Consider the following 70,149-nt stretch of genomic DNA (forward strand, 5'->3'; position numbering starts at 1 on the left):
CCGAATCAAGTCCTTTATCTGAACAGAACTGGGTGAGATTTATTTATTTATTTATTTATTTATTTATTGGGTAGATTTGGAAGAGATAAAACTATGGCTATTTCTGTTTCAAAGCCCCAGCAGGGAAAAGCCCAATGACGCTCAGAGATTGGGCAGGGCCCGTGGTGCCACATTCCCTCCCTGATTTAAAAAGTCGTTGGAGCAAGCGAAAGAAAGAAGGTTTGTTTCCTCGCAAGAGACTCAGGCAGAAGGACACCTGAAAGGAGTTCGAACAACGCGAGCCACTTCTAGCACTCGGGTGGGACAAGAGCGCCTAAACCAAGACACAGCTGCCTGCAGAACATCAGGATGGGGAACTGGGCAGTCAACAACTGGTTGTCAGCTCTGGTGATTGTAAGTGACCCTTTACTTGCGTCCATTTCGAAGGTCGGGAGGTGTAGAAATGCCCCCCTCCCGTCTCTCCACCTATGGAGAGATGTATTATAACTACCAGCTGAGAATTAGGGCTGTGCATGGAGCCCCCCCCAACCCACTTCAAAGGCCAATTCAGAGCTTTGGATTTGGCCCTGATCTGCTTTGGGTCGATTCAGACGTGATCCGATTCACTTCGCATTCAGAATCTGAAGCAAGATTCGGAAACCTGAATTATTCGGATTTTGCATTTTTCCATTGTAATTGAGAAGGGGCGGGGAGCCAAAGATCAAGCAGTAAAGCAAAGAAACAAATTGAATCCTAACACCTAGAATTAAAGAATCTGAAAGAAATATTTAAGGGAAAGGGAAGATGAAATGGAATTGAGAAGGGCTGGGTGGGTAGTGTGGGAAGAACAAACAGTAAAGTTGCACTAGCATAATCTGAAGAATTCTCCTCCTTCTACCAACCAACTCTTTCGCACACTGGGAAATGAAAGCAACTGAACCCCTGACTCATATTTTCTCTCTGTGTCCTCTAGGCTGTTTGGTTGGGGCTGAATGTTGTCCTCTTTGTATTGTTTTACCTGTCATTTGAGTATGGTGAAAACTACTACTACACCAGACAGATCCTTGGGGTGAGCATTATCTGCGCAACTCTGAAATCCTCTGCTGTCTCCTGCTACAAAGCTTCATCCCATGTACCTGTTTCCCTTGAATTATCCCTATAGCGCTAAGCTGTCGGCGTTGTTGTTGTTGCTACCAGGCAGCCAGATCCTTTGCATACCAGGAAGTGAGTTGAAGGGGGGAAATAGAAAAAAATCATAAAAAATCAACGGATAAAAAAATAATCCAATTCAAATTTGGTATGCTTAAAGCTCTCCTTAATATCTATGACTGTGCCAATTTTGATGTCTTTATCTTTAAAGCTGACGCAGATGTAAGCATTTGTTTAATTTTTCTTCAAATCCTGCTCCTGTGCCCCAGTGGCCACTTGGATGATACGCTCAAAAACTAGTATCAAAATATGGCGAGTCTTTTGCTTTTATAGCACAATTAAAGCAGGATGCATGGGAGTACGTCACAATCAAAGCAGATTATAAACTGGAAAACTTCGGAGTCCTTTGCACGCAATTCGCAGTGATTGCACAGTATAACGCTGGTGTGATAAAGCTCAGCGAGACTAAAAAACCTTTGCAAAAAAGTTACTAAGATATACTGCCCATTTGAAAACCCAGTTCCAAATCGTGCCTATATAGATATCAGTGTAATGTATTGTTATGTGTTTGGGGTCAGTCTAACTTGCATCCAAGGGTACCTTACAGTTCAGTCTCCCTTAGTACAAAGAGATTGAGGATTTCTTGAACTGGTGACCTTTGTCCTACAAGGCCTGAGGTGGTAGGAGGAAATGAATCTGGGGGAAAGGAGAATCTAAGGGCCTTGCTAGACGACAGGTTAGCCTGGTGCAAGGCCCGGGCTTGTCCCTGTGCATCCAGATGACACACAGGGGATCCCGGGCTCAGGCAGGGGTCAAACCTCCCTGGCCCTGGGGTAACCAGCACCGCTTGTGGCCCGGTATTTCCCGCGGTCTCGGGCTGAGCCCCAGACCACAGGCAGACCGGTCTGCCGCTTAGCATTTACTCGTGAGTAGCTGGGAAAAACGGCAGATGGCCTGCAGCGCTCCACAGGAGTGCTGCGGCCATCAGGGCAGGGTGAGGAGATGGGGGAATCAGAGCCAGGGGGGGATGGGGGGGAATCGTGGCCAGGGGAGATGGGGGGATCATGGCCAGGGTGGGGAAATTGGGGGTGGGGCGGGGAGCGGGGAACCCTTTTTACCACCCCGGTTCGGTTCACATGAGCCAACTTCAAACTGTAAATGCTGCAACTGCTTTGCTTAAACTAATGGTAGTAAAGATTAGTTATGCTTCTAGATCTGCATTAGGAATGGCAAATAAACAATGTTGAGGATCACTGGGATTCTCCGAACAATGTCTCACCTCTTGTTTTGTGCCTGATTCTGATTCGTGTTTGCGATCTCTGCTCGCTCTGCGCGAACTGAAACATGCACAAATAGAGCAGCGATCAAATGAGAGATTCGCACCAGGCTCCCCAAATTTGCACAACTTCCTTCCATAGACGAAAGCGGGGCTGATTCAGTCCAAAGAGGAAATTTGCACAACTTTCAAAATTTGCGCAAATCAAATTGGGAATAGGCAATGAGGCAAACGCGAGCAAACGTTCGACAATTCGCGAATACTTTCGGTGGACACATGCTCACGCTCACACGTGTGTTTAGAGCTTCGAACTGGGCATGCTCACGTATTTTGCAAGCAAAAATGAAACTCTCATACAACCCTAGTCCAGATCATAGAGCAAATTGTGGCCAGTCCAAACTGGAAGCTAAACCTTCCCAAGTCCTTCTGGTCACTTGGGAGGAGGAGAAGAAGGAGGAGAGAGCAGGGCTGGCGCTGCCATAGAGGCAGCTCAGGTGGCGGCCTAGAGCGCCAAGCAAAGGAGGGCGCCGAACGGTGCACCTGGAAGTTGCTCTCCTAGAGCGGCTTCTGGGCACGCTGTTCCAAAGCCGCCGCCCCGGACGTCCCCCAACCCCAGCGTCGTGGCTTCCTGGCTTCGAAGCCAGGACGCTGGGGTTGGGGGGTGGATTCAGAATGGCGTGCCCGGAAGCCACTTCCGGGCGTGCTGCTTTGAAGTCGCCGCCCCGCCCCCCAACGTCAGAGCGGGCACAGGGCGGCTTTAGTACAGCGCGCCTGCCTAGGGTGCAAAATAGTTTGGCGCCGGCCCTGGGAGAGAGCATGTAACACTGAGTGCATGTCCAATTAACATGATGCATGAATGGTTTAACGTGATGCATGAATGTGGTCGATGCATTAAAAGTGCTTTTAACATTTTCAACATGCTTCCTCTGGGCAGCTGGTTGGCCGCTGTGTGAACAGAATGCTAGACTAGATGGGCCCTTGGTCTGATCCAGCAGGGCTCTTCTTATTTATCAATTATAACCATTTATTATCAATAATACAAATACTAATATTAACTTAATCTGCATGCTCTGTTCTGATTTAAAAACAAATCAGAGAAATGGCAGTGGAGGGACGGGCTCTAGAAATTCCATTTTTGTGGGTCTCGAATTAGATTAGGATGCCAGAATTATATCACTTTTTGTTTTAACCACTGGAAATAATTTGATGTCATCTGCAAACTCAGCCACCTCACTGCTCACTCCTAATTCCAGATCGTTTATGAACAAGTGAGGTTTACTTCTGAGTAAACATGCATTTGTTGGGATGCCTGCGTGTCTATAGGGACTTTATCCTAGCGGAAGAGCATTTTGCTCTCCCTGCGTATCTTTGGGAACTGTAATTCTTTCTCCTGTGAGGGAGACTAGGGTTGTCTAATGGAGAATACCAAACATTACAATTCTCAGTTTAGTTTAGTGAACGCCTGTTCAGATGACACGCTAAGCCACAGTGGTTAAGCATTTTGAGCTAAACATTATGGCTTAACGTGTCATGTAAACCATGACTTAGTGTGTCATGTGAACCATTCCTAACCATGGTGGCTACATAACCATGGTTTAAACATGCTCACTATCCATTTGCTGCAAAAGGGCTGGTGGACAAACCATGGCTTACTGTGTTGTCTGAACAGGGCCCGTGAGTATAAACCTGATAGAAGCATAAATATACCACATTCTCTGTCTATTCGCAGTCTGCGCTGGCATGGGCCCGGGCTCCGGCCAGATGCCTCAACTTCAACAGCATGCTGATCCTGCTGCCCGTTTGCCGGAACCTTCTTTCCTTCCTGAGGGGAACCTGTTCGGTGAGCGAGAAACAGGGCCCAACTGCGCCTGGGATGGTTTATTCATTTATTTATTACATTTATATACCGCCCCATATCCGAAGCTGCCTGGGCGATTTACAAAGATTAAAAGACTGAACATTAAAAATCAATAAACAAAATTTAAAGCCATAAAATATATATATAAAAAATATATACTTATGAATCACTAAGAAGGACAAAAGATGACAGAAATTTGCATAACATTAGCATATGCTAATTTATATGTACAGATGTACCGTATTTCTTCGATTCTAAGACGCCATCGGTTCTAAGGCGCACCCCATTTTTAGAGCTGTTTATTTAGGGAAAAAAGTGCGTCTTAGAATCGAAGAAATACGGTAAATGTAGAAATAAGAAATTCAGTACATCTGTGACCCCGTGACCAGTGTGTTTGCCGGCTCAGCCTGCTTTCCAGGTCCTGTGGATGGGCAACAATTCTTATAGTCTGTTAAATTGGAATTGGACAGGAAGTGTCCTGCAAATATAGGACACCTTCAGAGAAAGGACACCTTCACAAAGAGATCTGGCTTCTGTCCAGTAGGACACCTGGCCATCCTAGCAGGTGAAGGAATTTACAGGGGACATTTGGTAGTTTCTGGCCAAATAGGTTTCCCTCATCCACCATTTTTCCTATGGAGAAATCATGGGGTTTTCCTCGTAACACGTCATTCTGGCCTCACTGAATTGGACAACATGGCCTGTTGCTGCCTTTTTCTTGTTTCCATCCAGTGCTGCAGACGCACCTTGAGGAAGCAACTGGATCACAACATGACCTTTCACAGGCTGGTGGCTTACATGATTGTCCTGCAAACAGGTAAACCCTTTTGGAAAAATCTACTGGCCCCAGAGCGAATTCTTCTGAGTGCAACCCCACAAATGCCCGGCTCCTCGCAAGTAACCGCAAGGAGCCAGGACAAACAGTGATGCCCGCCCACACGTTCCACAGTCTCGGGATCCTGAGATCGTGGAAAAAGCGGGCTGAAAGAGTATGGCGATATCCCGGGGAAAGGGAGGGATCATCCCTCCCTGCTCCCGGGATCCCCTGTGTGTCATGTGGATGCACAGGGACTATCTCGGGGATCTCCCCGGGATAACGCCCTGTCTAGCTATGGCCTCTGATAGCCTTCTCCTCCAGGAATAGATGACATAGACAAAGACATAGGAAGCTGCCTTATACTGAGTGAGACCATTGGTCCATCTAGGCCAGTATTGGCAACACTGACTGGCAGCAATGGTTCCCCAGGGGATTAAACGTGGGTCCGTCAACATACAAAGCAGGTGTTCTGCCCCCGCAGCCAACTCATAGGCTTTCACCCCAATTGGCTATAGACCAAACCGAGTCCCTTTACTGCACAGCTGATAGCTGAGTCAGGAACTGGCTCAGGCTTGTCTTGCTCCCTCTTCCAGCCGTCCACATCGGTGCTCACCTCTTCAACTTTGAATGGTACAACGATGCCGCGCAAGCAACCGACGGGCGCCTGCCTGCCATCCTCTCCCAACTGAACTGGAATAACAACATGTGGCTCAACCCCATCCATACCAACACCACGGTGAGTGCCCCCACAGGTTCAGCTCAAGGAAGCAGGGCACAATTTCCAAAAGAGGGGTGTGGAACCTCAGGCCTGGGGGTCCTCCTAGGCCTGGGGGTTCCACAGATGACCACCCCCTTCTCCCCACCATTTGTTTGGTGGTTTCCTGGCGTTTGGGCATTCTCCACCCCACCCACCCCAATCTAAAAGGCTGAAATGCCTTCCCTAAGGCTTAGTTACTACGGGCAGTGAGTGCTTTAAGCTAATATTGAGTCTAACTGAAATTGAAATGTGCTGGTATCTTGACCAGCCCCTCTTTGTTTCATCCCGCCTCCTTGCCTTCAGCCCTGCCCACCATTGGAACGTGGCCCTCGGGAACTTCTCTGAAACTGATTTTGGCCCTTGGCCTGAAAGAGGTTTTTCACCTCTGTTCTAAAAGGAAGAGCCTCGTGTGGCGCAGAGTGGTAAGCGGCAGTTACTGCAGCCGAAACTCTCCCCACGGCCTGAGTTCAATCCCAGCAGAAGCTGGTTCTCAGGCAGCCGGCTCAGGTCGACTCAGCCTTCCATCCTTCCGAGGTCAGTAAAATGAGTACCCAGCTAGCTGGGGAAAAGGTAACTACGACTGGGGAAGGCAATGGCAAACCACCCCGCTACAAAGACTGCCAAGGAAACGTCAGCGAAAGCAGGCATCCCTCTAGGAGTCAGCAATGACTCAAGTGCTTGCACGAGAGGTTCCTTTCCTTTCCTTCTAAAAGGAAAGTTGCTGGTATTTACATTTGGCTAACAGCCCCTTAGCCCTATTAGCCACTTATCATCTTGAGACTTTTCTCTTCCACCCTTGAGTCTATTCTGGATGCTCTCCCAACTTTTCACCTCTTGTTTTTTCCCCTTACTGGATAACCACAACTGGCTGAAGCTGGTGGCTCCCTGCTGGTTGGCTTTCTGAAGACATCTGGATAGCCACTGCTGGAACAGATGGGTCTTTAGACTGATCCAGCTGGGTCGTTCTTGGGTTGTTATGAAGACACGTTTTGGGGCTGTGTTCCTTTACATCTGACACAAGTTAAACTTTGCTAATGAATTCCCCAACTGCCAGGGATTTATCTACTGTGGCTTTATAGAACGTATCTGGCTCTCACCTGCAGACACCTTTGCACGTGGCATTCATCATCATTCCAGGTCTAACGGGAGTGATCATGACCTTGGCCCTCATCCTCATGGTCACATCTTCCGTGGAGTTCATCCGCAGGAACTACTACGAGGTTTTCTGGTACACCCACCATCTCTTTATCATCTACTTTGCAGGCCTTGTCATCCATGGCGCTGGGTAAGGCACTGCTACAAAATTGAATTGTGGGATGCATCAGCCTAGAGGCCCTCACCTGAGCATAGACACCTGCTCTTAAGGGCTGCAGGGACCCAAGATGTGGTCGCCATGTTTCTCTTCATGAAACTGTGCATGGGTGCTATGACTAGAAACTAAAGATGGTGGCTTCACTGTGTGTGAGACTAGTAGACACCACAATATCAAGAAAGGTCCAGGAGCAATAGTAATGGAGAGCATGAAACTGCTTGGTTTGGCCCACATTGCTTACCTTATATCAGAATCTCCCTTTCTCCACGGACAAGTTTCCCACCACTTCAGTTTCTCTCGTGCTGGGTTGCAGTTTTGAGTGTGCCCCTCTTTTCCCAGGCGTATCGTTCGTGGGCAGACAGCAGAAAGCCTGAAAGAGAACAATCCTAACTATTGTGCATGCTGCCCTACAGAGTGGGGTCAAAACAACAGCCGCCAGCACTGTGAAGTGCCTGAGTTCATAGGTAGCGCTCCTGCGGTAAGAATGTTGCCGTTGATGTAGACTAAAACATGTGCCTATGTGTGTATGTATGTACATATGTATGATATGTGTTTGTACATGTGTATAATATGTAGTTCTCTTTCTTCAGTAAGTTCTACAGAAAAGCAAGGCCAAGTCCTTGCAAAAAAGGAGGTCAATACTATAATATGTCCTGTTCTTGCATAGTTCATGCTGAGTCACACCTAGGGCTACAGGTGAGAGATAGAGGCAGTAGTACAGCTAGAGATAGACTTCAGTCTTGGGCCCCAGAGCTCTCGCCCCCCATGACCATCCAAGGAACAGCAGGTGATGGTGGCATTAGCAAACAGGCAAGGGTGTCTCAAGGATGACGCTGCTCAAATAACACCAACAACGGAAGAATACGTACTGAAGATATTAGAGTTAGCAGAAATGGCAAAATTGACAGCGATAACGAGAGATAAATCAACAGTCTCATTTATATCTGAATGGAAACCTCTGATAGAATTTTTGCAAGAAACAGAGAAAAATGATGTATTTGTCTGTGGATTCAATGTAGGAGAAATAGTTACCTTGGAAGAAAGAAATGAATTGGATTATTGTGTTAAATGTATTAACAAGGATAGAATATAATTTACATCTCTGATGTGTAGAGAGCTGAAAACATACCTTAACCTTCTTTGATTTTCTTTCTTCTTATTATTTTTATTGTCTTTTTTCCTTGTGTGTAATGTCTTTATGCAATGTTTTTATGTCATATATGGTTATGAAACAATAAAAAATGTTAAAAAAACAAAGGATGACACTGCTCAATGTAGCATCCTTTCTCCTTAGCTCATATATATATATATATATATATATATATATATATATATATATATATCAATCAAAGTCAGGAGTTAGTTGGTCTTCCCTTTTTGTCTATATTCCCATTGGCTGATTCCCATGAAACATGCATCATTGGAAAGCTCTTGGCATACGTATTCCACGAATAACAACAGTTTTCACTATAATTCAAAGTTGGGGATTTATTTATGTCCTTAAAACTTTTCATTAAAGAATAAGGCTATCTTCTATAACAATGTACTTAATAAAGTTTTATTTTTAGTATAAAAAATGTCAAGTAACGTGAAACAAACATAGTTAATTGTGTATTGGAGCAAAATAAAATATGAACACACACAAAAAGTGTTCCCTACACCTTGTAAGCACAGGTGCCGGCAAAAGTACAGTGATATGCCAGTAACATATAGCCTGTAAACAAATCACGAAAGGATTAAGAAACACCTACAGTTAAAAGTAACCCAGTCAAAGTTGAGTTATTGCTTGGAAAGGAATCTCCAGCTCTTAAGTTTAACAAAATAATGTTTAAATGTCTCTGTTCACCTTCAGTTAAGTTAAATGTTTCATTATATTATTAGTCCTTTTAGAGCAATAATATCAATGATCAACATGACTAACAATTTTAGACCTTATTTATGCAACAACTCCTAAATCTGACAGTATGAATAACTGGGATTACTGTGCAGGGGTGACAAATTATACATTTGAACTTTTATATGAAATAGATTAAGCCTTCCCCTCCACACAAATTTGATTCAGTTCTGATTTTTGCGTTATTTGAGTGGCGTAGTGCGCAGTATATGGAAAGCACTGCAATTGTGGTGGAGGTAGGGTTCAGAATGCTAGGAAAATTCCTTCTCCCTGGTGGGATGATCCTTCTAAGACAAATGTTCTTTGGTTCTTTCTTTGAAGTCCTGGAAGTGGGTGTTGGCCCCTATGATTCTCTACATCTTTGAGCGAGCCTTAAGGATTTGGCGTTCTTGCCAGAAAGTGGTTGTCACCAAGGTAAACATTGCTGCTCTCTCGGACTCGTCTTATGGTTTTGAGTTGGAGGGGCTTCTAGGAGAGGGAGGAAGGGAAAGAGAGAGAGAGAGAGAATGAATATGCGGATTTGATCCTTGTGCCTTAGTTGTAGCCTAAATAAGCTAGGAAGACTTCTTCGTGTCATTCTCCCCTCCTTCTCACAGGGCATCTGGGCCAGCCATAATTATGGGGGTGTTGGTGGATGTTGGGTGGTCAAGTCCAAGAACATTTCCTTTGGGATGGGTCTAGCTCACTCTTGAGATCTTTTATTTTCAGGTTGTCATGCACCCCTCAAAAGTGCTTGAGCTGCAGCTGTATAAGTCGGGCTTCAAGATGGAAGTGGGGCAGTACGTCTTCCTCAACTGTCCTTCCCTCTCCTACCTGGAGTGGCATCCCTTCACTCTCACATCTGCGCCGGAGGAAGACTTCTTCTCTGTCCACATCCGGGCAGCCGGTGACTGGACAGAGGCTCTGATCGACACCTTTGAGCAGCAGAAGCCAATGATGCCCAGGTAAGTGGAGGCAGCAGTGTTACAGAGGTGATTGGCGGGCTGGGTTCCATGCCGCACGCAGGATCCTCCCTTGTTTCTCTTCCTTTTTCGTGAGTGCCTGGACACGCACAGTCGCAATTGTTTTAAGGGGTGGTTCAAAATGAGACTTTTATGATGCTATTACCACCACCACCACCCTCTCTCTCTCTCTCTCTCTCACACACACACACACGAGGAAATGCCTCTTTAAAAATGGTGCCTGCTGCAACCTGAGTATGAATGATCTAAAATGTTTGTTTTTTCTTCAGAAATCTTGTTTTATTCATGTCTACATCTATGCAAAGTTAATTGAACATTTGTATTTCGGGTGGTTAAAACGATAAAAATGTATTCTTTGAATCCGTATTTGTGTTGTTTGGCCTGAGAGATGTTTCAGGGACCACTACCCATATACTTTAATTCTTGAAACCTAAAACACTTGGTAAAGATTTGCAAATCTATCACTGAGTGGGGTCTGTCTTTTAAAGCTGTTGTATTCTCTCTTGATCTGGTGAATCTCAGATACACCTGTTCAAGTTTGGGAAATAAGTAATCGGATGGAGCGAGAAGCAGCTACTCGTTCCAGTGTAGAGAAAATGGACAGGGAGACATTTTCCTCCCTCTCCCCTAACATGTGATAATCAGCTCCTCCCATGAAGATGATTGCTGGGAAATTCAGGACAGATAAAAGGAAGCATTTCTTCACCAGCTCGTAGTTAAACTATGGAATTCGCTTCCACAAGGTATAGTGACCCCCAGCAATTTGGATGGGTTGAAAAGGGGACTAGACAAATTCTTGGAGAAGGCTATCCATGGCTACTAGTCCTGATGGTTCCAGGCTACCTTCAGTATCAGAGGAAGTTGTTGGGGAACATGGACAGGAAGGTGCTGTTGTGCTGATGTCCTGCTTGTGAGCTCCCCCTGGGCAGCTGGTTGGCCATTGTGTGAACAGATTGTTGGACTACATGGACTTTTTGGTCTGATCCAACAGGGCTTTTCTGACGTTCTTCTCTTTCCAGGATCAACGTGGACGGTCCTTTTGGCACAGCCAGTGAAGACGTCTTCCAGTACGAGGTGGCTGTGTTGGTGGGTGCTGGGATTGGAGTGACACCCTTTGCCTCTGTGTTGAAATCCATCTGGTACAAGTTACAGCATGGTGACCAGTCCCTCCAAACCAGAAAGGTATGCCCCACAGCTCTTTCTTTTTCTTATCCTGTCTACAAGAGGCTCCTGTTGTTTAGTTGCAGAGAGATTCCCACTAACTCTGCATTTCTCAAACTGTGGGTCAGGAACTACCAGTGGGGCTAAGACAACCTTTAGGTGGCTTTAGTCCAGCAGAGTACCCCATGCCTCTTTGCTTGTCCACCCTGTGCCAGAGCCGTGCCATGCTCACGCCATAGGCTAATGTGATAACGGGAGTTGCTTAGAGAGCAAGGCTCACATTCTAAATAATGAGATAGGTATTAAAAATCTGGGATTAAAGAGGAAGGGAATAATAAGAGAGAGAAGCTGTTATAGGAATAACAACAGGAAGGAGAGCTGTAAGAAACTGGCATTTGACGATAGAGTACAAGTTAAGTTTGAAAGGAAAAACGGGAGAAGAAATGACAGGAAATGAGTAAGTATCCTTTGATAGGCATGTGGGGTGGGGGAAGAGAAAAACAATATTAAAAAGAAAAAGTATTTTCTACTTACAGTCTCTGGATCAGCAAATTCTGCCTGAAATGAGGAGGCTGAGTAATGATGCCTCCAGAGCCAATGACTAATACGTTGTTTAAGGAAATTTGAACCATGGAGATCCCTATTATAATGAGATAGTTGTGGCAAAGAATTAACCACTTCCAAAGGCTTGTCAGATTTCTCCTTTGCCTTTAAACAAAGTAAAAATTATGATGCCAACGGTGCAGCCTAGCTTGAGTTGGAAACCAGTTCCTGAGAGGCTGCAGCTTGCCTCTGATTTCAATGATGTTTCTGTTTCTCCATGCTTATGGGTGACTAGATCTATTTCTACTGGATCTCCCGGGAGACAGGAGCCTTTGCCTGGTTCAAGGACCTTCTAGCCTCCCTGGAGCACGAGATAGAAGGGTCCATCAGCAGAGGTTTCTTGAGCTACCATCTCTACCTCACCGGCTGGAACAGCAGTATGGTGAGTTGCCGTATGGAAAGCTGAGCCTCTATTGGCAGGGAAGAACTTTGCAACTAAGAATCTAGTGCCTGAATTTGCTTTCCTCCTCCCCTCTTTCCTCCCAATCCCCTTTCCTTTGGTGTCATTTTGTTTTATTGTAAGCCTGTGGGCAGGGACTGTCTTAAGAAATATTTTTGGAAGCCACATTGAGAGCCTTTTTTGGCTAAACTGCAGGATAAGAGTGCTATAATAAATAAAAACAAGACTGTTGATCCATACATAGTTTTCCACAAGGATACCTCCACTACCCGCAAATCTGCCGTCTAGAAATCAAAAATAATGGTAGCTTTGCTCTCAGAGCTGGGTCACCCATAGGGTGTCTGCATTTGTGTTGACAGGAAAATACGAGTGTTAATATCAGACAAACAAAAGCAGTTCCAAAACAGCCCAAAGTGTAAACTATCACACATCAGATATCAAATGTTTGGATTTGATGTCCAAAGGAGCAAAGAGTTGGCACCAAACCAACATCTCTGGGGAAGGAATTCCATGAACAGGGTTCTAACACTGAGAAGGCCTTGTCCACAATTGTGATGCACCTCACCTCCGAAGGCAGGGGCATCCAGTTTAGAGCCTCAGAAAAAGACCATGAGCGCCGGGTAGGTTCCCACAGGATTAGGGTGAATTTTCAGATATGGTCGCAAGCCAGTTAGTTCGTGCAGTACAAATGCAGAATTGTGGAACATGCACAGCCAGGCTTATGTTCTCTGTACTCCAGTGTACTCAGCCAGACAAAGTTGGTTATCACCAAGAACACTGAGAAAGGAGTCCAGCAATCCCTAAGAACCAAAGGATGAATTTTAGGAAATTCCTGGAAATACCAATGGTGCCACTGTGAAACCTGCCTGATCTTAGCTGCCTTTCCTTGCTGGGAATCTAGGTTGGGCATGCAGCTCTCAACTTTGACAAGTCCACTGACATGGTGACGGGGCTGAGGCAGAAGACGTCCTTTGGGCGACCCAGGTGGGACAACGAATTCTCAGCAGTGGCCGCAGCCCACCCCAGGTGACGTTTGGCTGTTCTGTGCGCACCAGAGCTATAACTAGTTGTTTTAAAGCCTGCTTTCTCTTTCTCCTGCGTGTAGGCTTAAGAGCAACCCACATTCCACATCTAAGTCACCCAAATTCCGGGACCTAGATTAAATAATACAGATCACATACGTCTGCATATGATTCTTTCCCCACCACCACCCATGCGCAAGGGAATGAATTTGCAACCTTTTGCATACAAAACATGTGCTCTACACTGTTCTAACGTCCCTCCAAAAGGAAGTCTTTGGGATTATAATGGAGATTTCCAGTGATCAATTCACAGGGCTTCAGTGCCCTGGTCAGCTCCTTACCTGACCTGTCATCTGCTTGAAAAAATCTTAGTCAATTAATCAAATGAGTTTATCTAATTTATCTTTCTGTATATGGGTAAAAACAGAAGTTGTAAAACAAGTAGCATTTTTGTTTTGTTTTGTTTATGGACACATATGTCATAGCAGTCAACAGGTTAGAAGTATGCTCTGCTTTGTGACAAGAAGAATTCTATCCATCTGCAGTTTTTTGTAATTAGTTGCATTAAAAAGAACTCTTAAAAAAATCTATTGCCCAATTCTGTTCGTTGGGGCTCTATCCCATGTATGTTCAGATGGGAAAAAAGTCCTATAATTCCCAGCATCCCTCAGCCAGCATGTAGGTTTTTTTTTCCTGTCTAAAGATGTGAAGGATTGCTGGGTGAGGAAGGAGAGGCAATGCTCTGGTGTTAGTGTCAACAATAAAACTGGCTTTAATGTAGGGGTTTTTTTTTAAAAAAAGTTTTTCTTGACAATATATCAAAGATGCGTTCGACGTTTCGGATTACTGAGAATCCTTCTTCAGGAGCTAAAATAGATTAAATTAATATGCTGTTATTAAAACTGTACCTTAAATTTTACAACATAGCATATATCAAATGACAAACCCTAAGCATATAGAACATCTTGAAAGCATTTCTATTGTCTCTTACCATGATCATTGAAACTCTAGTTTTTGTAACATAGTTTTTACCTGAATTATGCTCACATCAATACCTACATATCTTCATGTGCACATTCACTTTTTAAGAGAGGAAAAACCTCTATGTAAAGTCACTTTTACAATCCAGTCCACTTAAGACCTAATGACATAATCCCAGGTCCGGAGTGAGTCTCAGAATAATGCATTTAAGCTAGGGTGACGATATGAAAAAGAGGACAGGGCTCCTGTATCTTTAACAGTTGTATTGAAAAGGAAATTCCAGCAGGTGTCATCTGTATATATGGAGAACCTGGTGAAATTTCCTCTTCATCACAACAGTTAAAGCTGCAGGAGCCCTGCCCTCTTTTAAATCTGGTCACTCTAGTATAGCTCCTGCAGCTTTAACATTAAGCAATGTTTGTGTCAACAATTTATAACAAATCCACAGACAATAACAGTTTTTTACAGTATGACAGTTTAGTTATTTATCTATTTTAGCTCCTGAAGAAGGATTCTCAGTAATCCGAAACGTCAAGCGCATCTCTGATATATTGTCAAGAATTTTTTTTAAAAAAAAAAACTACATTAAAGCCAGTTGTATTGTTGACTTTAGCACCAGCACCTCACCTCTTCTCCCTCGCCCAGCCTCAGTGGTGCTTTCCCCTTCTGCCTCTCCCTGCAATATGTAAAAGATTGCACCTTTAATCTCTTTGACTAACAAATTAATTAAATATTGCAATTCTACGCCTACCCCCTTCCCATTATGAACAGAATAAATTTTGCAAAGTAAGCCAATGTATACATGTTGCATTATTTATCTAGATCACAGCATGTAGGCCTTTCTGGATGCAGAATTGCCATTTTATTTCTTCTTTTTAACCCACGGCATATAGATGGTCCATACATGCAGCTCAATCCAATTGGTAGGGTTTTGCTCTTGACATGCTCTTGTGTCTTCGTTGGGATCTGCAGGTCTGTCGTGGGCGTGTTCCTGTGCGGGCCAGAGAGCCTGGCTAAGACTCTGAAAAAGCATTGCCGTCAGCACTCCAGCGTGGACCCCAGAAACGTCCAGTTCTACTTCAACAAAGAGAATTTCTAAAGTGCCCGGACACTGCTGCACTCAGCGTGTTTTGCAGCTGAGGATTGGCTGAATGGTTCTTGTGAAGGAGGATTACTGTTGTTGTGGTCGTAGGTTCAGCGAGGCTCCCTCCTTCTCAATGGATTGTGGTTCTCGGACCACCACCACCGCTCCCCCAATATCTTTGTGCTGTGCTTCTGTTGGTGAAAGGTGCAGAACCGCATTTCCATGCAAAGGATGTTGCTGTCCCTTCAATGGAATTGTCCCTTCAATAACTCAACAGTTTCTGCAACCAACCTGTCTTCAGGAGAGCATGCTCCAGACATATTCCACAGGCTCCAAATGGACTCTGAACATCTCCCATGCATTTGAACCTTGCTTAATTTGCACCAAATACCAAACTTTATTTTGACAACCATGGTTAAAAATGTATGCTGCTGTGAAATATTCAGGACTTTATTCTGCACTCAGGTAGGGGGTGCAGAAATAGTCTCTCAATATTTTAACACTTATTTTTAACTTAAATTTAAATCTTACTGTTCTAACTCTGTATTTTAATCTTATATCAATTTTGCTGTGTGGTTTTATCCTGGTTGTGCTTTTTGTACTGTATTTTGTAATTGTGCTTTTAACCTGTTGGTTGTTTTATTGTGGTTTTAATTTTTGTGAACCGCCCAGAGAGCTTCGGCTATTGGGCGGTATAAAAATGTAATAAATAAATAAATAAATAAATAAACATCGCCCGTTCTCTGCCTTTTATTTTTTTGCCAAGGCTGAAAACCAGTCCAGGTTTGGCAGATGCAAAGGGTGCATTTGAGTGCTACACACGGCATTATAGCAATTAGCTCACCAGGGAAATCTTTATCCAGTGAAAGGACGACTCCATTGGGGGGAAATTACAAGGTTAAACTTTCATAGAAAGTGCATAGCAGGAATCCAACAAGGAATTACTGAAACACTAAGATGTACTTCAAGCACAAATTAATCTATTTTAAGTGGCTGTGAGCAGTCTTTGAATCTAGTAGACCAAGAATGGGACATGTAATAAACAGGCCACAGAGTGCTATTACATTGAATGGGTATACTGAACATGCTAACCCACACTCAGTGGTTGAGTGTGGGCTGTTGTTGAACCATAGGTTGTTTGTTGAACTGTGGATTAGCATGTTGTCTGAACCCAGGACATTTCCCGCAAGGTAGCTCATTAACCACCCTGAACAACCCAACAGCAAAACATGGATTCTCATGGTGGTTTGTTTGAGAAAATTAAGCCACACTGCATATCCCTTATCTGGACAGAGATAGCTTAGCTACAGTTATCCATGCTCTGATAACCTCTCGTTTGGATTACTGCAATGCGTTATACGTGGGGCTGCCTTTGAAAACGGTCCGGAAACTTCAACTGGTGCAAAACAGGGCAGCACGCTTACTAACAGGGACTGGCTGGCGAGATCACATTACGCCAGTCCTTTTCCAGCTTCACTGGCTGCCAGTCCAGGTCCAGGCCCGATTCAAAGTGCTGGTATTGACATTTAAAGCCCTAAACGGCTTGGGGCCAGGCTATCTGAAGGAACGCCTCCTCCCATATGTACCTGCCCGGACCTTAAGATCATCTAAAGGGGCCCTTCTCTGTGAGCCCCTGCCAAAGGAAGTGAGGCAGGTGGCTACCAGGAGGAGGGCCTTCTCTGCTGTGGCACCCCAGCTGTGGAATGAGCTCCCTAAGGAGGTTCGCTTGGCACCTACATTATATGCTTTTAGACGCCAGGTGAAGACCTTTTTATTCTCCCAGCATTTTAACAGTCTATAAATAAATTTTAACTTGGTGTTTTAAATTTGTAATTTTGCATTGCTGCTGTTTTTATCTGGTTGAGCTTTTATATTGTATTTTATATTATGGTTTTATACTGTTGTTTTATATTTTGAATGGTTTTAATTTTTGTGAACCGCCCAGAGAGCTCCGGCTATTGGGCGGTATAGAAATGTAATAAATAAATAAATAAATGTGGAAAATGCCCTGGGTTCAGACAACCCACTAATTCACGGTTCAACGAACAAACTATGTTTCAACAAACAACCCACACTAACCTGTTGTAGGATCAGCCCCATGAACATAGAGCAGGAATTTGGGTAATTTGTGGTCCTCCAGCTGTTGCTGCACTTCTGTCAACTCCAGCCAGCATGGCCAATGGTCAGGGCTGTTGGGAGCTATAATCGAGCAACATGCCCAGTTCAATCAATCATCAGTTTATTGTGCTAGCCGAAGGCCATGACAAATACATCCATAGAAAAGCATACAACTATAAAAGTGCACAACAGTTTAAAATAACCAAGAGAGCCATACAGACAAGCTTAAATTTACTGTGACTAAAGCTCTCATTTCGCTCAGCACTCTGAGTCTCTGTGGCAATTTATAGCAATTTTATCAAGTTCTCTCTTCCTAATCTTTTTCGCTGCCAGTGCAAACAGGGCCACTTTATGAGTGACGTAACTGTTGGTATCGCTAAGGAGGAAGAGAACTGTTTCTGCTTGGGCATTCATGCCTCCGTATGTCAGCAGCGGTTTCAGGAGTCTCTCTCTTGGGTCCCTATACAGAGGGCAAGTTAACATATAGTGTGCTATGTCTTCCACTTGTTAACATGCCCAGTTGTTTCAGTCTGTCTTCATAGGGCTTTGTTTCCAGACCCCTGATCATCTTCGTTGCCCTCCTCTGAACTCCCTCCAGCTTGACTGTGTCTTCATTTTTAAAGAGAATTGTTGGCTCTCTTGAGAAAGGCCTTCCCACTATCAGGTTTTCACAAACTGGGCATCTAGTGTGGAATTACCATACTTTGTTCACTCACTTTTTACACACGACACTACCATCCAATCACTGTCAACAGAAGAATAGAGCAACCTTCAATCTACAGTTGTTGTAGATGCTGTTGGTGCAATTCTTCTGCCTTTCTGAAATCCACTCCTGCCCCTGACATACATGCTTTGGGCATGGACTGATGCAGCCAGGCTACAATTAGTTTGCACTAAAAGAGATAGATTGGAACTCTTGCCATGGAACCTAAGCTCCAAGTATCGACTGGTGAGGAGTTAGATGGGATAAGTCGTGGTCAGAATCGATCCAAGAATGGGCAACCTGATGGCACAAAACTCTAGGTTTGATGCTTGATGTTGTGTTTCTCAAGACTAAAGCACACAAGTAGCAAGAGAATTCTCAAGAGTTGCAGTTCCTGCCTGAAACACAAAGGGTTTGAACAGAATGAAATTTAATAGGGATAAATGCCAAGTTCTACATCTAGGAAACAGAAACCAAATGCACAGTTACAAGATGGGGGATGCTTGGCTTAGCAACACTACAAACGAGAAGGATCTTGGAATTGTTGTAGATCACAAGCTGAGTATGAGCCAACAGTGAGATATGGCTGCAAGAAAGGCAAATGCTATTTTGGGCTGCATTAATAGAAGTATAGCTTCCAAATCACGTGAGGTACTGGTTCCTCTCTATTCAGCCCTGGTTAGGCCTCATCTAGAGTATTGTGTCCAGTTCTGGACTCCACAATTCAAGAAGGATGCAGACAAGCTGGAGTGTGTTCAGAGGAGGGCAACCAAGATGATCAGGGGTCTGGAAACAAAGCCCTATGAAGAGAGACTGAAAGAACTGGGCATGTTTAGCCTGGAGAAGAGAAGATTGAGGGGAGACATGATAGCACTCTTCAAATACTTAAAAGGTTGTCACACAGAGGAGGGCCAGGATCTCTTCTCGATCCTCCCAGAATGCAGGACACAGAATAACGGGCTCAAGTTACAGGAAGCCAGATTCCGGCTGGACATCAGGAAAAACTTCCTGACTGTTAGAGCAGTACGACAATGGAATCAGTTACCTAGGGAGGTCATGGGCTCTCCCACACTAGAGGCCTTCAAGAGGCAACTGGACAACCATCTGTCAGGGATGCTTTAGGGTGGATTCCTGCATTGAGCAGGGGGTTGGACTCGATGGCCTTGTAGGCCCCTTCCAACTCTGCTATTCTATGATTCTATGATCTCCTTTCTCCGAAAGCCATCAGTGAAATACCAAAAAAAAGAAGAAGAAAAAAAAGGTACTTCAGGTAAGTGGATGCTCCTTGGCAAAGTTGAGAAAAGTTTTCAGACTATTTATTTACACCCTGAGGGTGTTTCCTTCTAGTGAGGAGGGGAGAAACTTACTTCAGGACTGGTTCCATGCATATACGATCAATTTTACATCTTGCTTGGCTTGGGGCCCTTTATATTGATGCAATTTCGACTGATAAGAGTGATGTCAATTCCCGCCTTGCACGCATGACCCAAAGCTGTGGAGCAATCCCTTTGCTACCATATCCAGATAACTGCTCATAAAGGCACCATGCATGTATGGCCACCAATCTCAGGGTGTGTGATAGTCGGTGATACTTTTGACCCTTGATACAAACATAAGCTTTCCAGAAAACTCTTTTTCAATGCTCCCAGCCAGTAGTTAGCTAATTTGAATAGATCTAGCCTAGAGCTATAGAGCTATATATATATATAGATTCATATCTGGACTTCCTGGTTAAAAAAAACCCCTCAAAGGAATGATGTTTGCTCTGATACGTGCCTTAGGATCACCCACCCATCCTGAGCAAAGATTGGTCAGGTTCTCACCTTTGAGCACACAGCCAACTTTGCTATAGTTACATAGATAATTACAGATCTGCTGCTATGTGATATTAGCAAACTGATTAGTATTGTTTTGCCTTTTAATAAATCATGGATCCCTGCCAAGAGGGAAGGGAAAAGAGCTGAAAACCTGCTATTACCACATTTTTATTTTCTATTTTCTTCTGCCTCTCTCCCCCTTTGGTCATAATTCTTCAAAATGACCTGTCCCATCCCATTCTGGAAGGAAGAGGCAAGTGGTCTGAAATGAAAGAAATTGGGATAGGTTTTTTGTTTTTTTATCCTTCTGTGGTTCAAGGTTTTTGCTGTGTTTTAGTTATTAAGAATTATAATGTAACTCTGAGTGTAGCAATGTATATTTTCATCCTGGTGGTCTTTTAAAATCTGCCCCAAATAAATACACTCACATATTGGCTGGGAAGATCCACAATAGCCTACTCCAACCTGGTCTCCTCTAGATGTTTTGGACCACAACTCCCATCATCCCTGACCATTGACCATGTTGGTGGGGCATCGTGGGAGCTGTAGATCATAACATCTGGAAGGCACCAGGTTAGGAAAGACTGTTCGAAGACAACAGGGCGGTAGGAGCAGACAAGGAACACCTAATTCCCCAAAGAATCCATGCACACATCTAGAAACAATACAGGAGCATACTTACTTCCCCGGCGGAGAGGATCAGCCAAACGCTCACGCAGAACTTCAGCTGCATCAGGAAGCATGGAAAGGTAGGAGGATGCACTGCCCAAGGGACAATTGACACGAGCGATTTGGTGCGGAAGGAGAGCAGTTTGAGGTCCTTTGAGTAGGGCTATGCACGGACTCCCCAACTGCTTTGTGGCCCGATCCGGAACTTTCGGATCGGGCCCAAACCACTTCAGGTTGATCAGACCCTCCCCCGTTCCACTCTGTGGAGCAAGTTCCAGAGGGGCGGATTGAGATTTTGCTCCCCCTTTCCTACTTACTTGCCTCTGTGGCAGATGGCGGAGGCAGATAAGTGGGGAAGGGGGGACAAAATGGGGGCTGAATAAGCCCCCTCCCGTGCACTTACCTGCTCCCATCGTGGTCCGGCACAGGTGTCAACTGAGGCCCAGGCCTCAAAATGGAAGCAGGCCGCCTGCTTCCACTTTGAGGCCTGGGCCTCAGTTGAAGCTTGCGCCGGACCATGACGGACACAAGTAAGTCCCCCTGCCCCATTACCTGGCTCCGTCGCCGCCTCGATCTGCAGCTCCCCCGACCCGATTCGGATCTGCCTTTGGCGGAGGCGAATCAGGTCGCTCTGCTCCGGATTCGCGATCCGAATCGGAGTGGAGCACAGCTCTACCTTTGAGACACATGATGCTGTCGCCATTCCACAGGTGTTTCCTTCATGTAACCAAAGCCCTTTCCAGGAAAAAGTGGAGAAAAGCTGGAAGCGATTTTCAGTGTGATGCCATGAAGGTTCCCTCAACCCAAACTTTGGGGAAACTATTTGCTCCACAGCACAGTATGCGGGGGGTGGGAGCTACATGCAGCTGCTCCATCCCATGCTTCCTCTGCTTGGCCATGGTGGGCCTTATAACTGGGTACACCAGATGACACACGCATGGTTCTGACACTGAAGGTTCTGTTTCATTGCACCTCATAAAACAGGGCCTGATGATTAATCGCGCCATTCAAATCTTGATCACTCCAAATTCCTACATATTTTACAGGGCGTGGTTTCCAAGAAGCACTGGTGATTCCTATTAAATAAACTCTTCCTGCTCTCACTGCTGCCCGCTCACTTGCCTTCTCTTGTTTGGTTCAATCCGCCCAGCAGCAGAAGGCCAGGCAAGGGGAGGCTGCGAATGGCTGCTCCAGTCGCTTCTCAGTTGCTTAGATATGACAACGGAATACGCAGTGGCGGCAACAAAGAGGAGAAACAAGGCCGGGGGGGGGCAGTAAGCCTGAGTGGACCACTTGCTGGGGAACATGGGTGGGAGGGTGCTGTTGCACTCATGTCCTGCTTGTGGGTCCCTGGCTGACAGCTGGTTGGCCACTGCGTGAACAGAGTGTTGGGACCTTCCTAGATGAGGCCTTAGCACACTTTGTGGGCCGGTTTCCCTGCTGTGCGTCCAGATGACGCACAGGGGAATCCGGCGCCAGGCCGCACTGAGGCCTTCTCTAACGCGCCATAAGCGACGTCGCTTATGGCGCGCCTTTTTCACAGCGAAACGTCTAGGAAGGTCCATGGCTTTTTGTGGCTACTTGCTTACTCGCGAGTAGCTGCGAAAAGCCACGGACCTGGCACAGCGCTCATACGAGCGCTGTGCCCATCGTGCCGGGGGGGGGTGTGTGATCCGGGGGGGGAAGATGGGGGAGGGGGAGATGGGGGAGGGAAGGCCGGACCGGCAGGAGAGGGGATGGCGGAGGACAACGAACGGGAGACGGCGAGGGAGGGCGGATGGGGGGGGGGGCTTAAATAAAAAAAAACCTTACCTTCTCCGGCAGCTTCGGGCCCCACATGGCCCCTTTAAAAAAAACAAAAACATGGCCAACGCTGCAGGGCTTGCGTCGTCCCTACGCGTCGGCCGTCTAGGAGGCTGGGCAGCGCGCTTTAAAGTTAGCGCACCGTCGCCCCGCCTCCCTGCTGGCTTATCCCGGCAGGTCTAGCAAAGCCCTTGGACTAGATGGACCCTTGACCTGATCCAGCAGGGCTCTTCTGATGCTCTTATGTTCATCCATTGGCAATGGCCCCTCTGTTGGAACGTGGGCCTCAGCAGGCGCCCCATTATGCCGAGCTCTGGCGCCGGCCCTATCGTTACACCTTCTTGTCCAATTTGTTGAGCCGACATGCAAGGAAGGACGCAGGCAAGAGAACACTTGCCATTCTTTCCAGTGAAATCGGGAACCATTGGGAGCGTCTTGTTGACTGGTAAGATATGCTCAGCCTTCGAGGGAAAGCTGACACGGGCTGGCTTGCAGCTTTTGGTTGTTTTAAGAGATAGTCTGTCCCTGCACACATCCCAAGCCTGAGATTTCCATATGCTGAAACTGACTTGTGAATTGATTTAAGCAAACTGTCCTGAACTCAATCATCGCCACAGCCGCCCTTTATCTCATGCGACTTCACGTATACATTGCATGATCCATCATTGAACTGACAGCCACAGCATTAACGTGTACAGAGCGATAACCACAGGTTTAGGACACAATGCATTGCATGTTTAGGCATGCTGGCTGTGGCATGCTGGGGTTGAAAGCTCTTTTTCTGTCTAAACATGCATCGGGCTGTGCCTATTAACAGATATTGACACTGTCAGCTAAATAGAATGCCTGTGTTCAACTGCAGGATGTGATGGCTATACCAATTGTTTTTGAGGCGGCGAAATATGTGGGTGCAGAGGAAGGCTTTTGCCTTCTTGCTGCGCTTGTGGGTTTCCTAGAAGCATCCATCGACTCATAGTGGGGAACAAGATGGGGCACTAGACGGAACCTTCCTTCTGATCCGGCAGAACTCTTCCGACATTGTCTTTCACACACATCATCTCCAGAGGGGTAAATTGTGTCTGTTGAAGCAAAAACAAGGAAGAGTCTTGTGGCGCCTTGAAGCCGTAACACATTTATTACGGCATCTGTTTTTGTGGACACGGTACATTTCATCAGATGCATGAAGTATTAACCTCAAGTTGGCGGATCTATAGATGCACAGGCCGGGCGGTGAGGAGGGTGAGAAGTGAACTATGTTATCAGAGGGAATTGAAAGGCAGAAATAGTGCAGACAGCGACGATCATCCTAACGGCTGCTGTTCGCAAAACCGTGTTGGGAGGTAACGCAGACATCATTGCAACACCTCCGCTGCGTTAGGCTGAATGCCAGTGACTGGCCCAAAATCATGCAGTGAGCGCTTCATGCCTGAATGGGGACTAGAACCTGGGTCTCCCCAGTCCAACACTCTAGCCATTACACCAGCCTTGCAGAAGATCAGACTGCAAGCTAAATATACCCAGTTTCTTCCGCTTTCCCCTCTAGACTCATTGAACGTCATCACACAGGGGAAAATCGCATTTGCTTACTGTTGCTTCTCTGCCTGCACGTTTGTCCCCCATTACTTCCTCTTTCGAAAGAGGAAGTAAACAATAGGGCTGTGCATGAACCCCCCAAACCGCTTTGTGGCCCGATCCGGAACTTTAGGATTGGGCCCCGAACCGCTTGGGGTCAATCTGACCCTCCCCCGCTCCACGGAGTGAGATCCAGAGGAGCGGATTGAGATTTTGCCCCCCTTCCCTACTTACTTGCCTCCGTGGCAGATGGCGGAGGCAGGTAAGTGGGGAAGGGGGGACAAAATGGGAGCCGAATAAGCCCCCCTCCCCCCTTACCTGGCTCCCCCGCCATCACCACATGGACTGTGGCAGCAGCACCAGATGAGCTCCCCCTTACCTGCATTTGGAGCTCCAGATGGAGGCGAACCGCTTCGCCTTGATCCGCAGATCCCCTGACCCGCTTCGGATCCGCCTTTGGCGGAGGTGGATTGGGTCGCTCCGTTCCGGATTTGCGATCCGAATCAGAACGGAGCACAGCCCTAGTAAACAATGTGCACCTGCCCCATTCATACATCATACCCCCCCCAGCTCCTATTTCCTTGAGGAGGGCAGCTGCTATTGGCAGCAAACCACAACACCTGAACTTAGCCTTGAATGTGATGTTACTGTTGTGAGAATTTGGGGGAGCTGCTCTAGAAGCCATTGCAGTTCACAAAGTAGGCTATATATGAATTGCGTGAAATAAATACATTCAGAGTCTTCAGCTATTCCAGTATTCAAAATTATTATTTTACCTATGATGACTCAGTCGTTTTCCCAATCAAGTCCTTTATTTGCAAAACTGGCTGGGAATTTTGAATTTTTTTAATTTTATTTTATTGTAGATTTGGAGGAGATAAAATCTCTATCTATTTCCTTTTCAATAACCCAGCAGGGAAAATCCCAGGGAGATTGATGGGTTGGGCTGGGCCAGAAGTGCCACATCCCCTCCCTGATTTAAAAAGTCACTGAAGCCAGTAAAAGAAAGAAGGTTTGTTTCCTCTCAAGAGACTCAGACAGAAGACACCAGAAAGGAGTTTGAACAACGCGAGCCACCTCTAGCACTCGGACAAAGGTGGGACAAGAGCACCTAAACCAAGACACAGCTGCTTGCAGAACATCAGGATGGGGAACTGGGCAGTCAACAACTGGTTGTCAGCTCTGGTGATTGTAAGTGACTCTTTACTTTGTGTCCATTTCTAAATGGGTAGGACTGAGAAGCACAGGAAGAGAAAATGTACATCACAGCTCAGTAGAGCATAGCATCTGCATGCAGCCCTGGGTTCAGTTCCTGTCACCTCCGGTGGAGGTGGAGGTGGACAGCAGTGGAGGTGGACAGCAGGAGGAGCTGGGAAAGAGATTCTGGAGGGCAACCTACTGGGTTCACAAAACACAACAACCCACACTCAAGGTTGAGTATGGGTTGTCATTCAACCACGGCTTGTTGTTGACATGTGGGTGTGTTGTGTTGTGAGAACTTAGCCGTGCTAACAAACCTTGATTTGTTACCATGAGCAGCCCACGAAAAGAACACATGGGTTGTTGCTGGGTTGTGAACTGTGGGTTGTTCATGATTAACAAGCCATAGTTTGTTATCCATGGCTGGGTTCACACAACGCAACAACCCACTCTCAACCCATACTCAACTTTGGGTGCGGGTTGTCGAGTTGTGTGAACCCACTGTCACTCAGGGTGCTGGAGTACAGCCCAACGGTCTGACCTAGGAAAGGGCAACTTTGAAAATTGTGCATTTTTTTTTTAAAAAAATCTGAAACCGAAAGCATTAAATTCACATGGACATTCACTTGAATGAATTAATGAAGGTTTTTGCCTCGTTCCCAATGCTTCCCCCATTCCTGCTCTCTGTTAGTATATTCCCAATCCAATATGCTTAAGCCTATTGATTTCAACTGAATGTGGTCCTTTCGTCCTGTTCCTCCATTGCTGCCACACTATTGAAATTGACGTGGTAAGCTCTCTGGGGCAGGAATAAATAATATTAGCAATAATCTAGACATTTTAAATAAGAAACAGAGAGCGAGAGAATGAGAACCTAATTCGAATGGCTTATATCTAGACAAAAATAAGATCTAGAAAAATAGCTTGCTGGAACAGAGCAAAAAGCCAACCCAGTCCAGTATTCAGTTTCTATTTCGGACCCACAAGATGCTTCTAAAAATGCCGTTAGTTATCAATTATGACATTAATTATACCAATATGATGACTTGCCATCTCTGCTTACATTTGCCAAGCCAAAATGAGGGGCAGTTTGCAAAACCCCATTGGGTTCCTGGTAGCTACTGGAATCCCTGCATGTGTTACTCCCTGGCCATAGCAAGTCAGGAGTTGGATCCAGATTTAAGATGGGCCATTTATAGGTTTTAACCTATAAAGCCCTACATGGCTTGGGACCACAATACCTGACGGAACGCTTCTCCCGACATGAACCTACCCGTACGCTGCGCTCAACATCTAAGGTCCTCCTCCGAGTGCCTACTCCGAGGGAAGCTCGGAGGATGGCAACAAGGGAGAGGGCCTTTTCAGTGGTGGCCCCCCGACTGTGGAATGATCTCCCCGATGAGGATCGCCTGGCGCAAACATTGTTATCTTTTCGGCGCCAGGTCAAGACTTTTCTCTTCTTACAGGCATTTTAACAGCATTTAACAACGTTAAGTTTGTTTTTAATGGACCCCAGAATTGTTGTTTTTAAATGGATACTGTTGTTTTTATACTGTTTTTTTATTTTTTTGATGGTTTTTAAATTTTGTGTATTTATTTATTTATTTATTTATTTATTACATTTTTGTACCGCCCAATAGCCGAAGCTCTCTGGGAGGTTCACAAAAATTAATTTTAATGTTTACTTTTAATGTTATACTTTTAATGTTTACTATTTTAATTGTTGAAAACCACCCAGAGAGCTTCGGCTGTGGGGCGGTATATAAATGTAATAAAATAAATAAATAAATAAATAAATAAACTGCGCTGGTAGAAGTGGAATTCACCAGGCAGCCAAAAAACCACAGCGCCAACAGCCATTTCGCTCCTCAAGCCCACGCCCTGCTCCTGTTCTCACCCTGGACTTACGCCCTCTTCTAGAAATGCCGACTGACTGAACCCGAACTGAGGGCACCACTGACAGACTGAGAAACAACGTGGTGACCTTGGAGCAACTAATTTTTTTTTTTTGAGATAAAACCACGCCATGAAAAAGTGCAGTGTCGGGGTTAGAAGCTTGATGTGGCCGTGAATTGGTGGCTGCATCATATAAACAACACAACGCCACTGTGCAGCCACGGCGAGGTAAACAGACCGTATGGATACCTCCCCTTTTTCATTTATATTCTCCCTTCATGGTAGGCACTGAGAAATAAAGCCCCAGAGGCCTGGCTAAGGTGGTCCACCTGAACTCACTCTCTGTCCCAATAGAACATGTTCCAGAATCTGCTACACAGACTCTGCAGAAAGCAGCGTTGATGTGAACAGTGTCTCCTGGAGACAGAAAGTTTGAAAGCAATTCCCCTAGCAGGACGTGTGCACGCAACAAACCCATCTGCGTTGAAGAAGATCGTTGGACAGATCCCTGCGCTTCTTACAGCCCACATTTTTTTTTGCTCACTTCCTCATACTTGGCTTTGTGGAATGTTTGGGAGACCGTGGCAAAAGTGACTCTGGAGAACTTATTTGCTCTACTCCCAAAGCCAATGCTAATTGTGGACATTAGGTCACATTTTCTGGCTGCAGGAACGCAGCTTTAGGGTGACCCTATGGAAAGGAGGACTGGGCTGCTGTAACTTTATCAGTTGTCTAGAAAAGGGAATTTCAGCAGGTGTCATTTGCACACACATGCAGCCCCTGGTGAAATCCCCTCTTCATCACTGCAGTTAAAACTCTTTTGTATCTAGTCATGCTATTTGAATCCCTCTTCAAATTCTTGTATTTATTTGTGAATCTTTGGCATTACCCCTTTGTCTTTACTGAAACGAAGCCTGCGTGTGTTCAATTGAATTTTAACAATACTTTCCCTCTGTTTGCCCTTGGGTTCATTTGTCTCTCCTCGCCTTTCCTGTGTAAAATTATATATTGTAAGCTCATTGGGGCAGGGATCTATTTTCTTGTTGTTACACTGTAAGGTACAATACATATTGATGATACTACATTAATAATAACAATAATACTAATAATATTTTAAAATGATGGTGGTGGTGATGATGATGGAATTCACTACCACAAGATGTAGTGATGGCCACCAATTTGGATGGTTTTAAAAGGGGGTTGGATAAATTCCTGTAGGAGAAAGCTATCAAGGGCTACTAGCCCTGATGGTTGTGTGCTACTTCCAGTAGCAGAGGCAGTAAGCATATATGCACCAGTTGCTGGGTGCATATATGCTATTGCACTATGTCCTGCTTTGCTGGTCCCTGGTCAACAGCTGCTTGGCCACTGTGTGAACAGAGTGCTGGACTAGATGGACCCTTGGTCTGATCCAGCGTGGTACTTCTGATGTTCTCATGATGTTGAAAGCCAGGGTAGTGTAGTGATGAGAGTGTTTTATTGGGAGTTAGGAGACCTGGGTTCTAGGCCCCACTCAGCCATGGAAGCTCACTGGGTGACTTTGGGCTAGCCACAGACTCTCAGCCTGACCTACCTCACAGGGTTGTTGTGAGGATAAAATGGAGAGGGGGAGAATTATGTATGCCACCTTGAGTTGCTTGGAGGAAAAACGGTGGGATATAAATGTAGTAAATAAATTATTGTTATGCCCCTTCTTGATAAACCACCTAAAGTCTGCACTCTTTACATAATTTCTCCTTGCTGTTGTTTGTCATAAAACTGAACCCCTGACACATATTTTTCTCCCTCTGTTCTCTAGGCTGCTTGGTTGGGACTGAATATTTATCTTTTTGTGACCTTTTTCCTGATATTTGAGGAAGGTGAAAAGTACTACTACACCAGACAGATCCTTGGGGTAGGCATCATCTGTGCACCTCGGAAAACCTCTGCTCACTCCCTGCTACGGAGACTAAAAAAACCTTTACAAAAAGATACTAAAATATGCTGCCCGTTCGAAAACCCAGTTCCAAATTGTGCCCATTTAGATGTCAGTGTAACAAATAAATGCAGCCCTCCAACAGATAACAAAATGATCAACAGTATGAGGTTTTGTAGGGATTACTGAGATAACGGCCACATCCACATGTGCCCCAAAACATAGGTCAATGTGCACAAGCAGGAACAGCTTTGGGGTTTCATGCTCCTGCCACCCTTTATTTTTGCGTGGCTGTGGGGAGTATAGAACCTTCCGGTTTTGCTTAACTGTTTGTCCAGGTTGACAAACAGTGGTTAGTTTCACATGACCCAACTTCAAACTGTAAGTGTTGCAGCTGCTTTGTTTAAACTAACAATAATAAAGATTAGTCACGCTTCTGGGTTTGGATTAGGGATGGGTGAATAAACAACGTTCAAGGCCGCTAGAACATTCTCACTCCTGGTCTCGTGCCCGGCTTGCTCTGCACAAATGGGGAACGTGGGCAAATTGAACAGCGATCGAATGGGAGAGTTGAGCAAGTTTCCTCAAATTTGCGCAAATTTCCAAATTCGTGCAACTTTCCTCCATAGGCGAAAGCAAGGCTGATTCAGTCCACTGAAGAAATTTGCGCAAATTCGTTCATTTGTGCAAATCTAACTAGGAATTGGGAACAAGACAAATGTGAGCAAAGCTTTGCCAATTCGCGAATATTTTCGGTGTACGCCCGCTCACACTTGCACTTGCGTTTGGAACTTCGAACAGCACACGCGTGCAGATTTGGTGAGCAAAACCGAAATTCTCATACAAACCCGGTTGGGAGGATACAGCAAGTTGCAATCAATCCAAAGAGGAAGCAAAAGCTTCCGAACTCCTCCTAGTCACTTGGGAGGAGAGGAAAGGAGGAGAGCGCGTGTAATTTAATGGGGCTGCCAGGATTATATTTTCCTTTAATGGTAGGTAGTAAAATTTACTTTGTGCGCATGTACGTACAAGGGCTGTTTAGATCTGGGTAAGGAATGTGGCAGTCCTTGGCAGGCATTTTTCCTGGTGTGCAGCAACACGTACACACATTTCTTACTTGGGCTCCAGGGTGGGGCCAGTACAAATATGGATGGATGGAACATACGTGTGTGCATCCATAAGTGACCTTTTAACTGGAGATCCAGGGGTTGAACCTGGGCAGAGCTGGCCCAAGACCTCTTGCTGCCTGCTGTGAAGGCCAAGATGGCACCCCCTCCTGTTCTACCTACAAAAACCTACTGGACTGGTAGTTGAACCTTTCTTCAACACTGGCAATGGGACAGCATCCTCCACCACACCCTAGGGGTTGTAAGGCAAGCTGTGAAGCCTTCAGCTCTCTCCTCCATCACTTTGTTTTCTCGATCAGTCACCTCTAGCTCAGATCTCATCAACATATACCTGAAGTTGGGATTCCCCCCACCCCAATGTGCATCAAAATACATTTGTCGTTTTGATGCCCTCTCTTCCAGTTTGGAGAGATCCTTTTCGAGCTCTTTGCAGTCCCTTTGTGTTTTAACAACCTTAAATAATTTGATCATCAGCAATCTTGGACACCTCAATGCTCACTCCTAATTCCTGATCATTTATGAACAAGTGATATGTCCTTCTGAGTACACATGTATCTATATATAGAATTACAGATACATACATGTGTACTATATATAGACTTATGCTGCTGGAAGAACATTTTCCTCTCCCTGGGATTGTAGTTCTTTCTTCTGTGAGGGCGGGGTTAGGGTTATTTAATGGAGAATGTGAAACACCAGGCCCATATCCAGCCTAAAAATTTGGTGGGGGAGAAGTATGGGGGCAGTTCATCTGATCTGGAGGCCTTTGAAAGGCAAAATTATAAACAGCTTTTTAAAATTTTGTTTTTGTTTGTAAACGTTTTAGGAGGGCAGGGAAAATGTATGGGGCTCAGCGCCCCCTAACCCTCGCTGGTTATAGGCCTGCCAAACACCCTCACCATAATAGAATTCCCAGTTTTCTTTAGTGAATGCCGTGAGGCATAACATTGATGTAATCCTGTAGAATCAATATACCGCGTTCTCTCTCTATTCGCAGTCTGCGCTGGCATGGGCCCGGGCTTCCGCCAAATGCCTCAACTTCAACAGCATGCTGATCCTGCTGCCCGTTTGCCGGAACCTTCTTTCCTTCCTGAGGGGCACCTGTTCGGTGAGCGAGAAACAGGGCCCAACTCCGCCTAGGATGGCCACTTATGAATCGCCGAATCGGAGAAAAGACGGCTGCAATTTGTATAACATTAGCATATAGCAATTTATATGCGCAGAGGCAAATTTAGAAAATAATCATTATAATTTACCGTATTTCTTCGATTGTAAGACGCCATCGATTGTAAGACGCACACTAATTTCAGTACCACCAACAGAAAAAAAAAACACACCCGTAAGACACACCTGCAATTCTAAGACGCACCCCATTTTTAGAGATGTTAATATGGGGGAAAAAGTGCGTCTTAGAATCGAAGAAATAGGGTAAATATAAATTCAGTACACTTACCACAGTGTGGAAAACTGTGACCCTGTGCCCTGAATGTCAGCCTACGTAGCCTGTGTTCAGCTGCTGTGGAGGGGCCACAGTTCTTATCATCTGTTATCTTTAAATTGGAATTGGACAGGAAGTCTCCCTCAAATAGAAGACACCTTCAAATAGAGGACTGTCCTCTGTAAAGTAGGACACATGGCCATCCTAGCAGGTGAGGGTATTTACAAGAGGCATTTGGCCCTTTTTGGCCAACCAGATTTCCCTCGCCCAGGGTTTGTCCTGTGTGCAAAATCATTGGGTTTGGGATTCCCATGTTTCCTTATAACATGTCATTTTGGCCTCACTGACTTTGACAACATGGCCTGTTGCTGCCTTTTTCTCGTTTCCATCCAGTGCTGCAGACGCACCTTGAGGAAGCAACTGGATCACAATCTGACCTTCCACAAACTAGTGGCTTACATGATTGTCCTCCACACAGGTAAACTCTTCTGGAAAAATCTACAGTCTCCAGCGTGATTTTTTGTCAGAGTACATCCCCCACAAACGCCCACAGATGCACAGCAGCTGTCAGATTGAGTGGGACGTCACCATTAGAACACAAATTAATTCCCAATTAAGGATGCTGTTGGGTTTATGTTAGCGATGGATTGGACAATTTAATAACTAACGTTACTACCAACATCTTATGAACAAGCTGTGACACCATTTGTTAAAAGCAGTCTCCTTAAAAAACAATTTATTTATTTATTTATTTATTTTTTACACTTATATACCGCCCCCATAGCCAGGGCTCTCTGGGCGGTTTACAGAAATTCTAAAAAATCAAGATAAAAATGAGTATACAAAATTTAAAATTCTAAAACACAGAACATACACACATAAAGTTTAATGTCTAAATATTCGTCACATTTCAAATACATGCAAGACTACGGGCATAGCTAGACCAGCTGATATCCCGGAGATTTCCCTAGGATCATCCCAGGATCATCCCAGCGTCCATATCCCGGGATCATCCCAGCGTCCACATGATGCACAGAGCATCCCGGGAACAGGGAGGGATAATCCCTCCCTGGGCCCGGGATATTGGCAGGCCCTTTCCCCCCACTTTTTCAGCAGTCTTGGGATGATCCCGAGACCACGGAACATCACTAGGCATCCTGGGTTGTCCCGGCACCTCGCAAGTAACTCTGAGCAGCTGGGACCCAGGCATCGGGGGTGGGGTGCGGGGAGGGCAAGTTTTTTTTAAAAAAAGCTTACCTTTTGTTCAAGCACTCCTGCGCTCCTTTTCCTTTAAAATACAAAAATAAAACAGCGGCTGTGGTGTCACACGCCACGTGTAGACAAGGGCTATAATCTGGGATGATCCTGGGATGATGGACACTGGGATGATCCTGGGATGCTGGATGCTGGGATGACCCTGGGATGCTGGACGCTGGGATGATCCTGGGATGCGGGATGCTGGATGCTGGGATGCTGGACGCTGGGATGATCCTGGGATGATGGACGCTGGGATGATCCTGGGATGATGGACGCTGGGATGATCCTGGGATGATGGATGCTGGGATGATCCTGGGATGATGGACGCTGGGATGATCCTGGGATGATGGACGCTGGGATGATCCTGGGATGATGGACGCTGGGATGACCCTGGGATGATGGACGTTGGGATGATCCTGGGGCGATCTCCGGGATATCAGCTGGTCTAGCTACAACCATGGCCTACAGTAGCTCCAGGCTTCATTGCGTTTCTCGGCCTCGGAGCTAGACACAAACAAGGCCTGTGTTGGACATCTGCTAAGAGCCCACATCTCAGCAGGGACCATCTGCAACAGGCCCCTGGACTTGTCCATTGCAATGACGTCATCATTGCCACCCGCGCTTATTCCCCTGCCGCTCACTCTGGCTCAGAAAACATCAGTAGTAGTAGTAAGAGCAGTAGATGCCGTTGCCTCTTGGCACGCTGGCTCTCTGCCTGCTGAGCGCACAATGATGAGAAAGAGGATGAGGAGCAAGGGCAGGTGATGATGATGGTGGTGAGAAGGTCGATCCACTGAGGAAGGGGCCTGTTGAAGAAGTCTTGCTCAAGATCCTCAAAACCTGGCCATAGACAAAGGAAACTGCCTAGTGAGAGCATTGTTCCATCTTGCCCAATATTGTCGACACTGACCGGCAGCAATGGCTGTCCAGGGATTCAGGTAGGATTTCCCCCCAGCCCTACCTGGAGATTTATTTAATTAATTATTTCATTTATATACCACCCCAAAGCTCTCTGGGCGGTTTGCAAAAGTTAAAAACAGTGAACATTAAAAACAAATATGCAACATTTAAAACCATCCAAAGCATAAAAACAACAATATCCATTTAAAACAACTATTCTGGGGTCAGTTAAAAACAACCTCAGCACATGTTGTTAACTGCCTGGGAGAAGAGAAACGTCATGACCTGGCGCCGAAAAGATAACAATGTTGGCGTCAGGTGAGCCTCGTCGGGGAGATCATTCCATAATTGGAGGGCCACCACTAGGGTGACCAACTGTCAGGATTTCCCCGGATTTGTCCTGGTTTTTGTTCTTTCCATGGTGTCAGGGGGGATTTTCTATAATTTTCAATAATGTCCTGGAATGACACACCTTCCCCTTTAAGGCTGCCATTAGCATGGCAGGAGGCAATGACATGCTTTCTTGAGGCACAGCATTCCCCCACCCCGAGCTCCAATTGAGGTCTTAAAGGGGAAAGTGGGTCATTCGTGGACATTATAGAAAAGGCCCCAATTGGAGTGGATGGTGGTGGTGCAGAATGAATTCCTTTCCCCTCCTCCACTCCAATCGGGTTCTTTAAGGTGACGGGGGAATAATGTACTTTCTGCAGGACTCAGAAAGCTGCTTCCCCACACACACACTAGGTGTCCTCTTTTTTGGTTTCCCAAATATGGTCACCCTAGCCACCACTGAAAAGGCCCTCTCCCTTGTTGCCATCCTCTGAGCTTCCTTTGCAGTAGGCAGTCGGAGGAGGACCTTAGATGTTGAGCACAGTGTATGGGTAGGTTCATGTCAGGAGAGGTCGGACGTTGAATTAGGGATTGTCTGCATACAAAGCAGGTGTTCTGCCTTTGAGTTAAGGACCTTCCCAGCTGTCCCATAGGCTTTTCACCCAACTATTAGACCTCTCTGCGTCCCTTTGCTAAAGATAGGATAGCTGAGTCATGAGTCGGCTGAGATTTCTCTCTCTTCCAGCCATTCATGTCATCGCTCACCTGTTCAATGTTGAATGGTACGTCGATGCCGCTCAAGCGACGGACAGAAGTCTGCCTGCCGTCCTCTCCCAACTGAACTGGGATAACAACAAGTGGCTCAACCCCATCCAATCCAGCACCACAGTGAGTGCCCTCACAGGCTCAGCTCAAGGAAGCAGGGCCCAATTTCTAAAAGAGGGGTGCGGAACCTCAGGCTTGGGGTCCTCCTAGGCCTGGGGGTTCCACAGATGGCCATCCCACAATTGTTTGGAGATTTCCAGGTTATTGATCAGTCCCATCTGCCCCCCACCCCAAATTCTAAATGGCTGAAATGCCTCCCCTAAGGCTTGGTTACTGACAGTGAGTGCTTTAAGCTAAAATGGAGTTTAAGTGAAATTAAAATGCTGGTATTTTGGCCTGCCCTGATTTGCCTTCACCCCTCCTTCTTGCCTCCAGCCCCGCCAATCTCTAGAACATGGCCTCCAAGAGCTTCTTTGAAACTGATTTTGGGCCACAGGCTGATGGAGGTTGTGCACCTCTGTTCAGAAAGGAAAATTGCTGGTGTTTACATGTGGCTGAAAGCCCCTTAGCTGCATTAGTTTGTTAGACTGTGAGCAGGATGTTGTTAACGTTGCTGGTGAATATTGCTACTGAAGCGTCACCAGTGAATTTTAGCAGGAGACATTACCTCAGGAATTTCTGCATATGTTTTCATAACCGTTTGAAGACGGCCTTAAAATAATTGTTAAATAAGGCCAAAACACCTTGAGTTTTTTTATTATTATTTATTTGTTACATTTTTATACCGCCCAATAGCCAAAGCTCTCTGGGCGGTTCACAAATAAAACCTTTGTTCCAGTATCTTGAGACTTTTCTCTTCCATTCGTGGGTCTATTTTTGATGCTCTCCCCCTTTTGTTCCTTTTGAAAACACCTCCCCCCCCACTTACTCAATAACTACAATCTGTCTCTGCAGAGATAGGATCGCTTCCGTCCATCAATGGTCGGGATTGCTGAGAGTTGTAGACTAAAACATCTGGAGGGCATCTGGTTGGGGAAAGCTGGTGTCAGGAGGAGGCTTGGGTTCACTGGACTCAGATTCTGAATCAGACTCGGAGCCTGAAGTTTTACTTCAGAAGGCCATCCGAGACAGGGAGCAGGGGAGGAAAGTCTCCAGGTGTCAAGGAGGAATCTTCCCAGGAGCTTATCAGACAGGAGAGATCATCTTCCACTTCCTCCCCATTCCTGCGAACTCAGTCTTTGTCAGAAGGGGAGGGAGCATCAGAATTGACAGATCCCATAGTCCTCTGGAGGGTCAAGTGGGTGGAGTTCAAAGGAGGTCCACTAGGACAGCTTGAAGACCCTCCTTGAAGGAGGGGGTCTGGTAAAAGCCTGTCGGGCATGGCAGGAAACTGCCCATTTAATTGATAAGCAACTGCTTTGTTTGTTTAGTTAATTAAGCTTATAAGATAGCTCTCAGCATTCACACTTCCTTCAGGTGCGAAGAGGTGTTCTTTTACCGAATAAGGATTTTGTGGATTGCTCAGTAAACCTCTTAGTTGTCTCGCATTTTGGTGGGAGGACTTGGAATCATGACAGCTGGTCAGTGTCTGGAACTTCCATGGTGAGAGCAGAGATAGTGCAAATCTCTGACTATCAAATGCTGGGAACAGACATTGCTGGAGAGCTGATACCCTTGTGCCTTGCTGGTTGGCTTTCTGGAGGCATCTGGATACCCACTGCTGGAACAGATGAGTCTTTAGACTGATCAGGCAGGGTCGTTCTTGTGTTGTTATGAAGGCAAGTTTTGAGGCTATGCTGCTTGAGATCCGACACAAATTAAACTTGGCCTGTGAAGTCTCCAACCCTCAGGGCTTTAGTGTGGCTTTACAGAACATATCTGGCTCTCACCTGCAGACTCCTTTGCTTGTGGCGTTCATCACCATTCCAGGTCTAACAGGGGTGATCATCACCTTGGCCCTCATCCTCATGGTCACGTCTTCCGTGGAGTTCATCCGCAGGAGCTACTACGAGGTCTTCTGGTACACCCATCACCTCTTCGTCATCTACTTTGCAGGCCTCGTCATCCATGGCATCGCGTAAGGCACTGCTACGGAATTGAATTGCGGGATGGGTCAGCCCAGAAGCCCTCACCTGAGCATAGAACCTGCTCTTGAGGTCTGCAGGGACCCAAGATGTGGTCGCCATGTTTCTCTTCATGAAACTGTGCATGAGCGCTAGGGCTAGAAACTAAAGATGGCGGCTTCACTGTGCGTGGGACCAGCAGATCCAGGGGTAATAGTGATGGAGGCTAAGAGGCAACGGGTTGGAGGGCCAATTGGAGAGGCTATTTGGTTTTGCTCACATTACTTATCTCATAGGCGCATCACGCGTTCCGGACTGCCAAGTTCCCCATCATTTCAGTTTCTCTTGAGCAGGGTTGCAGTTTTGAAGGTGACCCTCTTTTTCCAGAGGTCTTGTTCGCGGGCAGACAGCAGAAAGCCTGGAGGACAACAGCCCTCGGACTTGTGCACGCTACTATACAGAGTGGGGTGAAAGTAACAGCCACCACCACTGCGAAGTGCCGGAGTTTGGGAGTATTCCTGCTGACGTAAGAAACTGAAGTGTTGCCTAAAACACGTGCCTGTGTGTGTATGTATGCACAATGTGCTCTCTCTCTGTATCTATATACCATATTTCTTCAATTCTAAGACGCCATCGATTGTAAGACGCACACTAATTTCAGTACCACCAACAGAAAAAAAGCTTTGATTTTAAGAAATAATAAACGCACCCGAGATTCTAAGACGCACCCGGTTTTTAGAAATTATATGGGGGGAAAGTGCGTCATAGAATTGAAGAAATACGATATATAAAACTCTTGGGTATGCAGGTATGTTTCCATGAAGATTCTAGGATTGCTAAGCAACCGCGGGCCCGCCCCCCACTGTTACAGCTCAGCAACTCAAAACACAGGTGGGGAGTGGTGGGGGGAGGGAGGCTCCGCCCCCAAGGTTTTAATTTTTGTAAACAGCCCAGAGAGCTTCGGCTATTGGGCGGTATAAAAATGTAATAAATAAATAAATGAATTCCTCCCCCCCTTTTAAAACTTATTAAATCTGGATTCTAACCCTTCCCCTGGATGTGGCATTCTTCATTTGTGTCCCACCCCCACCCTGGGTGCTCAGCTTGGAAGTGAAGAGTCGGGGACAGCGTGCCTCTGAGTGTGTGCAAAGTGCATTTCCCTCAGCACCATGGAGAATCCCCCCACCCATCCAGGGATTTAGGGATTCCAGATCAAAAGGCTGGGGGAGGAGTATTTACCTAGAGCCCTGGCATCTCTTCTTCCTTTTATTTTTTGGGTACCAATTAAATGCACTCTATACTGGGGACAGTCTTCCCCAACCTGGTGCCCTCCATATGTTTTAGATGACAACTCCCAGAGTTCCTCACCATTGGTCAAGCTGCATGGGGCTGATGGGAGTTGAAGTGGAAAACATCTGGTTGGGGAAAGCTGTCCTAAAGCAACAAAGTGACTTTAGATCTGTAAAGAGAGCTAAAAATTGCATATTTTTCCATCCCCCCCCCAATTCCCCCCCATGGCTTCAAAATTTCAAGAAATTTTACTTCTGTTCCTCTCTCAAGAGTTTGATCATTGAGCTCATTAAGTGTTGTCTCTGAGAAGAACGAGATTGTTAATTGTGTTTACAATGAAATATATGAATGAATAAAGAAATAAAATGCAATGCTATTTAATTAATAACCTTTCAGATATGCTACAACGGCGTATGTTACGCCGGGTACAGCTAGTAATATATATTCCTCTTCCTTCAGTAAATTCTACAGAAAAGCAAGGCCAAGCTCTTGCAAGAAAGGAGACCAACTTCTATGATGAGTCAATATTATAATATATTCTCTTCCTGCATCGCTTATGTGGAATGCACAGGAAGTTTAAGTAGCAATTCAAAATGGATTAAGCCTTCCCCTCCACCCAAATTTGATTCAGTTTTGATTTTCGTGTTGTTTGAGCGGAGTGGTGCATAGTATAAGGGGAGCGCTGGGATCATGGCGGTGGAAGGTTTCAGAACGCTGGGAGAATTCCTTCTCCCTGGTGGGACGGTCCTTCTAACACAAATGTTCTTTGGTTCTTTCTTTGAAGTCCTGGAAGTGGGTGTTGGCTCCTATAATTCTCTACGCCTTTGAGCGAGCCTTAAGGATTTGGCGTTCTTGCCAGAAGGTGGTTGTCACCAAGGTAAACATTGCTGCTCTCTCGGACTCGTCTTATGGTTTTGAGTTGGAGGGGGCTTTAGGAGAAGGAGAGAGAGAGAATGAGAATTTGAGGATTTGATCTTTGTGCCTTAGTTGTAATAATAATAATAATAATAATAATAATAATAATAATAATAATAATAATAATAAGAGTTGGGAAGACTTCTTTGCATTATTCTCCCCTCCTTCTCACAGGGCATCAGGGCCTGCTGTAATTATGTGGGTGTTGGTGGATGTTGGGTGGTCAAGTCCAAGAACATTTCCTTTGGGACAGGTCTGGCTCACTCTTGAGATCTTTTATTTTCAGGTTGTCATGCACCCCTCAAAAGTGCTTGAGCTGCAGCTTGTTAAGACGGGCTTTAAGATGGAAGTGGGGCAGTATGTCTTCCTCAACTGCCCTTCCCTCTCCTACCTGGAGTGGCATCCCTTCACTCTCACATCTGCGCCGGAGGAAGACTTCTTCTCTGTCCACATCCGGGTAGCCGGTGACTGGACGGAGGCTCTGATCAACACCTTTGAGCAGCAGAACCCAATGATGCCCAGGTAAGTGGAGGCAGTAGTGTTACAGAGGTGATTGGCGGGCTGGGTTCCATGCCACACGCAGGATCCTCCCTTGTTTCTCTTCCTTTTTCGTGAGTGCCTGGACACGCACAGTCACAATTGTTTTAAGGGGTGGTTCAAAATTAGACTTTTATGATGCTATTACCACCACCACCCTCTCTCTCTCTCTCTCTCTCTCTCTCACACACACACACACACACACACACACACGAGGAAATGCCTTTTTAAAAATGGTGCCTGCTACAACCTGAGTATGAATGATCTAAAATGTTTACTTTTCCCCAAGTCTAGTTTTATTCATGTGTGCACATAGATACAAAGCTAATTGAATATTTGTATGATTGACTGAGATTTCTTTTGGATCAGTTGATAGGCCTAAAATTCCTAACTGGTTCAGTTTGTCGAATTTAAGCTTCCAAATTGCATTGTTTTACATTTTTCATGTGAAGGCACAAGGAGCAGAAGAGGCAAGCAGCATACATGTAATTTGCCCAGAGATTTTTTTTCTTATTGAGCAGACTAAAACTAAAAATGCATACATACATTTGTATGTATGTACATAATGCAAGTTCTTCTCATCTTTCTTGGAGAAAAGGTGTGCAAGGAGAGACATGACAGACGTGTACAATATTATGCAGGATGTAGAGAAACTGGATAAGGAGACCTTTTTCTTCCTCTTCCATAATCCTAGATCTCATGAAGCTGATTGCTGGGAGATTCAGGACAGATTAAAGGAAATACTTCTGTACACAGCGAATAGTTAAGTTATGGAATTTACATCCACAAGATGTAGTGATGGCCACCAATTTAGATGGCTTTAAAAGCGGGTTAGACAAATTCTTGGAGAAGGCTATTAATGGCTACTAGTCCCAATGGCTTTGTGTTACCTCCAGCGTCAGAGGTAGTATGCCTGTGTTCACCAGTTGCTGGGGAGCATGGGTGGGAGACTGCTGTTGCACTCATGCCTTGCCAGTGGGCTTTCTGTGGGCCACTGTGTGAACAGATCTTTGGTCTGATCCAGCAGGGCTCTTCTGACATTCTTCTCTTTCCAGGATCAATGTGGACGGTCCCTTTGGCACAGCCAGTGAAGATGTCTTCCAGTACGAGGTGGCCATGTTGGTGGGCGCCGGGATTGGAGTGACACCCTTTGCCTCTGTGTTGAAATCCATCTGGTACAAGTTACAGCATGGTGACCAGTCTCTCCAAACCAGAAAGGTAAGGTGGGAGTGCCCCACAAATAGGAATAAAGAGGAAGGGAAGTTGTTACATGAATAAATGAAGAACTGGCAGCTGGGGCTATGTGTGAAAGGAGAAGGGGAGAAGAGATGGAAAGAGATGAGTAAAAATATTGTGATATGTGGGATGGGGGAAGAGAAAAACAATATGAAAAAAGTATTTTCTACTTACAGTCTCTAGATCAGCAAATTCTGCCTGAAATGGGGAGGCTGAGTAATGATACCTCCAGAGCCAATGACTAATACTTTGTTTAAGGAAATTTGAACCATGAAGCTCCCTATTATAATGAAAAAGTTGTGGCTAAGACCAGTCAGATTTCTCCTTTGCCTTTAAACAAAGTAAAAATTATGGTGCCAACGGTGCAGCCCACCTTGAGTTGAAAACCAGTTCCTGAGAGGTTGTAGCTTGCCTCTGATTTCAATGGCGTTTCTGTTTCTCTGTGCTTGTGGGTGACTAGATCTATTTCTACTGGATCTCCCGGGAGACAGGAGCCTTTGCCTGGTTCAAGGACCTTCTGGCCTCCCTGGAGCACGAGATAGAAGGGTTCGGCAGCAGAGGTTTCCTGAGCTACAATCTCTACCTCACCGGCTGGAACAGCAGTATGGTGAGTTGCCGTATGGAAAGCTGAGCCTCTATTGGCAGGGAAGAACTTTGCAACTAAGAATCTAGTGCCTGAATTTGCTTTCCCCCTCCCCTCTTCCCTACCAATCCCCTTTCCTTTGGTGTCATTTTGTTTTATTGTAAGCCTGTGGGCAGGGACTGTCTTAAGAAATATTTTTGGAAGCCACATTGAGAGCCTTTTTTGGCTAAATTGCAGGATAAGAGTGCTATAATAAATAAAAACAAGACTGTTGATCCATACATGGCTTTCCCACAAGGATACCTTCACTCCCCGCAACTCTGCCGTCTAGAAATCAAAAATATTGCTCTCAGAGCTGGGTCACCCATAGGGTGACTGCATTTGTGTTGACAGGAAAACACGAGTGTTAATAACAGACAAACAAAAGCAGTTCCAAAACAGCCCAAAGTGTAAACTATCACACATCAGATATCAAATGTTTGGATTTGATGTCCAAAGGAGCCAAGAGTTGGCACCAAACCAACATCTCTGGGGACGGAATTCCATGAACAGGGTTCTAACACTGAGAAGGCCTTGTCCACAATTGTGATGCACCTCACCTCCGAAGGCAGGGGCATCCAGTTTAGAGCCTCAGAAAAAGACCATGAGCGCCGGGTAGGTTTCCACAGGATTAGGGTGAATTTTCAGATATGGTCGCAAGCCAGTTAGTTCGTGAAGTACAAATGCAGAATTGTGGAACATGCATAGTCAGGCTTATATCCCCTGTACACCAGTGTACTCAGCCAGAAAAAGTAGGTTATCACCAAGAACACTGAGAAAGGAGTCCAGCAATCCGAACCAAAGGATGAATTTTAGGAAATTCCTGGAAATACTAATGGTGCCACTGTGAAACCTGCCTGATCTTAGCTGCCTTTCCTTGCTGGGAATCTAGGTTGGCCATGCAGCTATTAACTTTGACAAGTCCACTGACATGGTGACGGGGCTGAGGCAGAAGACATCCTTTGGGCGACCCAGGTGGGACAACGAATTCTCAGCAGTGGCCGCAGCCCACCCCAGGTGAGATTTTGCAGTTCTGTGTGCACCAGGTGTCTGGCAAGAGGTATATATATATTTACCTGCTTACTTTCTTTTATGTGTAGGGTTAAAAACAACCCACATTCCACATCCAAGCCACTCAAATTCTGGGATCTACAATAAATAATATAGATCACACACATCTCTGGATGTAATTCTGCTTTTCCACCCATGGACAAGGGAATGAACTTGCAACTGTTTGCATACAAAACACATGCCCTACCACTGATCTATCGTCCATTCCCAAGGAAGTCTTTCGGGTTATAATGGTGGAGATAGTATAGGATTTCCAGTAGTAACTTCGGTGCTGAGGGCATCTCTTTACTACAGCTGTCATCTGCTTAAAGAAATCTTAAGCCAATTAACCAAATGCATTTGTCTAATTAATCTATCCCATTAAATTTGTATAAGGGTAAAAGAAGGGGCATTTCCCCCTATTGTTTACACATGCATGCCATACTAGGCAATGGGTTAGAAGTGTTCTCTATTGTGACCAGAAGAATGCTTACCATCTGCATTTTGTGTAAGCGTTTGCATTAAGAGTGCTTGCCATCTGCATTTTGTGTAAGCGTTTGCATTAAGAACGTTAAAAAAAAATGAGCTGCAATCCTGTGTATGTTGAGACAGAAAAAAAGTCCTTCCAGCATTCTCCATCCAGTATGGCTGGCCGCATAGAATTGTGCCATCATTAAATCATGCAGTTCTACTCCTCACTGTTCTACTCCTCACAGTGGACAGAATAATTTTTTGCAAAGTAAGCCAATGTATACATGTTGCATTATTTATCCAGATCGCAGCATGTAGGCCTTTCTGGATGCGGAGTTGCCATTTTATTTCTTCTTTTTAATCCACGGCATATAGATACCCCATGCATGCAGCTCAATCCAACTTGTAGGGTTTGCTCTTGACATAATCTTGTGTCTTCGTTGGGATCTGCAGGTCTGTCGTGGGCGTGTTCCTGTGCGGGCCAGAGAGCCTGGCTAAGACTCTGAAAAAGCATTGCCGTCAGCACTCCAGCGTGGACCCCAGAAATGTCCAGTTCTACTTCAACAAAGAGAATTTCTAAAGCGCCCGGACACTGCTGCGCTCATCATGTTTTGCAGCTGGGAATCGGCTGAACGGTTCTTGTGAAAGAGGACTGCTGCTGTTGTGGTTGTAGGTTCAGCGAGGCTCCCTCCTTCTCAATGGATTGTGGTTCTCGGACCACCACCACCGCTCCTCCAATATCTTTGGTGCTGTGCTTCTGTTGGTAGAAGGTGCAAGTCAACTGCTTTTCCATGCAAAAGATGGCGGATTTTCAATGGAGCTGTCCCTTCAATAACTCAAGTTTCTGCAACCATCTTGTCTTTGGGAGAGCATGCTGTCAAATAACCAGGCCTGTTAGCAAAGCTTCCGAAGGCTGTGCTGAAACAATGGATTCCAGACATAATCCATAGACTCAGTGGATTCCAAACGTCTCCCATGCATTTGAATATTGCTTAGGGTGACCAACTGTCAGGATTTCCCCGGATTTGTCCTGGTTTTTGTTCTTTCCATAGTGTCAGGGGGGATTTTCTATAATTTTCAATAATGTCCTGGAATGACACACCTTCCCCTTTAAGGCTGCCATTAGCATGGCAGGAGGGAATGACATGCTTTCTTGAGGCACATCATTCCCCCACCCCGAGCTCCAATTGAGGTCTTAAAGGGGAAAGTGGGTCATTCGTGGACATTATAGAAAAGGCCCCAATTGGAGTGGATGGTGGTGGTGCAGAATGAAATCCTTTCCCCTCCTCCACTCCAATCGGGTTCGTTAAGGTGGCGGGGGAATAACGTACTTTCTGCAGGACTCAGAAAGCTGCTTCCCCCCCCCACACACTAGGTGTCCTCTTTTTTGGTTTCCCAAATATGGTCACCCTAATATTGCTTAATGTGCCCAAAACAACAAACCCTCTTTGGGCCACCATGGTTAAAAACGTATGCAGGTGTGAAATATTTGGGGCTGAATTCTGCACTCAGGGAGTCAACATTGCCCATTCACTGCCTTTTATATTTTGCAAGGCTGAAAACCAGACCAGGTTTGGCGGACGCGAAGGCTGCATTTGAGTGTTATACACTGCATGAGAGCAACTAGCTCACCAGGAAAATCTTCATCCATTGAAAGGACGACTCCGGTAGGGTTAAATTACTAGGGTAAATCTTTAACTTAACTCACTCTCTGAAATTAAGACAGCTTTAAAGACTAGCCTTTTCCGGCAGGCCTACCCAGATGAACGTGAAACCTGGGTTGTTACTTTGTATTGGTTTTATATACTCTTTTAATTAATTTTATGTATTTGATATATAGTGTATGGTTGTACTAATGTTGTTCCCCACCTCGATCTAAAGGGAGAGGCGGGTAAGAAATAAATATATTAATTATAAATATTATTTATAGAAAATGCATAGCAGGAATATGACAATGAATTATTTCAACATTAAGATGTATTTCAAGCTGATTGGTGGGAGATTCAGGACAGATAAAAGGAAGGACTTCAACACACAGTGCATAAATTATGGTATGCATTACTGCAAGATGTGGTGATGGCCACCAATTTGGATAGTTTGGAAAGGGGGTTGGATAAATTCCTGGAGAAGGCTATCAATGGCTACTAGTCCTGATGGCTATGTGATACCTCCAGTATCAGAGACAGTAAGCCTGTGTGCACCAGTTGCGGGGGAACATGGGTTGGAGGGTGCTGTTGCATTGTGGCTCGTTGGCCACTGTGTGAACGGAGTGCTGTACTAAATGGACCCTTGGACTGATCCAGCATGGCTTTTCTTATGTCAGTTTCCCTGCCCTTTTGTGGTTAAAGAGTGAGTTACCAGTGTAATAAATACAAATAAAAGGAAGTTGTTTTCATTTATTCCAAGGAGTTTGGGAAATTAATATTTAACATCCCATGCTTTTAACAGCTCACTTCTTCTGCCCTGACCTTTTCCAAAAGGTGCTTTAGTGACATAGCTTCTTCTTTTTGGAACTCCTGCAAATTAAAGAGGCACCCACTTCCATTTTAAATCATTTGGAATCAAAGTTGGACAAGTTTTTGGACTAGAGACATATTAACTAAATGTTGCAGAGCAAGTTTTGTCTGAGCACACCTGAAAGACAACCAGAAGCTTTAAAGAGGACCTTTACTTATTGTTCAAAGGCATCTTCTGCTTACAACTAAAAAGAAGCAAAATGAAACAAACAAAACCATAGCCCCCAAACTCCTTACATGCGTTAACCATTTAGAGTGCAATCCTATGCATGTTTAGACAGGAAAAAAATCTTACCACTCCTGGCATTTCCCAGCCAGCTATGCTGGCTGTGGTAAACAAGACTTGTAAGTTGTAAGACTTTTTTTCTCTTTCTAAACATGCATGGAATTGATCCTTTAGTGGCTTTTCAACTGGTTATTTTGCCCTCCATGCAGCGAGTTTAACTGATGTCTGTTGCTTATTCCAACACTAAAAACATGCTGTTGGAAACAGGCATTCTGAATTAGTTAATCTTGTTCTCTGCACTTGGCTTTCTTTAATATAAGCAGTCCATAGGAGTTCAGCACTGGTAACTTCCCGATTAGACTACTGCAATGCACTGTATGTGGGGCTGCCCTTGAAGACAACATGGAAGTTGCAGCTAGTGCAAAACGCAGCAGCTAGACTGCTGGCGGGCACATCTTACAGAAACCACATAACACTGGTATTAAAGGAACTGCACTGGCTGCTTATATGCGTCTGGTCAGAATTCAAGGTGTTGGTAATGACGTTTAAAGCCCTAAATGGCTTGGGACCTCGATACTTGAGGGAGCGCCTCTCCTTATATATGCCTGCCCAAGACTTGAGATCTGTTGGAGGAGCCCTTCTCCGCATCCCACCAATGCAACATATACGCTATGATGTTGTGGCACCCAGACTGTGGAATACCCTCCCCTTGGAGGCCCGACTGGCACCAACACTGATTTCATTTCGACGCCAAGTAAAAACATGGCTTTTTAACAAAGCCTTTGATGGTTAAATTCACTAAGACGGCACATTGTTTTAACTGCTTTTAAATTATGTATTGTTTTACCTTGGTTCATGGTTTAATTTGTTTTTAACTGTACATATTTATTGTTTTATACTGTATGCTTTTATCTGTACGCCGCTCTGAGATCTTAATGATATAGGGCAGGATATAAATGTTTTAAATAAATAAATAAATAAATACTGGCCTAGATGGGTTAATAATGGGCTTGTTCAGATGATAGCTCAGAACTGTGGTTTGCAAAACTGCGGTTCTCTGGGGTTATAGCACTAACCACAAACCGTGCTGTTGCACACACTTTAAGCCACGGTTAGAGCCGCCAACCCTGCTGCAGATGGTCTGACTGTAGTTAGTGAGTGAGCAGGGTTTAGTTAAAAAAAAAAGGCATTGCACAAGACACCTTAAACCTTGCTGCTTATCCATAAGCCTTAACCAGCAGGGTTTAAGGTATCTTCTTTACAGGCTCCATGTGACCCAGTTAAAGCTTTAATCTGACCCAGGATTAAACTGGAGCATTGAATCAGGCGTTGCCTATATTAATTTGCAAACCTACCTTCACAGTGATAAGGAGTAATCATTTACTTCGGGGGGAAAACCCACCCAACCACAGTGAAGATTCTCGGAAAGCTGAACTTGGGCTACAGTTCAGTTTCTGTGCTTTTACTGTACGATTCACAGGGACTGCTCAGCATGAGCCTGACTCACAAAGACAGAACAAACAACGGCAAAACGTTTCCCAGAAAGAAGACGTCAAAGTCTGAACTGGAAAAGGGGATGGTTCATTTACAGATTGAGAATGCCCTACCCACTGATAATGAGAGCTTCGGCTATTGGGCGGTACAAAAATGTAATAAATAAATAAAATAAAAATAAATGAAGGGAATCGGTTATTGAACCACCTCCCTAAGACGCTGCCTTTTCCGGGACAGACCAGTATTGTCTATCTATGGATGGCATTTCTCTCCGGCCTCGGGAGGAATGGGACCGTTCCAGCTGTGCCACTCAAGCTCCTGGGGGAAAATTATCAGGAGATATTAGGCTGCCCTCCAGGTGTATTGATTCCTTAACCTGGTGCCCCCCAGGTGTGTTGATCCTTCCTTAACCTGGTGCCCTCCAGGTGTGTTGAATTACAACTCCCCATAATCTCTAGCCACTGTACCTGGAGATGATGGGAGGGGCAGTCCAACACCTTTGAAGGGCATCAGCTTGGGGAAAGCTGCATTAGGACGGAACCTGCAACCTTCTGCTTGCGAAATATGCACACTGCCGCTGAGGTGTCCGTCCGTCCTGTTCCAAGCCCCCTCCATCCCCCCCCAAATTGTAGCCAGGATGTATATTGGTGGTTCAGTAGTAAGGAATAAAATGGGTGCCGTGTTATTTGGTAGCACCACTTCCCTGGGCCTTCTGCAACCTTCCAGACGTTACAGATTCTGCTTCTGCAACTAGAATAGACTTGAAGAAACCATGGAACCGGCCACCACAAGATGTAGTGATGGCTACCCATTTGGATGGCTGTACAAAGGGGTTAGATGAATTCATGGAGAAGGCTATTGATATCGCTACTCGCCATGATGGGCTACGTGCTACCTCCAGTATCAGAAGCGTTATATTCATGTACATCCGTCGCGGGGGAACACGGGCGGAAGGGTGCTGTTGCACTCACGCCCTGCTTCAGGGCTCCTCAGAGGCAATTGGTTGACCACTGTGGGTACAGAAGGCTGGGCTAGACAGGCCTTTGAGCAAGCTTGTACCAACGAGCACTTTTTAAAGCTGCATTAGGATTTCCAGATGTGATTTACCTACTCACAAGAGACTTCCTTGTGCTAGAATCAGCGGTTCTCAACCTGTGGGTCGCGACCCCTTTGGGGGTCGAACGACCCTTTCACAGGGGTCTCCTAAGACCATCGGAAAACACATATTTCCGATAGTCATTTATTTGTAATTAGAAATAAATATTTTACAATATATAATTACATATTGTTTTTGTGATTAATCACTATGCTTTAAGTATGTTCAATTTGTAACAATGAAAATACATCCTGCATATCAGATATTTACATTACGATTCATAACAGTAGCAAAATTACAGTTATGAAGTAGCAACGAAAATAATTTTATGGTTGGGGGTCACAACGTGAGGAACTGTATTAAAGGGTCGCGGCATTAGGAAGGTTGAGAACCACTGTGCTAGATAGTGGTTGGCACCTGGACTGACGAAGAATCAAATATACCGCCAATGTTGTCCTGCCATTCTCCTGGACCTCCTTATAGGTTGTGCATCCTCTGCACAAGAGCTGGAGGGTGTCAAGATGTCCTGCTGGCCTGCTTCAAGGCCTCCCTTTGGTGCCTGGCTGGCCACCGTGGGGGCAGAATGCAGGATTAGATAAGCCTTCGGTCTGACGGAGTTTTGCTTTCCCCTTATGCCTTTAAACTCCCCACAAAGTGAATTAAGAGTCCTAGTCCGTGTCTGAGCTTCTTATCTGTAGTAGCTTTTGCCTTTGGCAAGCACAGGAGAATTTTGATCTGAAGTCATTTTTAAAAAGGAAATGTAAATGGCGGAAAGGAATGATCCTGGGAACCTAAACTCAACGTTGTCCTGAAAGATAGGAGGGAAGAGAATGGGGCGCGGTGGTGTAATGTATATTTACGCCAAGCGGTATGGGTTTACTCAAATCCAGGACAAAGTTTTATTTGAAACACTAGGAGGTAAACAAAATGAGGGGAGAATGAAATGAACAATTTTGGGGTGGGTGGGGGAGGGCAAGTCCTGCCCTCGCTGCTGCTGTTGTGGCTCAGACAAGGAGAGGGCATGTAAGCTGCCTTCAGTGCTATCTCCAACAAGAGGCTGGATTCCTTCAAGGGGTCATGGGGGAAGGGGTCCAAGCCTAAAAGAAATAAAGAGGACAGTGTTAAGGAAAGAGGTGGAATCCCCTGTTCCCCACCCGCACCCCTTGCAGAAAACAAACTAAATGGGGATCTCAAACATGCCCTCTATGTGGGGCAGCCTTTGAAGACGGTTCGGAAGCTGCAGCTTGTGCAAAATGCAGCGGCCAGATTGATAACTGGAACAAGGAGGTTTGAACATATAACATCGATTCCGGCCCGCTTGCATTGGCTGCCTGTACGTTTCCGAACCCAATTCAAGGTGCTGGTTTTAACCTATAAAGCCCTACATGGCTTGGGACCGCAATACCTGATGGAACGCCTCTCCCGACGTGAACCTACCCATACACTACGCTCAGCATCTAAGGTCCTCCTCCGGGTGTCTACCTCAAGGGAAGCTCGGAGAATGGCAACCAGGGAGAGGGCCTTTTCAGTGGTGGCCCCCCAATTGTGGAATGATCTCCCCGACGAGGCTTGCCTGGCACCAACACTGTTATCTTTTTGGCGCCAGGTCAAGACTTTTCTCTTCTCCCAGGCATTTAACAGCATTTAACAATGCTAAGTTTGTTTGTTTTTAACGGACCCCAGAACTGTTGTTTTTTTAAATGGATACTGTTGTTTTTATGTTTCGGATGGTTTTAAATTTTGTATACTTTTTAATGTTCACTGTTTTTAACTTTTGTAAACCGCCCAGAGAGCTTCAGCTATGGGGTGGTATATAAATGTAATAAATAAATAATAAATAAATAAATAAACAGAAGCAAACATCTCCCCCACCCCACAAGATGCACCACGGAAGATCTGCTGCCGTTCTGCAGGGCCCGGGGCAATGCCACCCGCTAGCCTCTCACCCGAAGAATGCAGATCAAGGGGCACCGGTGGACTTCTGTATTTGCTCTTTCAGGATCAGAATGCTCTGCCTTTGCTCCGGAGGCAACATGGCGATCTGGTCTGCTGTCAGCTGGAGGACCTGCATGATGAGGGCAGCCTAGGGAGAGATGGGAGAAAGAAAATTGTCACGCACATGCTTGACAAAGGAATGGTTCACTGTGTAGAACGCCCAATGCTCCTGAACATCTCTCCTCTCCTCCCCTCTGGAGGTTTCAGAGGCTTTCTCTCCCCTTCAAATGCTTCTAGTTTCGTCTCTCCTTCTGCTCTCTGCAGACCCAGAATGCTAACAAGTGTGTGTGTATTTCCTTCCTTGTGTAAATGGCAGCCATCAAGGCCCCATTTATGCAAGGTAAGAGCATAAGAGTCCCCTCTGTATCAGGACTAATTTGATCCATGGTAAGAGGTGGATACCCAGTTAGCTGGGGGAAAGGTAATCATGGCCGGGGAAGGCAACGGCAAACCACCCCGCTATAAGGCCTGCCAAGAAAACGTCAGCGAAAGCTGGCGTCCCTCCAAGAGTCAGTAATGACTCAGTGCTTGCACGAGAGTTTCCTCTCCTTTCCTAAGAGGTGAATAGTATTAACCACAGCTGGGGTTGAATGGAATTAGGGATGGATGAACTCTGTCGGACGCTCACCAAGACGCTGCTCCCGCCACGCAAGCTTCAACGAGGCTGTGAGGCCGTCCACCCTGGTCCGGAGCCTCCACTGCTGCACACAATGGAGGTTCCGGAAATTGTGTATTTCCTTCCTTGCATAAATGGCAGCCATCAAGGCCCCACTTATGCAAGGTGAGAACATAAGCAGTGCCCGGCTGGATCAGACCAAGGGTCCATCTAGTCCAGCACTCTGCTCACACAGTGGCCAACCAGCCGTAGGCCAGGGACCCACAAGCAGGACACTGGTGCAACAGCACCCTCCCACCCATGTTCCCCAGCAACTGGCGCGTATAGGCTTGATTAAAGGCATGAACGCTCCATGAACCAGGGCGGACAGCTGCCTGGCGTTTGTTGAGCCGCAGGGCACTCGAAGAGGGGGCCTGTGGACTTGAGCTGGATCCGGGAGGGGAGGGGCAGATGCGGGGGAGTCCGCTGGACACAGCTGGGCACCCACAACATCCCTAACTGGAACACGCTCGCTGAAACCAGTAGGGAAAATCTTGTTCCTCTTATATCCAGTTTCATTTAAGAATTCATACCCTGCCTAGTCCCACACTGAGGTCAGCTAACAATCCGAACAGCACAATGAAAATAGCCACAGAAAAAAAGCAAGAGTAAAAATGATCACTGGAATAATCACAAATAACCAAATCACACAATATCAGGCTGGCTGGCTACATGCTAAAACGTAACTCAAAAGGACACCCGAAGCACATTCTCCTGAAATGCCAAGGCGGCGGATGCTCTACTGCACCCCAGGTTAAGTCACCATCACAGGAAAAACCTTGGTCCTACTCCCTTCACACAGCCCTCCCCCACCCGGTGCCCTCCAGATGGGTGGGACTGCAATTCCCATCATTCCCAGCCATCATGGCCAAGGCCGGAATAGCAGGCCAACACATCTGGAGAGCATCAGGCTGGGGGAGGCTGCTCTAACCGAAGGGACTCGAAGAGGGTCCCGCCAGTGAGCGGCCGTGTTTTCCTTACCTTTTCGTGATCCTGGGGTGTCACCTGGTTCTGGCCAGGGCTGAACCCCCCCGGCTGGGCCGCCGCTTGCACGTTTGCTCCCGGGATGCCTCCGGCCTGCATTGCTGCCCCGGGCATATTCGGGACCTGCGGACCCAAAGAGAGATCTGTCCAGAGGCACGGCCCTCGCCCCTGTCGTGCAGGTGCAACTGTCAACGGGCAAAGAGCTCCAAAGACCACGAGCTGCACGGCCCCTGAACATGCAAGGCCCTGAGGGCCGTGCTGGGCCTGCACGTGCACGAGCTCACCCACCAGCCCGAGCTTTCTCTTGCTAGCACAGGGAAGTCGGGGGTGAGCGGGTGGGTGCGTGGGAGGGGGAAGCTACAGGGGTGAGCGGGTGGAATCTGCCTGGAAGAGATGCATAAGGGGAGGCGCCTGTTGCCCCAGCACCTGCAGAGCAATTTGCTAAACTCCAACCAATTTCATTCCTGACCACGGGGTAAAATCAAAACAGGCAGCCCTCCTGCCCTTCGCTCCACCCTGGGTCTTTCCTAGCCCATGACTTGGAAAGGGCAAGCTGGTTCCTGACTGGGAAAAGCTCGGCAGAGTTTCAGGGAGTGGAGGCAAAAGAGCGCCCGAGGACAATGAAGCTTCCACAGGCTCTGACTGGACGGAGTCAGTGGGAACGACTGCCCATCCCGCTGGGCTCTGGCCTTTGTAGTGGGAAGACGCCAGGGGTGCCTTGAGTGCATTGGCCGTTTTCTTGCAGACCCTCGTCCAAGCGTTTTAAGCCGCCCCGCTCCAGGCATGTCGATCCCTCCCAAGAGCCAAGCAGGATCGTCACGCGAGACCCAGCGGGGCTCTGCCAATGCCAGCATCAAGGATTTGTCTTGGGACCCCGTTTAGTGACAAAGCCATCGCGAAGAGGAGTCCTACATACCTGACGAGGCCCCTGTGGGCCCGCTGCTCCCATGGTAAGAGGCCCGGGGCCTTGAATTCCCCCACTCATTGGACCCCTTGGGCTGGGGCCGGGGCCCCTCGGCTCCATGCCTCGAGATTCCATGCCTCGGGGTTCCATGCCTCTCGTGTCCATGCCCCTGGGTGGCTCCATTCCTCTGGGCGGTTCCATTCCTCTGGGTGGCTCCATTCCTCTGGGCTCCATGCCCCTGGGCGGTTCCATGCCCCTGGGCGGTTCCATGCCCCTGGGCGGCTCCATGCCCCTGGGCGGCTCCATGCCCCTGGGCGGCTCCATCCCTCTGGACTCCATGCCCCTGGGCGGCTCCATCCCACGAGTTTCCATCCCTCTGGGCTCCATCCCTCTGTTATCCATGCCTCGCGGCTCCATGCCCCTGGCATCCATCCCTCTGGGCTCCATCCCTCTGTTATCCATGCCTCGCGGCTCCATGCCCCTGGCATCCATCACTCTAGGCTCCATGCCTCTGTTATCCATGCCTCTTGGATCTCTTCCAGCTGCATTGATGACAAACCAAACTTAGCAACAGTCTTATTACAGCCTTCTGTAATCTGGTGCCCTCCAGAGGTGGTGGACTGCAACTCCCAGAATAGCTGGCTGGGGGATTCTGGGAGTTGCAGTCCAACACCTCTGGAGAGGACCAGGTTGGGGAAAGTTGGTCTCTTCTATGGTTGGAGAAGCACAACTGGAAGTTATCTTACCGAGATCATGCAAGGAGCTTCGGATTGGTCCCTGGGCCTCCTACACCCAAGGCTGCTTCCCCCTATCCCCTGATTCTGCTTTCCTTAATTACCAGTGCATTGAATTTGTGTGCTTTCACCCTGAACCTGACAACTGGATTTGGGTAGGATATGCAACCTTTGGGACAAAGACTGGCACAGAGGTAAGAAGAGGAATCAGGTAGGTGAAGGGAAACGCTGTCAACCGTTTAGCACCTCAACTCAGGAATAAGCTGTCTACATATTCTGTCTTCGGCTTCGATCCCATCCCGTATTCCTTTAGGTCTACTTTTAAGAAGAGAAGCTGCTCTGGGGGCAGGGGCCCGATGGCTTATTTTTCCAAAATAATTACGGTGCACTTTTAGCCACAATGGGCACGATCCAGCCACAGCTCAGCCCTTTTAAGTCCCAGTTGTTTCAATGATTTGAAATGATGTGCTCAACTTTGCCGCAGAAACCAAAGGGGTCTTCTAATGGGCTTTATTCTTGGGCTGGACTAGCTCATGTATAAATAAACTATGTGTGCGCATAAAAGCTTTTTAAGTGAAGCTTTTAGTGTTTTAGACAAAAGCTGCTCGCAATAGCTCTCTGTGTGCAGTGACACATTGGGCTGGTTTGCACATAACACGAAGCCAGGATTTAGCTTTACATTAGTTACCCTGATCAAGCCCAAGCAAATCCTCAGACTCATGGGTTTCCTCTTGCCTCTTGTTTGGGGTATTTTGGCTCCATTCTCTAGCCTTTGGTCCCTCCCACCACTGGAACGCAGTCCCCAAAGTGCTTATCCAAAATGGAAATTGGGCCTCGGGCTGAAAGTTGTTCTGCACTCTGATGTAGTTCATAGAATCATAGAACAGTAGAGATGGAAGGGGCCTATAAGGCCATCAAGTCCAACCCCCTGCTCAATGCAGGAATCCACCCTAAAGCATCCCTGACAGATGGTTGTCCAGCTGCCTCTTGAAGGCCTCTAGTGTGGGAGAGCCCACAACCTCCCTAGGTAACTGGTTCCATTGTCATACTGCTCTAACAGACAGGAAGTTTTTCCTGATTTCCAGCCGGAATCTGGCTTCCTGTAACTTGAGCCTGTTATTCCGTGTCCTGCACTCTGGGATGATCGAGAAGAGATCCTGGCCCTCCTCTGTGTGACAACCTTTTAAATATTTGAAGAGTGCTATCATGTCTCCCCTCAATCTTCTCTTACCCAGGCTAAACATGCCCAGTTGTTTCTGGGCCTTGCTAGACCCTGCCGGATAAGCTGGCAGGGAGATGGCGCGCTAACTTTAGCGCGCGCCGCCCCGCCTCCTAGACAGCCAACGCGCAGGGACTGCGGAAGCTCTGTAGCGTCGGCCATTTTTTTGTTGTTGTTAAAGGGGCCACGTGCGCCCCGAAGACTCCGGAGAAGGTAGGTCGTTTTTTTTTTTTAATTAAGCCCCCCCATCCGCTCCTGATCCCTTCCCATGCCTCCTGCCCACTCTTTCCCTGCCCTCCCTCCCTGTCCCCTGTGTCGCCCTCCGCCATCCTGTGTCGCCCTCCGCCATCCCCCTCTCCTGCTGGTCTGGCCTTCCCCCCCACCCCCCGGCCTGATGGGCACAGCGCTCGTATGAGCGCTGAGCCCAGTCCGTGGCTTTTCCCGGCTACTCGCGAGTAAGCGAGTAGCCACAAAAAGCCACGGACCTTGCTAGACGTTCCGCAGTCCCGACTTCGCTTATGGCGCATTAAGGGAGGTCTGAGTACGGCTTGACCCCGGATTCCCCTGTGCGTCATCTGGACGCACTGTAGGGAAACTGGGCCTCAAAGCGCGCTAAGGCCTCGTCTAGCAAGGCCCTCAGTCTCTCATCACAGGGCTTTATTTCCAGACCTCTGATCATCCTGGTTGCCCTCCTCTGAACACGCTCTAGCTTGTCTGCGTCCTTCTTGAATTGAGGAGCCCAGAACTGGATGCAACACCTCTACGTAGTATTTTTAATCCATTTAGGTTTGTTACTATTAGCATAACAAACAAGAACATTTTCACCTTGTCCTGGGTATACTCTCTTCCAAGTGGAGTCTTTATTTAATCTGACATCCAGAGAAGTTGCTAATCCGCTAAAACCTTATAATAGACAATGACAGGAGTAATAACAGGAATAATAGAGTTATTCCCTTTTCTAGGGGGAACTTTTACATCTTTTTGTAAATGTTTGGTGTGGATTATGCATAATATTATAGCTAGGCTAGCTTCACTGTATTTGCTGAGTTTAGGCAAAGTAACGGGGACTTAAATATTGGCTTATATCATCTGGGTTTTAGTGACTTCATAGGCTTGATTTTGTGTATGCTTGTAGCCTATATGGTTCCTTAGTTGGTGAAGTTCTTTGAATGTTGAATGCAGCCATTGCAGTAGGCTGTATGAAAGGAGAGGGGAGAGAGAGAGGAGAAACACAGCCACGCCAGCAGCACCACTGAAAGGCTACTTAGCTTTTTCCTCTTCTCTTCCCACCCCTTTTCCCTTGTGTGCTGTGCTGGGAGGGACAGAGTTGCTTCACGGATCGCCTGTCAACTGCTCTGGGAAACTTTTTGCTTCATGAGGAGTGGGGGGGGGGAGGAATACTTCAAATGCATACATACTTTTGCTTTCGGAGAAGGGTACGATTTGATGCTATATTATAATTTTGTTTTAAATATGCTACACTCCTTATCTAAAATTATTGTTTCTTGCTATCGCACAGTCATTTTGTGTGTGTGCACAACAGGAGGGGGGGGGGGGGAAATCGGCGCTGTCGTTAACCTTAATTTCTTAAGTTCTCTTTTCGAAGACCAGTTTCCCTGGTGAACCACTTACTCTGTTGGGATTTATGCCCCTTGCATTAATAAATGTATCTTTTTTTCTTGTTTTGCTTAGCTTGATGCCATCTCTTACCTCGGCCATCCATCATGGGGCCCCGGGGTTCTCCCATCAAAGGCCTGGGTTCTCCCATCGGTCCGCCCCTCATTTCGTGGGGGGGCATCCCCCGGTTGTCATGGCCAGGCATATGGTGCATGGGGGGGCCCTGGTGGGGGGGGCCAAGGTAGCCTCTGCAGAAGGGGGTGGGAGATGGGGTGGGGGGAGAGGAAAAGATGTCAGGCCCCAGGTTGAAACCCACGTCACCCAGCAAATGAAAGGGCCTATCTGTGTCAGGACCTAACTTTTTTATTTATTTAAAACATTTCTTGGCTGCCTTTCAGGGCAAAAGCCCTCGCAAGATGGCTTACAGCATCAGAGCTGCAGGTGAGAGCTCCCATTACAGAACACTCCTCCGTGCAAAAAACAAAATGCTCTCTTCACTCAGAAGATCAGGGAGCAGGCGGAAGAGTTCTAGGCTAACCACCCACTCCACATGCTAGTCCTCTGTTTCGCTGGCAGGAGAGCGTCCAATTGCAAGCATTCGATTGCGGGAGTGCTTCTGCTTCTAGTCTAGTGGCACATCCAGGCACAGCTTTCCAGGAACTATCAGGGCTAGAACCAGGAGCCCTCTGCTCCGTTTGGGGCTGCTCCACGTGCAGAGGCACAGAACTGCGGTTTGAAGCATATTCCGGGACAATGAATGAGTTCGTGCTTTCGACTGGCCACGCTGGACCCTGGGCCCACCGAGCAGGGAGGGCAGCTTTAGAAATAAGCTCACAAAATCGACTCGCCTGCAAAAACGTTTATTGGTCTGCTGGGGCCTGGCAGTGGGGCTGGGAGGACTCTGTCCCTCTTGCCTTACAAGGAGCCCGTGGCGTTTCAATGCTGGGCGTGGAAGAGGGGTCTTGCCTCTCCTGGCAGCCCTCTTGGGGGCAGAGGAGGGTGCTCCACCGCACCTCCAGCAGCCTCATCGGTCATCTACGTGCCACCGATGGCTACAGGGCAAGAACCGAAATACAATGCTGAGGCGTTCCTGTTTGGGGTGGGCCTTTGCTTCCAGGCCTTCCTTAGCCTAATCAGCCACAGAGCTCCTCAATTCCTGGCTCTCCTCTACTAGCTGCTAATGGGTCAGACCAATATAAACTTCTCCTACTGACCTTCAAAGCTCTTCACGGTCTAGCTCCTGCCTATCTCTCCTCTCTCATCTCACACTATTGCCCCGCTCGTGCTCTCCGCTCCTCTGATGCCATGCTTCTTGCCTGCCCAAGGACCTCCACTTCCCTTACTCGGCTTCGTCCTTTTTCTTCTGCTGCCCCTTACGCCTGGAACGCTCTTCCAGAACACTTGAGAACTACAAACTCAATCACTGCTTTTAAAACTCAGCTAAAAACTTTTCTTTTCCCTATAGCCTTCAAATATTGAGTTTGTTCTGACTCTATACTGTTAGCTTCACCCTACCCGGTGCCTGTTTACACTTCCCTGTGCCTGTTTGCATTCTCCTTCCCTCTTTATTGTTTACTACAACTTATTAGATTGTAAGCCTATGCGGCAGGGTCTTGCTATTTACTGTGTTATCTGTACAGCACCATGTACATTGATGGTGCTATATAAATAAATAATAATAATAATAATAATAATAATAAGAGCACGTGAGCCTTCACTTGCAAGCCTGGTGGCAACAATCTAGAGACGTGGCTACAGCGTCTGAAATGCTGGGTGAGAACCAGGCCCCAAGAGGAACACAGATCACTAGAATGAAGCTGCAACCATGTTCCTGTAACAAACAGGGCAGGTGGGGATGGAGGAAGACACACCTTTGCTTCCTAAATATGTTTTTAAAATGTTTGCACACAGCCTGGGCCTACTGGGAGGAGCCTGTACCTCCCCCCAACACCCACCGGACACCAACTCCACAACCTCTCTTCTGTCCTGCCTACCTGGGCTCCACTTCTCCAGTGACTGAGAGCAAAGTCCCTCCACGTGGGTCATTCGGGGCGTCTCCCAGAAGGCCTCGAGGCGGTGGTCCGCTAGCTGGCATCGGCCCGCGTTGCATGGGCGCCCGTGGGTCTGGCATGGGCACTGTCAGGAAGGCAAAGAGAGGGCTGTGAGGATCTGGAGGTGGGGTGGGGGCGGGGGAACACCCTCTTAAGACTGATAGCTCATCAGCACTGGGGTGGAAATGCATCCCTTGTGGGCACCCACTTTACTCAAGAAGCAGCATAGGATAATAATAATAATAATAATAATAATTTATATAGTGCTTTCTAATGAAGCACTGTACATGAGATAAAATAGGTCAGGAGTTTACAAAAATGGAATAAAATACAATAATTCTAATAAAAGACCTTAACTGAAATTAAAAGAATATAACAATAAAAACTTTTTAAAAACCATATAAAATGTGTGGTGGCCATCTCAGGAACAGCCAACCAACCTCCTCTATTCAAAAAGAAAGGTTTTCAAACCTTTCTTGAACACCTCCAAACTCTCAGGCAACCACAGTGTTAGGGGGAGTGAATTCCATGGCTGAGGGCCAAGGTCCTGGAATGCACGATACCAGGACACTGTGATCCGTGAGGTACAATGGGTCAGGAGGGCCTGACCCATGGATCTGGTGGCCCGGCCCGGAACATACCAGGACAAAAAGGAGGAAAAGTAAGCTGGGTGGTGCAACTGAAGAGCCTTAAAGATCCTGAGCTCAGGATCTGGTTGGAATACCTTCCAGTATGAGAGAAGAGATTAACTCTGGTGCTATGAAGTATAATAAATCTTCACTGGTCTTGTCCGGGGAGTGGGGGGGAATTGTAGTTAAAAAAACTCAATGTTTTGGATACCAGGATCCTTCGTCAGGAGCTGATCCATAATATTCACTGTTGGGGACAATATTATTGTCGTTAATAGCAAAGTTAAACACGTTATCTGTGGAGCGTCCATGTCGAGAGCTCCGTTTGCTATCCAAAATGCTGCTATCCAAAATGCTGGTATCCGAAATGTTGCGTTTTTAACTACAATCCCCCCCCCCAACAATACCAATAAAGATTTATTATATTTCATAGCACCAGGGTGAATCTCTTCGCCTAGTTGTGCTTTTTCTCCCTTTTCCACACAGGCAATACTGGCTCCAGTGCTGCCCCCCTCCCCCTGGTGTGACACGATGGTCTGTTTGCTCAAAAGGCGGAATCAAGAGAGTCCCAAGACAGACATAGAAGGCAGGAGTTGAGGGAGCCTCTTACAAGATGTTCTGCACTTTAATGAGGAGGAGATAATACGCCTGTCGCAGCACTTCTGAAGGGCAACACACATAGATCGTAGCCATTTCAGAAAGCTACGGTGTACCTGTATCTGCACCCTACTTAACTGCATATCGCCTGGTTCAGACAACACGCCAAACCATGCTGCTTAACCACAAAATGGTTAAGGGAATGCACTGACCTTCCCTTAACCATTTTGTGGTTAAGCAGCATGGTTTAGCGTGTTGTCTGAACCAGGCCTATATGTTGTTGTGATTTATTAATTTAAATTCATGCTGCTCTTCCGGAAAGATTTTTAAGCAGGCATCCTGCATTCCGGTCAGCGATGTGGGACAGAAAATTTCCCATGAAAATGATTCCACCACCCCGCCATGATTATTAATTTTTTAATCAGAAAATGTTCCATTTCACAAATTCATTAGCAACAATGAATGGATGCCAATTGCAAATTCTAATATTAGGCAGGGTTGTCGATGAGTGCTTGTCAGTATATCACGCAGTTCTTTGGATTGCTGAATTTATTAGTGTGTTTTCAGTATCTCTGGTTTCCCCCTTAAATTTAAGCCATGTGTGGGATATAATGCTCTTGTGTTTAATTCCCCCCCTTAATATTCCAATTAAAAAATCTATACAATCTAACATTTAAATCACATTAAGGGTGGTTGAATTCCCACCCACCCCTCTAATATTTCAGGTCAAATATTTGTGGTGTGTTTGGACAAAAACAACAACCATGGAGTACTTTTTAAAAGCGTTGTTGTTTTCGACATCCAAATAAAACAAACACTCTAAATTAGATCACTCTCTAGGCAGTGGAGAGCAGAAAGTAGGTTTCCAGATCTTTTGGCCTGCAACTCCCAGCATTCCTGACCATTGGCCATGCAGGCAGAGGCTTCTGGGAGCTGAAGTCCAAAACATCTGGAGAGCTGCCTTCTGCTCACCTCTGTTCGAAAATACACCAATTAAAGAATTTCCCATCACTAATTTTGGAACCTTATTAATCATACAACACCAGCAGTGTACATGGCAGAGGGCGTAAAGAATCATATGCAAAAACAAACAAAATAACAACAAACTCAAACAAACAAAATAATTAAAAGAAAAGCCGGGGGGGGGCGGGGGGGAGGAAGACACAGGTCCCTGCCCAAAGGAGTCTACAATCTAAATGTTAACATTCAGGGATGGGGGGAGAACTGAAGAAATAGAGACGGGGAGAAGCAAGGCTTAAGAGGAAGCGGATATTCACAAATGGAATTAAACGTATTTAGGATTCACTTCAGAAGCTTTTGGCTTCGTAACGGTACCCAAGCACAAAAAAACTCGTGAGATGCAGCCTGGATCTTGGCTGACACCAGCAAGAGGAGACCAGAAGGTCATAAATGACCCTGTTCAGATCTGCTGTGAAGCGCCTCCTCCCTGCGGTGCCGGTCAGTCCTTCTAGCCACAGGCAATTCCTGAACACAAGAAAGGATTCCTCCCTCGCAACCCTCCCCCTCCAGTCTTCTAAGTTCCTGTCTGAAAAGCATTCCTTCTGCTCCATTCTCCAACTTACAGAGCCTTTCAGCCCTAAGTTATGGGTGGTGGGTGGTGGGTCGCACACCCCGCGCTGATCGCAAGGGGCGAGAGGAGCCAACCGCAGCTATAGGTACCTTGAACTCGCTCAATAGAGGCAGGCCTGGCAGGTCCCACGGGAGAGAGCTGCAGGTTCCCTGACCGCGCAGCAGGAAGAGAGGGAGAAAGAGCCGTCACATCAATAGGAGACGCACTTGACTGACACACACACACACACACACACACACACACACACACACACACATGCATGGCTAGATCATCCCTTCTTTTGCCACATCTCTGGAGAGAAGCTTCCCTTTTCAATGAACAGCATAGACCTCTCCTCCAGAATATGTTGCTATCAACCTCAAAAGGGTTGAGGATTTTACCGGCACTTTATCTTGCTTTGCAGCACAATAAGCACTGGATCTTGGGTGGGGTGGGGTGGGGATACTGTATTTCTTTCAGACCGAAGGCCAAATCCCATTTCAGAAAAGCTCTCAGGGTGGGGCAAAAGGCGTGGAGCCAAAATACCCCAAACACCAGCATATTTTAGCTTAACGCTCTTATTGCCAGGCTCTCGGTTCCATTTTGGGGTGCAGTTCGAAGGGCTGGTTTTAATCCTACGAAGCCCTGAGTGGCACGGAACTGTGCTATGTGAAGGACCCGCCTCTGCTCCCATGTGAACCTGCCTGAGTAATTCTCTACTGAGGATCTTCTCCGGGTGACTCTTTCCCTTTGGGGGCAAGATGGGGAACCTCTTCGGACAGGGTCCTCTCTCTGGTGGCACCAAGACATCTGGAGGGTGCCAGGTTGGGCAAGGCTGCTGTGACCACTACACTGCACTGGGTTCCTATTTAAGCCATTTTAAGGAAGGGGTGAGCAGAATTCAGGCTTGCAGGGTCTTTTTAATTTTTTTTTTTACTAGAACCCTAAAATCCACCAACCAAAACCTGGTGCAAACAACTTACACATAGAATTAAAAGAGGGGAGGGCAACCTGTGGCCCTCCAGATGTTTGGGGTTACGACTCCCATCGTCACTCACCATTGGCTAAGCTGGCCAAGGCTAATGGGAGTTGTAGGCCAAAACATCTGGAGAGCCACAAGTCGCCCCCCCCCCCCCAATTAACCATTTCTGAGCCCAGGAAGTCGTTTTCAGTACCTGAACTCAGTGGAGCGCGCAGTCTTTCCACACACAAATCCACTCCTGGTTACCCCAAGCGTTCTGCATTTCAGCAGCATAATTTAGGACCGGGGTGGGAGGGCAGAAAGGGAGTCATTTTGTTGCTGCTATCGTTAAAGCGATTTGTTCGCTGATCTACGGCAAATCACCCAGAGATCTACCGGTAGGTCCGGATCTCCCTTTTGCTCACCGCTGTTTTAAGGAACATAGAGAGGAAAACACACACACACACACACCCCTCCCCAAACACAACACAACAATAGGATGGCTGCAATGTAGGGATACAGAAAACAGACCCGGGCTCCATACCTGATGTGCCTGGAGGCATTTGGGGGTATGAGAAGACAGACCCAAATGACGCCCCCCTCCCCAGTAATACAACTCACTAAGGCGCCAATCCTTAGCATAGTTTCTGGAGGACTCAGTGGGGCTTACCCCTGAGTAAGCATGCACAGAATTGGGTTGTGGGTCCCTCATTCTCAGCCAGTGTTTAGTGAGAATAAACACAGGCTAAGAGCAACACGGCAAATTGCCCCTGGGGACCAGACAGGAAAGAAATCTAAATAGACACTGACACATCTTTGATTACTTATGATGGCCATCAGCATCATGTCCTGCTCTTGCCAGCTTCCCAGGGCATCTGGCTGCCAGAGCCTTGAGGGGAGGGGGGGGGGAAATGGGGACTTTGGCCTGATCCAGCAAGCAAATCCTGAAGGTTTCCCACCTCCCCTCCTGGCCTTCCCCCGGGAAGAACTAGAGATGCATTTCAGTGCAACCAAGTGGAAGAACATGCAAGCAACATCTCCGGACACACGCTTCCTTGGCCTCCGTCACCAGAACAAAGCAAGCCCCTGTTACCTTGTGCGGAAATTCAAAAGGAAAGGAAAGGAAAGGAAAAGAAGAAAGCGCGTCTCAAAGGATGACGGCACCCTCTGCTGGCTAAAACTAAAGAAAGCAGGCGGAAAGCGGCTCAAGCGCTACCCCACCGGACCCTGGAGCCCAAAACGAAGGGTGTTCCGTCCCTGTTATCTGCAGTGCATGCAAAGTACCTGATGGAGCATGACTGGGGAAAGCCGCACTCTCATTGTCCACTAAGCGCAAAGAGAAACGGAGGGACAGAGTTACAGAGAGCCCCGGGAGAACTTCAGGCGCCGTTTGTTCCTTGTGGGGAGGGAGCCATTATTCCCTAAAGGGGGGGGGGGGGGCTCCCGCTCTCCGCCCCAGCGTGGGAAGTCTCCTGCGCCCCTTCTGTCTAACCGGAGACTGATGGCGATTTGCTTTACCTTGGCCGCGTTCCAAGAGCATCGGGCCACCGCCTGGCATGCCACCTGTGGAGGAAAAAGAGCCACGGTGACGTCTCTCTTTTACACGGGAGGCATCGGGGGGGTGGGTGGGGGTGGACAGGACCCAGGGGCTTTCCCAAGCCTTGGGTCGAGGTTCATGGCTGCCACATTCGGGGCAAGTGTTGGGCAAGGCGCACCCGAGTCGAGGCACACAGACGCTGACAAACTCACCTCCTGGAGCCAAGGGGCCGGGGCCAGGGCCGGGCACGGCGGTTGGCATCTGGCCCGGAGCTGGCACACCGCCTTGCATGGGCGGCTGCATCAGGGGAGGGGCTCCATTGACATGCATGCCCCCCTGCTCGGGGAAAGGAAGAAAGGAAGAGTCAGGGAGTGCGGCTCCGTACGAAAACCGTTGTGAAATCGCTGCACAAGGCTGGGGTCGAGGGGGGGGGGGGGCTGCGCCAGGCCTGTATCCCAGCAAAAGGCCTACTGGCAAGAACACCCACCCACCCACCCGAGTGGCTCTGCTCTTCATCATTGCAACCTGCTTGTTCACCTGCCTCTCGCTCTGGCTCAGACAATGGTGGCGTTGAGGAGAAGGAGCAGGAGAAGCCACGGCCTACTAGCTCTCTGCCTGCAAAGCAAGTTGTAGCAATGATGAGAGAGAGGCTGAGGGAGGAGGCCCATTGAGAGCGTCTCCTCCAAGGGCCCTGCAAAACCTGGAGCCGGCACACAGAAAACGAGAACATCAAGGAAAGGGTTTTTTAGGTTGGCTGTCTCCCTGATGTGCTAGTTTTCAGTCCACAGGAAAGGTTTTTGCACGGGGGGTCATTCAATCTTGCCAAACGCCAGCTGCAGTTCAAAGCAGTACAGACCACCCAGGCTGAGCTCTCCAGCAAGGGCCGACGTCTCAGCCAGCAGGAGAACTCGCCGCCCTTGTTCTGCAAGTCCCCCATTTCCTCCGCACAGAAACTTTCACAGGAACAAGTAAAACTTCCCCATGAAAATTAGCATGCAGCAGATCAGAGATGTGGGGCAGAAATTGTTCTAGTGCTTTAATTTTTCCACGGATTTTTTTTTTTCCTTTTCGTTAAGTTCAGACGCAACAGTAGATGCCGATTGCAAATGCAGCTTTAGGCAAATTTGGCAGTTTCAAAGTTGTAGATGAGCAGTTGTAAACATCAAGCACAGCTCCTTGGGTTGCTAACATTTATTAGGTCACAATCCCATGCATGTTTAGACAGAAAAAAGTTCAAAACCCAGCATTCGCCAACCAGCATAGCTGGCTGAGAAATATTAGGATGGGTAGGACTTTTTTTTTCTGTCTAAACATACATAGGATTGCACCCTGAGTTTCTCAACTGTTTTTCTAAATTTTAATACCTGCTCTTGACTTGAAATAATTACAAGGGAAATACGTGCTCTTGTCTTGAAACCGTTACAAGGGAAATACGTGCTCTTGTCTTGAAACCGTTACAAGGGAAATACGTGCTCTTGTCTTGAAACCGTTACAAGGGAAATACGTGCTCTTGTCTTGAAACCGTTACAAGGGAAATACGTGCTCTTGTCTTGAAACCGTTACAAGGGAAATACGTGCTCTTGTCTTGAAACCGTTACAAGGGAAATAGTGCTCTTGTCTCGAAATTGTTACAAGGGAAATACCTGCTCTTGTCTTGAAATTGTTACAAGGGAAATACCTGCTCTTGTCTTGAAATCGTTACAAGGGAAATACCTGCTCTTGTCTTGAAATTTTTACAAGAATTCCAATGCTAAAAGTGACCATGGAGAGAAGGGAAAGGTGGGGGTTTGGTGGCTAGGGAGAGGACAGGACTGGAGAGGCCGGATTATGAGCAATCCTCTGGATTTTCCAACCTCCTCCTTCCGCCCCACCCCCAAACCTCAGCTAAACAGCTGATCTAGCTGAAATGCACAGAAGGAGGTGTGCAGAGGTGAGGATCCCCTCCACAGCTCCTCCTGCTTTGTACTGGTCCAGAGGCTTATGGCCATCCTCATAGCATGGTGCCCTAAACAGCTTTATTATTTTCCTACCTACAGTAACTTATTAATCCATTGATGTACAAATATTTTGTATTTATTAACTTTATCATAAACTATCTAATTCAAATAACCAGCAAAGGGTTACGTTTTAAAATGTAAATAAATGGGAAGGGGTATATGCCTTGAACATCCAAGGATCATGATATAAACGGCGACTAGCAAACCCTTTCAAACTGGAACATGGAACAAGGGAAAAGTTTCAACCCCAGGCAACAGTTTCTTACGATTGGTTGTGGCTGGGAAGAAGGGACGTTGGGCTGGTTCATCTGTGCATTTGGACCGGGCCCAGGCCCAGGCCCAGGCCCTTGCCCAGGTCCAGGACCCTGCCCAGGCCCTGGTTGTGGGTTGCCCGGAATCAGAGATGGAACAGTGGTCTTGCGATGCAGAATTTTCTAGAGGGAGAAAAAAAAAAACAGCAGGGAGTTAAACGTGCCAAGAAGTTTCTGACCATGTAAAAGCACAGGGCTCTCCCCCTGCCCCAACCATGCCCCGAGGCAGGAAAGGGGGCAGGCCCACCAGAGCAATTTCTGGGTCGACGATCCGCATCACCACTTGGGCCTGCAACAGGGCGTAGGCAAGCTGAGGGTTCTGCAGCAGCATGCTCCGTGCCTCCTGCGGGCTGTTCTGGACACACAGCTGGAGAAAGAGAGAGAGAGAGAGATAGGAGGACTCACGTAAGAGCTCAGTGGTCACCTCCCAGCTTTTAGAGCAGGAATGGGCAACACACAGGCTACCTCCACCACCACCACCCCTGCCCTTTTTTGCAGCCTCTGCTGCCAGATTTGTTACTGAAATTTGGTGAGGTGGCAGCAAAAAGGCCGGGAGGTCACTCTGCAGCGTGCCTAGCCACCACGAAAAAGAAGGGAAGAAGAGGGACTCCTGCCACTTCTGCCTGCTAAGCTATTTGAACCTAGCTCTTGGTGCCGTCATGAGCTCATGGCAGCAGATCCCGGGGTCTCAAAACAGGGCCTTCTCAGCCAACCCATATAAGATCCTACAAATGGAAGAAGTGGGGATTGAGCCTGCAGTCTTACATGCATCCTCTCATGAAACCACTTCCGTGGGCTGGACAAAGTGAATGCGGACAACTCCAGCCTTGGAAACAAGCCCACAAAAGTTACTAGCACCTAAGCTAGTTAGGGCCCCCCACAGCTCCTAACTAGCCTGCTAAGAGGCCAGGGGCATGGTTCGCCAGGTCACCTGCAAAGGAAGAGAACCTTCTCCTCTGAAGCCAGCATGGTAGCCTCTTAGGAGGCTGGTAAAAATGAACGACCAAGCAGGCTGGCAGTTCTGTCTCTCCTCCATGAGCCTGCTTGGCTTCTGCACTGATGGCAAAGAAAGGGCATTTCCTCTTCTGTGGCTAGCACGGAAATCAAGCGGCCTGGCAGAAGCTGGACGGAGAGATCTATCCCTCCTCCACCAGCCCACTCGCTCACCTGCATAGAATTCTTGGTCGCCAGGTAAATTAACGAATACTCTCTGGCTTAATGTCCACTGACCTTCATCTGCTTCATCAGTTCAAACATTTGCTCAGGGGGGAGGCTGGCCACAGCCCTGCTGATGGACTCGGGGGCATCTTCAGGGTTCACGGGGTCTCCGTAGGGCGACTCGATGATGGGAGCACCAGTGCCCAGGCCTGACAGAGACGAGGGAGGAAGGACGTTAGGACCAGAGCGTTTTGCCTCAGCACACACAACGGCTCAGCAGCGGATCTCAGCCGCTGCCTTCTCCCCCGCCACCTTCTGCAAGGCCCTCAGACTCAACTCTTCAGCTCCTCTTTGTTCTTCTCACTGGCTGCGTTGTCCACACGCAGCGCCCTCCCGCTGAACTCCCGGCTGTTTAGGTTCCGCATGGCACTGAGCGCCGTTTCCTGGTCTTGATACTCGCAGAAGCCATAGCCCTTTGGTTTGCCCGTCTCTCTGTCGTACACCAGTCTGGTCGGCAGAGCACAGAAAACCACAGATGTCAGACAGAGGAAGACAACTGGAGGGGGGGGGGGGAGATGGCGGTTAGGCGAACAGGCTGTACTGCCCTACGTCAGAAGCTGCCTTATACCGGGTCAGACTAGATGTCCTCCTAGTCAAGTATTGTGTGCTCCAATGGTGCAGAACCTCATATAGTCCGAATTCCATATCAGAGAACCACTCAGGGATAATATTCCAGTACAGGGTGGGAATAAAGATAAAAAGAGGAGGCCAAAACAGCGGCATATTTTAGCTTAAAGCACTTACTGACAGCAACTATAATTTATTTTACTTATTGGTTATATTTATAGTCCACCTTTTTCCCTGCAAGCAACACGAGGTGGCTTACAAATTCCTCCTCCTCTCCATTTTTATCCTCACAACAACCCTGTAAGGTGGGTTAGGCTGAGTGTGACTGGCCCGAAGTCACCCGGGAGCTTCATGGCTGAATGGGGACCAGAACCCAGAACTCCCAAGTCCCAGTGCAAAGGTCTAACCGCTACACCCGCTGGCTCTCTAGACCGATTTCCCCCCTCCTTTTAGAATGGGGGGGGAAAACACACAAAAGCCAGGAAACCACTAAATGATTGGTGGGCAGGGAAAGGGTCTGGGGGCTAAGGGAAAGGGGAGGGGGCTGCTGGGGAAACCTAGAGGGCTAGCTCTGGCCCCGGGGCCTGAGGTCCTACACCCCTGACCTACATTGCATTGAAGAATAAGAAATAGCAGATCAAGCAGCATTTCCGATTAGGCCATGTTTTGCAGTCATGAGCTTGAGAGCCCTCTTAGGCTTTCTTGTTACTGTTAACCTGGTAAATTCTTTGAACTTTGGGCAGGGAAGGAGAGGGAGGCTTGTGAGAGGAGAGAAAGGCCCACCTCCTTTTCTCTCTCGTCTCCTGCACCCCTGTGCTCCTTCTGCTTTTTACTTCCCTGCTCCTTGGCAGGTGAGGCAACCTCCACAGTGAACCTCGCGCCTTAATGGGACGTTCAAAGCAACGGCCATGTTTGCACGTAACATGAAGCCAGGGTTTTGCATTATGAGCACCATCTCTTTTCCTCTAACCGACACACCTCGCTGGCCCTCTGGAAAAAGTCAGGAATCCACCAAATTATAGGGGGAGAACCTTCTAGGGGAACCCCCAAATTGAGACCTCAGGAGAGCTGGATTTGGCCCCTCGGCTTAAAGTTCTGTACCCTGGAATACTCTCGCAATGGCTGTCTAGGTGCTCAGGCAGAGGTCTTTCTCATCCCCTGCTGCCTGAGACTTTTAGCGAGGGATGCGGGAAATGCCAACCAGGATCTTCTGCATACAAAGCAGGTGTTCCGTTGTTCAGCTTAGATCCATCCCAAGGCCTTCTGAATCTTTCCCAAACCCTCGTGCCATCTTCACCCAATTTCTCCACCCTTCAGGATTAGGTCTCCCAATTCAGGAAACCGTAACAGGGGTGTTTCTCACCGGAAACTGACGACAGGTCCAACCTCTGAGAAAATGTCCTTTAGCTGCTCTTCTGTGGCTTCGTAGGGGATATTCCCCACTACAGGAGAGAGAGAGAGATGGGGTGGGGGGTGCAGGTCATCAGTACCAGCAGGCACAACTGGAATAAACTGAGCATCTTTTCAGTCACAGATTAAGACAGAATTATTCCACCAGGTATTTTGAAGCAGGAGATGGCTTCACTATTGGTTTTATTCTTGTGAATTTCAATTGTATTCATCTTACACTTGTCACCACTGTTTTATTGGATTTCTTAAAAAAGAAATAGCACAAATTACCTTGTGAACCTAGGTGGAAACATGACGGAGAAATACTGTTGACGATGATGGCAAAGTAAGGTGTCTTAAAATGATGAGGGGCAACAGAATGAGAACATGGACAGAAACCTTCAGCAATCAGAACTACTTCTTGCATGCTATTGTTTCAAGAGACTGGGAAGGGTCATTGCTCATTTCATTTCCCACACTGAAGCCTCTTGTAAGCACACGGTTTTGTATTCAAAACCAGCCTAGTCTCGACAGAAAGATGGGTCTGCAGTGAGCTCCCTGACAATATCAGCTTACTAGAACCAACAGAATGGCTTTGGAGACGGGGGACTCTCACGGGACAATGTTGTGCTTATTTACTCAAAACTAAGTTCCACTGTGTTCAGTGGGCCTTGTGCACAGCTTGCTTTTGATGGAGGCTTGGCTCTAGCCAGGAAGGACATCTATTGTGTCTGCTCCCTGCTCATTTCCCACTGTTTTGATTCGAAGCAGCAGGATAAGATAAGGGAACAGCTAGTGTAATGTCTCAGGTTTCAATATCCAGGATGAGGAGAGGCAGATTACAATCACTCCAGAGGCCAACGAAATATATATTTAACAGAATTTACTTTAAGAAGATTTAAGAAATACTAGTATGAACAAAACAATTAACAT

At 47.0% G+C, this 70,149-nt stretch overlaps 3 protein-coding genes across 8 annotated transcripts in view; 2 read left to right on the forward strand and 1 right to left on the reverse strand.

Moving 5' to 3' along the window:
- The first annotated feature begins 348 nt into the window (after positions 1–348).
- On the forward strand, positions 349–43,917 carry LOC134409032 (NADPH oxidase 1-like). Its single transcript, XM_063141563.1, has 15 exons — positions 349–393; positions 953–1,048; positions 4,134–4,244; positions 4,995–5,079; positions 5,673–5,815; positions 6,940–7,121; positions 7,488–7,626; positions 7,780–7,782; positions 9,364–9,456; positions 9,751–9,986; positions 11,024–11,186; positions 12,004–12,150; positions 13,070–13,194; positions 15,144–15,459; positions 43,720–43,917. Exons 1-14 carry the CDS (start codon positions 349–351, stop codon positions 15,268–15,270), a joined length of 1,695 nt encoding a protein of 564 aa, XP_062997633.1. The 3' UTR covers positions 15,271–15,459; positions 43,720–43,917.
- LOC134409031 (NADPH oxidase 1-like) lies at positions 28,836–43,747 on the forward strand. Of its 2 annotated transcripts, XM_063141561.1 has the most exons (12): positions 28,836–28,927; positions 31,073–31,183; positions 31,907–31,991; positions 34,746–34,888; positions 36,661–36,842; positions 37,216–37,354; positions 38,903–38,995; positions 39,320–39,555; positions 40,626–40,788; positions 41,267–41,413; positions 42,321–42,445; positions 43,403–43,747. In XM_063141561.1, the coding sequence occupies exons 2-12, from the start codon at positions 31,124–31,126 to the stop codon at positions 43,527–43,529; spliced, it is 1,500 nt and encodes a 499-aa protein (XP_062997631.1). In that variant the 5' UTR covers positions 28,836–28,927; positions 31,073–31,123; the 3' UTR covers positions 43,530–43,747. The 2 variants fall into 2 exon arrangements, with proteins under 2 accessions (XP_062997631.1, XP_062997632.1); XM_063141562.1 differs by lacking the exon at positions 41,267–41,413.
- A 5,239-nt stretch (positions 43,918–49,156) lies between the features above and the next one.
- CSTF2 (cleavage stimulation factor subunit 2) overlaps positions 49,157–70,149 on the reverse strand; it is a 25,804-nt gene continuing 4,811 nt past the window's right edge. The window contains exons 2-17 of one of the 5 annotated variants that reach the window (XM_063142115.1): positions 69,191–69,269; positions 67,538–67,707; positions 67,273–67,409; positions 66,290–66,409; positions 65,998–66,165; positions 63,947–64,070; positions 63,716–63,760; positions 63,482–63,523; positions 61,347–61,406; positions 58,384–58,525; positions 56,483–56,637; positions 53,199–53,361; positions 52,832–53,063; positions 51,913–52,038; positions 50,228–50,364; positions 49,157–49,378 (exon numbers count right to left, since the gene is read on the reverse strand). In XM_063142115.1, coding sequence (XP_062998185.1) covers positions 50,242–50,364; positions 51,913–52,038; positions 52,832–53,063; positions 53,199–53,361; positions 56,483–56,637; positions 58,384–58,525; positions 61,347–61,406; positions 63,482–63,523; positions 63,716–63,760; positions 63,947–64,070; positions 65,998–66,165; positions 66,290–66,409; positions 67,273–67,409; positions 67,538–67,707; positions 69,191–69,269 — 1,886 coding nt within the window. In that variant the 3' untranslated portion in view covers positions 49,157–49,378; positions 50,228–50,241. Of the gene's footprint in view, positions 49,379–50,227; positions 50,365–51,912; positions 52,039–52,831; positions 53,362–56,482; positions 56,638–58,383; positions 58,526–61,346; positions 61,407–63,481; positions 63,524–63,715; positions 63,761–63,946; positions 64,071–65,997; positions 66,166–66,289; positions 66,410–67,272; positions 67,410–67,537; positions 67,708–69,190; positions 69,270–70,149 lie in introns of all 5 variants that reach the window. The other 4 variants (XM_063142111.1, XM_063142112.1, XM_063142113.1 and 1 more) reach the window with 4 other exon arrangements.

This window comes from Elgaria multicarinata, chromosome 15 (genome assembly GCF_023053635.1).
Source record: "Elgaria multicarinata webbii isolate HBS135686 ecotype San Diego chromosome 15, rElgMul1.1.pri, whole genome shotgun sequence".
NCBI classification, from domain to species: Eukaryota; Metazoa; Chordata; class Lepidosauria; order Squamata; family Anguidae; genus Elgaria; species Elgaria multicarinata.

Coding starts and splice junctions, on each gene's coding strand:
- LOC134409032 (XM_063141563.1), top strand. CDS start 349: ATGGGGAACTGGGCAGTCAACAACTGGTTGTCAGCTCTGGTGATT. Junction 4,245..4,994: donor TCCTGAGGGGAACCTGTTCG/GTGAGCGAGAAA, acceptor GTTTCCATCCAG/TGCTGCAGACGCACCTTGAG. Junction 7,122..7,487: donor CTTGTCATCCATGGCGCTGG/GTAAGGCACTGC, acceptor CTCTTTTCCCAG/GCGTATCGTTCGTGGGCAGA.
- LOC134409031 (XM_063141561.1), top strand. CDS start 31,124: ATGCTGATCCTGCTGCCCGTTTGCCGGAACCTTCTTTCCTTCCTGAGG. Junction 34,889..36,660: donor CCATCCAATCCAGCACCACA/GTGAGTGCCCTC, acceptor TCTCACCTGCAG/ACTCCTTTGCTTGTGGCGTT. Junction 40,789..41,266: donor AGTCTCTCCAAACCAGAAAG/GTAAGGTGGGAG, acceptor GTGGGTGACTAG/ATCTATTTCTACTGGATCTC.